This window comes from Miniopterus schreibersii (assembly GCF_964146895.1).
Source record: "Miniopterus schreibersii genome assembly, chromosome: 2".
Lineage (NCBI taxonomy): Eukaryota > Metazoa > Chordata > Mammalia > Chiroptera > Miniopteridae > Miniopterus > Miniopterus schreibersii.
In genome coordinates this window covers 183804454-183869716 of record NC_138102.1, presented here as the reverse complement: position 1 = coordinate 183869716, position 65263 = coordinate 183804454, and the positions used below count along the sequence as shown (strand labels likewise).

Genomic DNA, 65263 nt, shown 5'->3' with positions numbered 1-65263 from the left:
CTAGTAAACAGTGGAGCCGGGATCAGAGCCCGGGTCTCGGGTGCCACAGCCTGAGCCCACCCCACTGCCCCGCCCTTTCAGCTTCTTTCATGGTCCTGCACATCCTCTGGGGAGACCCTCAGGCCCTGAGGCAGAGACCCCCCTGGACCTCTCCTCCCGTCTCCAGAGCCCAGTGTCTCTCCACATGGGGTCTGGGCAGATCCCTCGATGTCCACCCAGAGGCCCTCCGGGGAGTTTGCACAAACCCCTTTTTACATAAACCTCACAAATGTGCGATGTAAGGTTGCTGACACCAATACACAGAAACCTCCCCATGTGGGTTTTTTTTGGGGGGGGGTTGCTGCAAAAAGCTGTATTGTTTCCATTTGGTCCACCACACGGGAGAGGTCTCCAGGGTGGTTAAAAGGCTGCCTAGTGGTTTCAGAGAGAGGCTCAGGCAGAAGCCACACTCCAGGGGGTCGAAAAGAGGCCCCTCGAAGGCCTCTGGACTCCAAAGGCTCGTGGCCATCCTTGAGGGTGAGCCTTTCGAAGAGACACGTGCCCAGCCCCGTGGGGGCGGCGGCCTGCGGAGGTGACCAGGTGTCGTCTATCTTCTCCATGAGTTTCACCTGCTCATCCGGGCAGTGGCTCTCAGGGAGTCACAGAGCTGAGGGTCTGTGGGGCAGAACCCAGGGCCTGCAGATCCAAAGGACCCGGTTCAGGTTCTTCTCCAGGACCCTGGCCGTTTCCGTGGCGTCCTGAGTGTCACCCCACTGACCGCGGGCAGCCTTCTGCCCGTCCTAGAAGAGGGCGCGGCCGCCTCCGGGTTTGCGTCTTTAAGAGACTCCCAGTGCCCTCCGGCTTCTCTCCGGCCAGCTGGTGGGGGACATGGCCCCCGCCGCCAGGGCCACCTGCTCTCGGTGGAAACAGAAGCCCAGAGAGAGGTAGGGGAAGGAGGCCGCAGGCGCAGGGTGACCAGGCGGCTGGCGCACCTCCACTGGGTGGAATAATCCTGACAAACCTGGGGGCTCACGCTTGCTCAGCAGCGGGGAGTTAAGCTCAAAAAACGGCGGTGGCTGGTCTCGGAGGCCGGGGGTGGCTGGGGTGGTTCCGAAGGTGGTGGAAAGAGGTTGGAGGGTGGTTGGAGGCTGGAAGAAAGGGCACCCCTGGGTCTGTTCCGTCCAAACACCGTTGAAGCAAGAGACAGATCCAGGGGACCGCCAAAGGCTTCACTCCCCATGTTCTGAACTGTCATCATGTCCTCGAGGGTGGCACATGACAAGAACTGTCCTAGCTGGTTCACTTGGGCTGCTGTATTTTCATGCCATTTGTTTGTTGTGTTTCCATGTGTTAAATTTGCATTTTCTTTGTTACTATGGTATCATATTATATCCCCAAAACTCGGGCTGAAATACACGGCTCCAAGAGGCTCCCCCAGGTCTGAAGTGGGGTGCACAGAGGCGTGTACATCCCACAGCTCAGCCTGACGCTGCAAACGTAGACACGGGGCAGGCGAGCCCTGGCCGGCGGCTCAGCTGGCTGGGCATAGCTCCGTGGACAGAGAGGTCGTGGGTTCGATTCCCAGTCAGGGCACACACCCAGGCTGCCTGTTTGCTCCGGGTCAGGGAGGATGCAGGAGGCAGCCAACTGGTGCTTCACTCTCACATCGATGTTTCTCTCCCTCCCTCTCTCTTCCTCTCTAAAATCAATGAGAGTGCAAATCCGCAGGTGCGATGCTTCCACAAAGCAGCTGGAAAAGGAACAGCTCAGAAGGAGGACCCCACGGGGTCCACAATGATTTTATTGCGTCTGTGCAGTGATTGAGCGACTTTACCAGGTCCCATAGGAGCGAAGAGTGGCGGGAGCTCATTTTCCAAGTTGGCACGTTGGCTTCTCCAGGCGAACCCACAGGGTTGTTTCTGAAACAAGCAAAAAGTAATTCTTTCCAGCACAAAAGAATTTTCTTCCTTCTAGCAAGAAGAGAGAAACCAGGCCACACTGTTGCTGAGAAAGCAGGAAAACCTGCCTGTTTTGGGCTAAACTATGTGCTCCCCCCCATTTCATAAGTTGAAGTCCTGACCTTCAGGACCCCAGAATGGGATTATATTTGGAGATAAGGTCTTTAAAGAGGCAAGTCATTTAAAATTTGGTCATTCGCCCTGGCCGGTTTGGCTCAGTGGTTAGAACATCGGCCCTCAGACTGAACGGTCCCGGGTTTGATTCCGGCCAAGGACACGTGCCTTGGTTGCAGGCTCGGTCCCGGCCCTTGTCCGGGTGCCCCACGTGTGGGAGGCAACCAATCGGTGCGTCTCTTTCACATCGATGTTTGTCTCTCTCATTCCCACTCTCTCTGAAAAGCAATAGGAAAAATATCCTCGGGTGAGGATTTTTTTTAAAATTTTTTTAATTTCTAAAAAATGCAGTCATTGGGGGGGCCTGACGTTCTTGCAATTTGACTGGCATTTTTAAAAGAAGAAGTGGTTAGGACAGACACACACACACACACACAGGGAGGACCATGGAAGGACACAGGGGGTAGAGGGCCACCTGCAAGCCAAGGAGAGAGGCCTCAGAAGGAACCAGCTCCACTCACACCCGGATCTTGGACTTCCAGCCCCAGAACTGAGGGACAGCACCGGTGTGTTGTCTAAGGCCCCAGCCTGCGGTGTCTCGTCTGGCCGCCCTAGGACAGAAGCACAGCGCCCAAGATGAACTGTGAGATACTATATTCATTAAGCACAACGCACACTGGGCAGCGTTCCTTGATCCAAAACATGATTGGAGGTCACAGGGTAGCAGATGCATATCAGTGGAACCACACTGAGGACCGTGTAAGGGGACTTGTAGACCTTGTGACAAAACCACTGATGTCTTAGCTCTCTGCCTCTCACCAGCAATTTCCAGGAAGCAAGACCTCAAATGCTTCCAGAGAAGCTGCACTCAGCAGCTTCTTCGGTGCTTTTGGAATTAAGGTGGGACGCAAGGAAATTACTCGGAGGCTGGAGAAAACAAGGGGATGTGGGGAGGGAATCTCGTGATTAGATTTACAAGAGAGTTAACAAGCTTCCCTGAGGGTGGCTCAGCTCATTTCAAAGGTGTGTTAACCTAGATGCACAGAAACAATGGGCAGGGCTTGCTTAAGGCAAAGATAAACCTTTTACTGGAAAGCTCTGTGGCTGGGGCCTAGCTACTCACCATGACCTGCTCGTGTAGGAATTCATGATCTGAGTACCGGTGAGGTTCCTTTCCATGGAACCCCTTTTTCCGTCCACATGCATGAGGTAGAAATGCTTGAGGACTTTGTTCTGTTTGTCGCTGAGAACCCAAGCTCAGGATAGGAGATGGTGTGTGGGTGTCTGTGTGTCTGTACGTGTGTGTTTATTAACTGCCTCATTTTTTCACATAGAGAGGAAAAGCTACATTCCCTGGCCTGAATGGCTCGGTGGCAGAGCATGGGCCAGTGCGCTAAAGGGTCACAGGTTCGATTCCCAGTCAATGGGCACGTACCTGGGTTGTAGGTTCAATTCCCGGCCCTGGTGGGGTGTTTGCTGGAGGCAACCAATCAGTGTGTCTCACATCGATGTTTCTCTCTCTCCCCCCCCCCTTTCACTCTCTCTAAAATCAATGAATAAAATATCCTTGGGTGAAAATTAACAAAAAAATTAGAAAGCTACATTGATGTCAGTTTTGAGGGAGCTCCAAGTACCGTGCAGGGTCCTTGTGGTAACAGCTTGTGCATGGATGTCTTTGCTCACTTTTTATTACTCATCAGGACCTGTGGGGGATGAACAGTAGGCTCCCCGCCTTGCTCTGGTGGTGAACAAGAGAGGGAGATTAGGAATGTCTCTTTTTAGCAGGCCCCACCTGAGAGACGGAATTCCACCTGCAGGCGTAAGCCCCACTTGGGAACTTGGGAAACTGGGGATATGATCGTGTGTTTTTTCTGACGCTGTTAATTCCAGGAAAAGCCGTTCCTCTGATTTTAAGTGGTTGGCCAACGTGATATTTCTTAGCAGTATTTTGTTTAGCGTGAATTTGTTTGATGGTCAAACATCACAATTTTCATGTAAAGAACAGGCGGTGAGGGCTTCTGGGAGGCAGAGGGTGATGCAAATAGCTCAGTGACGGCCAGTTTGGCTCTTTCCCAAACACTTCACTATAATCAAAACAAAAAATGATAATTTTAGCTGACATTTAGCAAAGCCTTCCTTCCTAGGTACCAGGCACTGTTCTAAGCACCTTATATTTCCATTCTCATTTAATCCGTATAGTGAGTGTGGAGGGAGGGACGTTTTTCTCGATTTCTGGGTAAGGAAGATAGGGCCACAGGCAGGTGACTTGCTCATAGTCACACAGCCACTAGGCGGGGACCCAGGGACAGCACCCAGCCCTCCAGCTCCACAACATGAGTACCACCTCTTTTTTTTTTTTTTTCAGAGAGAGGGGAAGGGAGAGGGATAGATAGAAATATAGATGAGAGAGAAACCTCATCGATCGGCTGCCTCTTGCACGCCCCCCACTGGGGATCGAGCCAGCAACCCGAGCATGTGCCCCGACCAGGAATCAAACCGGTGACCTCTTAGTTCCTGGGTCAACGCTCAACCACTGAGCCACACGAGTGAGTGCCACCTCTTCTTTCTGTTTGCCAGGCCGAGGGTTAACCAATGACGCCCTGTTAGCTGTATCTAAATGCCACGCAGAACTTGAAGAAACCCCCTCCAGAGCCACATGCCATCAGAGAGGCTCAGAGACACCCCTACGGCCAGAGGGTAATGTGTCATTGATATAGTCTCCTGGGGCAACGTCCCCAGCTTCTGAGCCCAGATGTGACTTAAACACCCAGAAGGGCCCTGTGTGACTCAGGTCAGGACAGTGTCAGGGAACCTCCAGGAAGCACAAATAGGAAACTCGTGGGCTCACTGCCACGCTGTCCACGGCGGAATTCCTTCTTCCTCCGAAAACTTCTGTTTGGCTCTTAAGGCCTTTCCATCAACAGGATCCGGCCCACCCACATTGTCCAAGATAATCTCCTCTGCGTAAAGTCAACTGACGGTTGATGTTAGTCCCACCTACAGAATATCTTCACAGCGCGCGGGGATGGGTGTTTGATCACCTGGCCACAGCCCGGCTCAGAGCATCGTCACAGGCTGCACGTCCACCCCCCAGGCCTGCAGGATTTTCCTCTTTATTATTATTTTTTTAATCCTCTCTTGAGGATATTTTTTCCATTGCTTTTCAGAGAAAGTGGAAGGGAGAGAGACACATAGATTGGTTGCCTCCCGCACACACAGGATTGAGCCCGCAACCGAGGCACGTGCCCTTGGCCAGAATCGAACCCGGGGCCCTTCAGTCCACAGGCCAGCTCTCTAGCTACTGAGACAAACCAGCTAGGACAGGATTTTCCACTTTAGAAGAAATGAAGGATCAGGGAACAGCCGGTCTTTGGCTGACGTGCGTCCTGAAGCCAGGTAAAGATGCGTTTCGGAAAAACTGTCCACCATGTCAGCTTTCTTCCGGCTTTGGCATCGGTTTTTCGATGATTACTGTTCCTTTTTAAAGTTTTTGAATTAAAATATTCCATAGCTATAAAGTACACACAGTAGGGTGAATTTTCACAAATGACCCTCCCCCATAACAAGCACCGGGAAGCCCCCTGGGCCCCTCCCCGGCTCCCAAACCTGGGCCAGCCCCCCGACTGGCGGCTGGTTTTTCTCACTCGCTGTTGGTGAGTGTGAGTCACGGGGCCGGTGTGATCGTGGTTCCTTCTCAGTGGGATTTGTGTCTACCCGCGATTTGTGTCTCCATCCTGTTGACGGACGTCCGGGCTGTTTCTGGCCTGGGGTTGTTATGAATGAAGCTGCTGTGAACATTCAGGTACAAGGTTTGGGGGGAACGTCGGTGCGCCTTCTGCTGAATGCGCCTGGGGGCGAGATCGCTGGGTCCTAGGGTGCGGGTTGTTGATAGATAGTCGCCGAAAGTCTCCCAAAGAGGCTGCACCCACTCACGCCCTCAGCAGGGTGCTCCAGCCGGGCCCGTCCGCACCAGCAGTTAGTGGCGTCTGTGTTTTCGCTCGAATCCTGCTGGCGGGTGTATAGGGCTGTGATGTGACATTATATTTCTAATTCTCATTTCCTTGATGACGAACGCATTCGCACACTTGTTTATTGGCCATTTCCCGACCCTCTGTGAAGCCACTGGTCCATTTTCAATTTTCTTTATCATACTGACTTGGAGGAGTTCTCTACCTATTCTAGATACAGATATTTGTCATAAATTTATACTGCAAATCTCTTTTCCAAATCTGTGGGTCACCTTTATTTTTCTCTCTTAATGAACAGAAATTCTTAATTTTGATGTAACCAAAACTATCAATCATTTCCTTTATGGTTAGTGTTTTTACACCCTCTTTAAGACGCTTTGTATAACCCACAGAAACAAAGATAGCCCCTTACGTTGTCTTCCAGAAGCTTTACTGTTTTACCTTTTTAACTTTTGGATTCTCGATCCACGGGGCAGTGAGTTTTATGTATAGTGTGGGGAATGGTATCAAAATTCACTGTGTCCACGTGGGTATCCCACGGACCCCATATCATTTTAAAGGCTTTTTTTGTCACTATTGTGAGTGTGTGAACTCTTACCTTTTTTCTCTCATTTCAACAACTGTGAGTCTTCTTAAGAATTTACTTAAAACTGAAGGGCGAGGAGCGTGCCGGGTTGACAAGCAGGGGCCGGGGAGCTGCTGCCACTGAGGCAGCCGTGGCCGAGCCCCGGGCCACACACTCACCCTTCCTGTTAAAAGCTCCCCTGCCGGTTGCGCTGTCACCCCATTCTGCAGGGGAGGAGACTGAGGCTCAGGAGCCCATGGGAGCTGGAACAAGGCAGAGCTGGGACTCCAATCCAGACAGGTCCGGCTCCAAGGCTGTTGGGGAAGAGAATGGTGATAACGGTGAGGAGCCTGTGTGTTTGGGGCGACTGGACAGTTTTCAGAGCCCTCTGCACCCATAAAGGGGCTTGCGACTCCAGGCCACTGTTCCTGCCTGGCCCCAGCTGGAGGACAGGCACTCAGAGCCCCAAGGAGGGGACGTACTCCGACATACGGGGGGAAACTGAGTCATTCCTGCAGCTCCCTGGAGGAGGCGCCCCCCCAGGGCTTGGAATGAGAGTGTCCCTGGAACTCGCCCAGAACCACAGGTGCTTTGGAAATGGCAGGAGTCTGCCTCTTCTCCCTCTCGCGTAGAAAAACCCCATGTCGGCCGGGAAAACCCAGCCTTTGGCCACAGGGAAATAACTGGTACTTAATCTGCTGGTCGCTTCCGTTTGGAGAGAGGAGGAGCAGCAGGGGAATCTGCCGAACGGGAGCCAGACGCCCGGATAATTTGGTTAGGGCCCAAGATGCATGGACAGCCTGCCAGCCTGCCAGGTGTCCTGGGAAGGCGGAGGGAGGGAGGGAGGCCGCGGGCTGCAGAGCCACAGGCCCTGGAGGCTCATGGGGACACCCTGTCCGCCTCCCTACACAGGCCCCAAGGTAACCAGAGCTTCACCCGGAGCCCAAGAGGGAAGTGTGAGCATTTGTTTTAGTTTGCAGATGAAATGGAGGCTCCGAGTGGCCCACAGTCCCCTGGAGGAGGGACAGCTGAGTGATACAAAGCCCAGGCGTGGCCGAGGCAGGAAGGGCCCTGGGGTGGGTGGTGGGGAGCCTGCCAGGGCTCCCAGCCCCTTCCTCCTCCCCCCTCTGGCCTAGAGCGACTGAGGGCCCTGGCGGTTCTGCCCCTGCCCCAGGGCAGCCCCAGGGCCAGCTTCAGGTCAGGGCAAGGGCCTCTCAGTGCCGCCTGAGAGTGTGGAGGTGCCGCCTGCCCTCCCACGGTCAGAGTCAGTTGCTAATTTAATGGACAAATTTAACACCCTCTCTCGGTTCCCGAAAGGCAGGAGCCACGCTAGGCGGCGCTGACCTTTGCTCTTGTTTTCTGCAGAACCATTTTAAGTTGATTAGCAGACTATTCCTATCTCCTGGCTGTTGTTACTTCAAATACCAGCTCAAAGTGGCTGGACCGAGGGAGGCAGAGAGTCAGATGCGATGGTGGGTGGGAGGAGTCCATTCCGAGGGAGGAAACCGGCCCAGGAATTTCCTCATGTGAGATGTTGGCCGTGGGCGACCTGGCTCAGTCCTGCCGGGTCTGGGCCCAACTACACAAGCCGGGGTTGAGAAGAAGGGCCTGGCCTGGATCGCGTGGCTCAGAGGTTGAGCATGAGGTCACAGCCATGCACCAGGAGGTCACAGTTCCATTCCCAGCCAAGGGCACATGCCCAGGTAGCAGCTCCATCCCCAACAGGGGGCATGCAGGAGGCAGCCAATCGATGACTCTCTCATCACTGATGTTTCTATGTCTCTGTCCCTCTCCCTTCCTCTCTCTGAAATCATTCTTATAAAAAAAGAGAGACGAAGGGCCTGGCCCTTGGCTCCATCCCGGAACCCTGGGCTCCTGGCGCCTGGCCCCTGCCCAGCCCCTCGCCAGTGGCAGCCAGGACCTTCTCTACAGAATGGAGACAGTCGTCCTGTCTCCCTTGGGAGGCTGTGACGAGGGCAGAGCACCCTGGTCAGCATGCTCCTTCCCCGTGTGTGTTCCTACTTTCGCCTCCCTCCAGGAGACTTATCTGTTTGGTGCCCAGAAGACCCTGGAGCTGAGCCAGGCCCCTGGGCGCTCAGTGGCAGAGAGCCATCAATAAATGGCAGGAGCCAGCGCTCCGGCTGACGGGAGAGAACCCTCGGGATTATAGCTGAGAGTGATGAGGGGCCTCCTCTCAGGCGCCAGGCTGTGGCCACCGCTCATCTGCGGCCATGGGCCTGTACCGTCTGGCCCGGCACTCAGAGTGCCCAGGAGAGCCTGGGGGATCTGTGCCCAGCAGTAGGGCACCTGGGGAGACAACCCAGAGAGATAGGACATGCTGGGGACACTCGCGTCATCCCAAAGAAAAAGGAAGATCTGCCGAGAGAGAAGGCAGCTGGAGGGTGCAGGGCAGGAACAGGGTGCCCAGAACGCTCCCATCGCTCTGGGCCCCTCCGCGTGGGGGGTCGCGATAACTCGGGCACACTCCCGCAGCCCGCATGTGCTGTCACTCAGCATCCGGGCTTCAGAAGATGATCCCATTTGAGCTTAAAAGCAGCGTGAAGTACGCCCTCTAAGGAAGCAAAAGGGAAGGAAAGAAGGGAGGGAGGGAAAGGGCGGAAAGGAAGGAAAAAGAAACCAGCTTTACCAGGTACTGCGTTCCTGCCGTGAGCCAGGAGCTTCCGCACACCCAGAGCGCACTGTCAGCCGCAATTCTGCTTATCTCCGCTTCAGGGAGTCGAAGGGGTTCTCCCAGGCCCCACAGCAGGGGGCGAGGCCGGGCAGCCAGGGAGACCCAGGCCGGACGCTGCCCCCCAGCAGCCCTCAGCCGAGGCATCTTAAACTCCCAGGGAGGGCCCAGGGTCAGCACTCCTCCCTCCTCCGCCAAAGAATCAAAACCTCCCTCCAGCTTCCACACGGCGGAACACTACGCAGCTGTAAAAAAGGGGGATCTCTCCCCGTTGAGACAGCATGGAGGGACCTGGAGAGGGTTATGCTGAGCGAAATAAGCCAGGCAGAGAAAGACAGGTATCCCATGATCTCACTCATATGTGGAATCTAAGGAACAAAATAAATTGACGAACAACATAGGACCACAGACAGGGAAGCATGGAACAGATGGACAGATCTCAGAGGGAATGGGGGGGGAGGGAGATTAACCAAAGAATTTATAAGCATACATGCATAGTCCATGAAGACAGAGAATAGACCAGTGAAGGCCTGGGTGGGGTGGGAGATGGGTGGAGGGGGGCGAAGGGGGGAGCGAAGGGGGGAAAACGGGGAACATCTGTAATACTCTCAACAATAAAAGAAATTTTCAAAAAACTCCCTCCAGGGCTCTGCACCCTGCAGCTGCCCCAGGGCTGTCCTCACACAGACCTTCTGGCAGGCTGGACAGATTGCTTAATTTCATGTTTAAGAGGAGAAAGCTAGGGCCCAAAGGGCGAGGGACTTGGCCAGGACCACACAGGGTCAGTGGCGGGGGACTTGGACCCAGCTCCTGAGAATGAAGACAGAGAGGGGTGGGCTCAGGTGGGCCCGAGGCCTGCGCAGTGATGCGAGGGCACCCCTACCTGGCGTGGGGGTGGGAAGGGCCGGCCCCTTGCCTACAAGGCTGGGGAGGGTGGCCAGGCAGCTCCGGGAGTGGACGGGGCCGGGGGGAGCAAGTCCCTGACCCTGCATGGGGCCAGGCGGCGAGACCAAGGGAGCTGCCTACGACCAGGAGCAGCATGGTGTGTGCAGGGACCACAGGTGTCTGACTTTTGCAGTTTGCTGAACACATACCTGGTTTAGATTATTTCTATTTATTCTGCTCAATATATGTTGTGATTCCTGTATTTGTAGATTCGTGACTTGCACCATTTCTGGAGAATTCTCGGCCATTAGCTCTTCATTCGCCTCCTCTCCTGTGCCCCCACCTTCTGGGACTCAGCTTAGACTCGGCTCTACCTTCGGGTTCTGCCCTCCGTCTCCGGGCCTCGGTCTCCTTGATTCTCTGCGCTCATTGAGTCATTTCTTCCTGTCTCTCTTTCGGCTAATTCTTCACCCTGTCTGCTCTGCTGCGTAAGCCCTTCCCCACTGAGAATTTAATTTTTAAAATTATATTTTGAATACCTACAAGTTCTGTTTGGTTTCCTTGTAAACCAGCCTGGCCATTTTTGAGGGCCTCTTGTCCCCTGCTCACTATTTTTATTTCACCCTTTATGTTTCTGAACATTTGAAACTGGTCACTGTTTTATATTCCGTATCTTGTCAACGTAAGAACAGCCAAACCTGTAGAGAATTTTCCTAAGGGTTTATTTGAGCCTAAACTGACAATTGTTGGGAGCAAGATTACCCGGAGGTGGGAGATGGGGGCGGGGGGATCGGATTACAGGAGCGTTAACAAGTTTATGGGCTCCCTTGAGGCTTATTTCCAATGTGTTAATCACCTAGATGCACGGAAACAATGGACTGACCTTGCTTAAATCAAAGATAAACTAAAGAAATTATAGTCCTGGGGAGTGACTATCCGAAGTGACCTGCTCAGTTAAGAATTTATGGTCAGCTCACCCTGTGAAGTTCCTGTCCCTAAAACCCCTTTTGTGTCCACCATCTGATCCTGGTTCTCCGCAGTCCTTGGCAGTGGTGGCGAGGAAGGGAGGTCGTGTCTGAATTTCTCGCGTGTTTTATTCCCCTGCCCCTTCCCCACAGCCGCTCGTCTCTGCGCGTGCCGGGGGGGGGGGGGGGGTGCACGCTGCGGGTTCAGGTGTTGGACTGAGCCTGGAAGTCAGGGGGCCTGAGCCGGAGCTGCCTCCCCCCAAAGGGGATTTGCACCTGCCTCCGCCGGGAGCCAGCAGCCCGGCGTCATTCCTGCCCATTTAGAAATGTGCAGACCTGTAGAGAATTTTTATGAGAGTTTATTTGAGCTGAACCGAGGACATTGCCAGGAAGCCAGGTCTCAGCGGCTCCAGGAGATTAAGGAAGGAACCTGAGGGGGTGGGAGAGCGAGGCGGGACTGGATTCCGGGAGAGTTGAAATGACTTGGTCTTCCGAGGGCAGTGAGGCTCATTTCAAAGGCATGTTAACCTAGAAACAATGGACGGACGGGGCTAGTTTAGGGGGAAGATAGGCCTTTTACCAAAAAGTTCCGTGCCTGGGGCGTGACCTGCCAGGTAGGAGTTTGTTGTATCACAACACCCCGTTTTTCCTCCACATCACACTGTCCAGTGACTTCCACGAAGCCCCTCGAAGATCGCAGCTTTACGTGGGGTTAACAGGCTTGGTTTCCATTCCACACGGGCCCAAGGCTTCGTCTCCCCAGCAGGGAGGTGCACCAGTGTCCGCCGTTAAGGTCACCCCTTCCTTTTTTGTGCCCTTCTCTCAGTTCTGCTCTCTGTGTCCCTTCACAATTGTTCTCAGCGCTGTCCCCCCTCCCCCCGCCCCTACCCCGGTCCCCTTGACATTCACGCTCTCTCCACTCTACCCCACCCTGCTCTGGGCCTGGTTCTGGTTTGCCATCCCACCCCCCCAGGGCGATTTCTTTCTTTCTCCCTCCACAACTATCTCTCCCACTCTCCCACTCCCTGCCTCCCTTCCCTCTCTCACTCCGAGGACCGGCCAGGGCCCCGCCCAGCTGGACTCCAGGGAGGCTTGCAGCCCTCAGCCTGCAGGCCCCAGGGACAGAGACATGTTGACTGGGGACTGCGGCAGTGCTGTGCTCGTGGTTCAGCTGAGACCAACCAGCTAGAGTCTTCCCCAAAGCAAATTTCCTAGGAAACTGGGGGCAAACAAGGCCAAACAATGGAAAGAACAGAGGCCCCAGAGGGGGTGGCTGAGTGGGTCTCCTGCTGGGCTGTCCCCAGGGCTGAGCCTGAGCCTGGTTCCAAATGCCTGCCCTCCCCCACCACCCAACCAGGGGCTTCCTGCCCCAGGCTGGGGAGGGGTCTCAGGCAGGGGACCCCAGTTTCCCCCTCTGATCCCCTGAGGACTCCAGCAAGGGAGGTGATTGGAGGGGGTCAGGCAGGCAGGGGTGGAGCCCCCTGGAGGTGCTGACATAATTGAAGAATAAAGTATCCTCTGGGAGGTCAGCAGAGAAGTCCAAGGCAGAGGACACCCTGACTCTCAGCCCGAGAGTCTGAATGTCCCCCGGCCCCCAACTCTCAGTTTTTCAATTTCCTACCACACCAGACAGCCACTGCTGGACCTGCAGTGTCCTCTCAGTGGGAGAGGACGTTGATCAGCCCCTGAGAGCGTCTAAATCCTGGGCACGCTGCCCGGGAGGGGTGAACAGGGAGCCTGGAGCCTCGACCTGCACCCAGCTGATTGTCCCCAGGTGGGCCTGGCCCAGGAAGGCCAATCAGAGCCCAGATCCAGGACCCTGCGACCAGGAGCTGAGGATGGGAGTACGCCGTCCTGGCAGTGGGAAAGGTCACGGGTGGAACTGGAAGCCTGCACGGTGCCCTTTCTGACCCTGTGGGAGAAGCTAGTCTCCAGGAACCGATCATGACACCCCCCCCCCCCGCCCCTGTGAGAAAAAAGACAGGTGCACTCTTTTCTCCTGACTGGGGGTATTGGAGCCCCACATCTGTGGTGTTTCTGCCTCCCCAAGACTTGGTTTTGAGGGGGTTCAGAACACACCTCCCCAAACACGCGGCTTCGGCATGTTCACTTCAAGCTGAAGGTCCTTGAGAAGCAGCAGGTGCGGGAAGGGCTCCCATTCGACCCATTCTACCTAAAAGTGGGTAAGGAAGTTGCCCTCCCTGCACCAGGGAGAGAACATTCTTGTCGCCAGGGACAGGGGCCTCAAGGACAAGATGGGTCTATACAAACAAACCTGCAAGAAGCTTCCCCCATGTATTTGCTGGTCACGGTCCCACAGTTTACTACCCCCAGCCCAAACCCCTTTGTCCCGTCACATCCCCATAAACGGATTGCTCTTTATGTACAAAGGTATCTAAGCTTTGGGGTCTTATGGCTTCTTGGGGTCCGCATTTTCCTTTTGAAGATTCCTGCACACACGGAAAAATATTGTAAAAAAAAAAAAGGGTGAGCTCTTCTCCTGTTCATCTGTGTCCTGTCCGTTCATTCTCAGGCCAGCCACAGAACCTACGCGGGTACAGGGAGCTTTCCTCCCCTGCAGTTTGGACTCTTCATGAGGATTCCACCAGCCAAGGAATCCCCTTTGTGTCCAAGTGAATGCGAATTGGGTTTCTGATACTGGCAATTAAACATTCCTGATTACAGTCATCCGCCTTATCCGTGGGGCAATGGGTCCAAGACCCCCCAGTGGATGCCTGAAACCGTGGATAGTACCTGACCCTATCTATACTACGTTTTTTTCCTAGACATACATACATATGGTAAAATTTAATTTATAAATTAGGCACAGTAAGAGAGTAGCAACAATAACTAATAAAATAGCACAATTATATCTATAATAAAGGTATGGGAATGGTCCCTCTCTCTCTCTGATAACCCACCTGGTAACCGAGAGACGGCTACTAAGTGATTTAACACCCGGGTGGCATCTACAGCCTGGACACGCTGGAAGGGGTGATTCACAGGCCTGGGTGGGACAGAGCAGGATGGCTCGATTTCCTCATTGCTACTCAGCACAATTTAAAACATGAATTGTTTATTTCTGGAATTTCCCGTTTAATATTTTTCGACCGTAGTTGGCATCGCACCACGGTTCTTGCTGCAGGAAATGAAACCACGAAATGGGGTGATCGAAAAGGGATGATTGTTCGGTGCTCAAAGGCCTTCCAACCCCGCAGTGAAACAAACAGAAACAAAAGAGGATGCTCCACACCCTCTCTGTCCCTCCGTCCCCGCCATCCTGCCCGTCTTTCGCATTCCCACGTCTCAGGAGAGTGGTGTGTGCTGGTGTCTCCCCTCCCTCCCTTGGCCTCTGCCCGAGTCCCACATTGCAGGGACACGGCCAAGAGGACGCAGGCATTCTGGTGGCCCCCGGGGGAGGGGGGGAGGGGGAAACCCGAGGGTCTGAGACCCACTGTGGGTTCTTGGCTTCGCCCAAGAAAGAATTCTAATAGGAGGGAACATAGCGTTTAAAGTGAAAGTGAGCTTATTAGTGACGTGTGAGACAGAATGGGCCACCCCACAGGCAGGGCAGCTTCCCTGTTAGCAGAATTTGCTTCATTTAATGGGGAGGGGGGGTAGAGTATTCTGTAAGGGGAGCAATACTCGAGATCTTCCCCAGAAAGGGGTAGAGATTCTGTCCTTACATAGCTGCCTGTTTCAGATCACGTCCTCGGGGTGTATCCTTTAGCCCCATAATGTATTACAGTGAGCCTATGGTGAGGCTAGGGGTCACCCGTAGCTGAAATTAGTCTCCGTGTTGGACCGAGCTGGTCTCTGCTGGTTTTAAGCCATAAATCTGGGTTGGGGTGGTCTTACTTCCTTGTGGATAGTTCCTGTAGCTTTTATCAAGTGCAGCTGCTGCCCCAAATGCCCTCTCTCAGTCTCTCTCCCCCCAGACCCCTCCAGGGTCCTCCTCCTTGGCCAGTCCCTGAATGATGTCAGGCCCCAGGGCTCTGGCCTGGTTCTCGCCTCCTCTCTCTCCCCCTCACGGCTCCCAGGGCGGCCCTGTCCACCCGGCCAGCTCTGCCTCCCACGCAGCTCCATCTGGACGTCCTGCAGAGGCGTCGGCCCGGATGCAGCCCATCAAAGCTGAACCCGCCGTCCTCCCCTGAGCAGCTGCTCCTGCCCCCGTTCCCTCGGCTGGGCACGCCCTGGACACCCTGAACTCCTACAGACAAATGCCTTTCATGCCCCAAGACTTAGCCCTGGAGCAGAGCCGGCCACTCCCTCCTTTGTAGTCGATCAGATTTCAGACAATGCCTCCGTCTGAGCTGCAGGAGCCAGGCCGGTGGGAGAGACAGCCGGGAGCCCTCGGGGCCAGGATGGGGACAGTTAACTTCCATCTCACCTGCTTCCCGGGGCTGGCCTGAAGGCCAGGGGGGGGTCTAGGCCCTCATCACTGCATGTGGGAAGCATGGTTAGATTTCTCCTTCTTAGAGACCAGGGAGGGGGGTTGAAACCGAATGACTTCTTCCTGGGAAGGCACTTTGAGCTGACACTTTTAGAGAAGACTTGTTCGTTCATTCCTTCATCCATCAGATACTGCCTGAGTGTCTAGTATCTGGTATCTCTCCAGGTACTCAGGCCCTGGGCTCGGGTCAAACCTGGCCCTCCAGACGCTCTTGATCAGCGGGGACAAGAGAGAAAGGAGACCACGTCCCCATTGTGTAACCAGGGTCGCAGGGGGAGTGGGGAGAGGGAAGGCTGGGCAGGGCCCAAATCGGGCAGGAACACAAACCCAATTTTGACCCTCCCAGCACAGAGTGACCCTTGGCAGGGGGCTTCCCAGAACTGCTGCCAGGGGCCACTCACCTTCCAGGGCAGGAGCGCCCCGGGCAGAGGAGGCGTGTGGTCGATCCAGCCTCTGGCTCCCAGGCTGCAAACCTGTTTGTCATGTTACTGAACGGAATATTGCGGGCAACTGTAACAGGATGGTAAATATTTGTGTACCTAAGCGTAGATAGACTAGGTACAGTAAAAATGCAATATAAAAGATAAAAAGCGGTTTGCCTGGATGGGGCACTTACCGTGAACGGGGCCTGCGGGACTGGATGTCGCTCTGGGGAGCCGCTGAGGGAGCGAGGGTGACGGCCCCGGCCTCACTGTCTGCGACTGTGGGCTTTACAAACACCGGACACTGAGACTGCACCCAATTTATAAGAAGATCTTTTTTCTTTCTTCAATAATAAATTACCTTTAGCTTACTGTAAGTTTTTTTACGTTATAAACGTAATTTTTTTAACCTTTTGACTCTTTTGGAATAGCGCTTAGCTTCAAACACATTGTACAGCTGCATAAAAGCATTTTTCTTAACATCTTTATTGCATAAGCTTTTGTCTATTTTATATTTATATTTATATTTATATTTATTTATTTATTTTTACTTTTAAGATTTTTTCGTTAAACACCAGGACACAGACACGCACACGAGCCTAGGCCCACAAGGTTTAGGGTCCTCAGTATCACTGGCTCCCACTTCCATCCACGCCCTGTCCCCTGGAAGGTCTCAGGGGCCGCGGCAGGCGCGGTGCCGGTTGTCATCTCCCACAGGCCTTCTGCTGGACCTGCCCAAGGCTCTTCTTGAGGTGTTTCTTTTCAGAAGTATGTTTTGGGTGGTTTGCTTAGTTTGTTTCTGTTTCTCATCACAGATTACCTGTAAGCAGAAAATGCACCATGAACATGCCTCTCGATGTCATGTTAACGTAAGAAACATTCAAACCTGTGAAGAATTCTTGTGAGTTTTTCTGAGCCAAACCGTTGACGAACGCGGGGAAGCAGAGTCTCAACGGACTGAGATGATGCTCCTGAGAACGGCAGTGTTGCCCCTTGTTTCATGCAGCACAGTCAACAGAGGAGACGTAAGGGGGTTCTGTGAAATCCACGGGTGACGGGTGAGGGAGGCGGGAGAGAGCGAAGCGGGGAAACCTCTGGGCTTGCATAGAAATTAAAATGATGGGCCCGCACTTGTTTACTTAGGGGGGAGCGGGTAGTTAACAGTCAACAAGTCAATAACAATGAGGGGATCTGTGGTCTCTGCAGAGCTGCGCCTGTGCCCTGAGGGGCCCGGAAAAAGGAAAATTACTTTGACATTCCAATGATCGTAGATGCAAAAAGACAAAAGACAGGCTCAGCTCAGGTCAAGACGGACCTTTGTCGGGGAAGATGCTGGCCCAGGACATGACCACCCACCACAAACTGCTTTTTAGTTAAGCAGGTTTTCATTTCGGACCATCCTTTGTGGTTACATTAGGTCTGAGTTCGCGAGGCCACCACGCAGGCCGTCAGTTTGCGCCTCTTTCCGTCCACATAACGAAGCCCTTTCGGCGTCGGGCCCGCGTCCGATCTCCTAGGGGCTCGCTGAGGCCCACGCGGGCCGCTGGGCTTCCCCGCGCGTCCCCGGGGCCCGTGTGGCATCTCCTAGGGACTCGCTGAGGCCCACGCGGGCCGCTGGGCTTCCCCGCGCGTCCCCGGGGGCGTCTTCATTTCCCCCGGCTTCCTGCTCTTCCTTCCTCAGCTCTGCGTGTTCCTGTTCCGGGTCCAGCAGCTCTCACGGCAGCTCCTCGGGAACCACCCGCAGGAGCCCCCAGGATGGAGCCGAGGCGCCCCCAGGTTCGAGCCGAGCCTCGGCCACAGCCTGGGTGGGTGCTGCAGGCTCTGCGCCTGCAGGAAGCTAGGCCGCCCCGACGTCCCCAGGCTGGGGGAACTGTTCGCTCCGTAATAATCTTAAGGGACCACTGTCGCGTGTGCGGTCCGATGCCTGGTGGAAACGTTACGGTTACTGTCGTTATTTGGTTCGTTACTGTGCGGGAGACTATTAAGGAAAGGAAATGACAGGCTCCCAGCACAGCAACCCCAGAGCTAACTGCAGCCTCAGCCCTCCCAGGAACGTGACCTTAAGCCAATCAGTCTGGAATTTCCTGGTCGGACCCCTGGCCCTTCCCCCAAGGACAGGTGCCCCGGCCTGAAGCAGCCCTTCCTTTTCTTTTGCTAATATCGCTCTTGTTCCCCCCCCCCAACCCCCAGTTTCTGCCGGTAAAAACCTCCCATTCTGTACAGCTTCCAGGAGCACCTTTCTCTTTCTGAGGCTGGATTCTCCCCATGAAGCCAGTTTGATCTTTACATTTACTGGGTTGAAGTTTTGTTCTTTAAAAAGAACCACCTCCTCTTTCTTCCAAAATGCAACCAAAATGACACAAGAGAGAGGTTGTTGTTGTTTTTTGGTTTTTTAAATACGTCTTTATGGAACTTAATAAACTGATGAGCAGAATAGATTCAATGACGTGGAAGCATAGATGAGACTGACGAATGTCAGAGGGAGGGAGGGGGGCGGGTGGGTGGAGGGGGAGAGAGTAACCAAAGAATTTATATGCATATATGCACAACCCAAGGACACGGACAATGGTGGGGAGAGAGACTGGGGAGGGGGAAGGAACGGGGTGGAACGGGTCATTGGGGAGAAAAAGGGACATCTGTAATATCTTAAACAATAATAAAATTTAAAAAAATAAAAATAAAATAAATACGTCTTTATGGATTTCAGAGAGAGGAAGGGAGAGGGAGAGAGAGAAACATCACTGATGAGAGTTGTCGATCGGCTGCCTCCTGCACGCCCCCAACTGGGGATCGAACCCGCAACCCGGGCACGTGCCCTGACCGAATCATGGGTCGATGCTCAACCTCTGAGCCACGCCGGCCGGGCAAGAGAGATGTTGTTAAAGGCATAAGTCCTCCGGGACAGAAATGAGAGGAAAGGAGACGACGGTGGGACTTTGGAAGCTGGAAGGCAGGTGGATGCAGTTACCTCGACACGAGGCCCGGGAGAGAGGAGCCCCGAGCCCAGAGCCCACGAGGGCCAAGTCCAGAAGGGACGGAGCCCGGGCAGCTTCCCTCAGTCTCTGTGTCTTAATCTCTTCTTTTGAGGGCACCAGTCACATTGGATTAGAGCCCACCCATATGACTTCATTTTCCTTACCTCTTTAAAGGCTCAATCTTCAAATACAGTCATATTCTGAGGAAGGGGGGGGGGGTAGGGCTCTAACACATAAACTTGGGGGACACAATTCAGCCCCTAGCAGACAGTAAAATAAACTCCCCCAAATTCCTATCACCCAGAAAATGTTCCACCCTCTAAAACAATACTTGGGGGGCAGGAGGGAGGAAGGAATCTAAATCCAAATGGCAAAAGACCTAGAAGACAGAGCTACACATTAAAGGACAGGTGGTGTTGACCTTAACAAGCAAAAAGGAATGAGCGGGAACAAATCAGGCGCAGAGAGGTCACGTCTGAACCCCGTCTGCCTATTCGGCCCTGTGGATGGAAAGGGGCCGCGTCCTGAACCCGACAAGCTCAGGGGAGGCCTGCGTGGCAGCCTGGCAAACTCGGACACCTCAAGTAACCACGAAGGCTGTCCTAGGCTGGAATCCCCCCGACAAAGGTCAGTCGGTGCCTTAGCTGAGCCTGTCTCTTGTCTTTTGCATCTACGATAACATGCGGTTGGAATGTCAGGGTAACTCCCCTTTTTCCGGACCCCACAGGGCACAACCGGTGCACCAGGGCAGAGACCACAAACCCCCTCATTGTTACTGTTATATGTTCGTTGTGGACTGTTAACTACCTGCTCCCCCCTAAGTAAAGAAGTGTGTGTCCGTCATTTTACTTTCTATCAATCCCAGAGGTTTCCCCGCTTCGCTCTCTCCCGCCTCCCTCATCTGTCACCCATGGATTTCATGTGACTCACTTACTGTCTTTTTTTTTTTTAAATATATCTTTATTGATTTCAGAGAGAGGAAAGGAGAGGGAGAGAGAGAGAGATAGAAACATCAATGATGAGAGAGTCATTGATCGAGCCCCCAACCTGGGCATGTGCCCTGACCGGGACTCGAACCCCGATCGCCTGGATCCTAGGTCGACGATCAGCCGCTGAGCCACGCCCGGCCGGGCTCTGTCTCCTCTTTTGATTGTAATGCATGAAACAAGGTGCAAAACTGCCGTCCTCCGGAGCATCATCTCAATCCATTGAGATTCTGCTGCTTGGCAATTGTTGCCAGTTTGGCACAAATAAACTCACAGAAATTCTCTATAGGTTTGGTTTGAATGTTTCTTCTGTTAACAGCACAAAGATTTAATTGCAACACTGTTTCTAATAGCCATTCCCTCCTACACACACATACACACACACGCGCGCGCGCACACACACACACACACACACACACAAGGAAGAAAGAAAAAGATTTTCAAAAGGGTGTCCAGCAATAAATAGAGCACCATTTAAATAACCATAAACTAGCCGTGCCCGGAGGAACTAGGCAGCCAAACAGGGCCACAGGCAGCCGGTCCTGCCCAGCTCCCTAGGAGACTAAGATCGTGAACGGGCTTCCCTCCCCTGCGTCTAGAAAGGTATCGGTGATGTCCCATCATGGGGACCGTGGAGAAAATCGCCAGCTCCTTTTCTGTAGGGCCTCTCAGTGGACCTGGTTGAGAGAGACTTGGAAAACCTCCAAGGTCTATAGTTAAGGGAAAAGCAAGGTGCAGAACAGTGCATCCCAAATGCTGTGTGTGAGTGTGTGTGTGAGTGTGTGTGTGTGTGTGAGTGTGTGTGTGAGTGTGTGTGTGTGTGTGTGTGTGTCTGAGTGTGTGTGTGAGTGTGTGAGTGTACGTGTTTGCACTTTAAGGATTGATATGCTTGCACATATACGCAAAGGATATCTCTCAAAAAACACATTGAATCAGCTCACAGCAGCCGCCCCTGGAGAGGGAGATTTGGTAGCTGGCGTTTGTACCATATGCAAGTAGTACCCACCCCAATAAATCACTATATATTTTTTTGTTTTTTAAAAGTATTTTTTTAATTAGCAGATTTTCACTTTTAGAGCAGTTCTAAGTTTGCAGAAAACTGAGCGGCCAGTAGATGTTCTTTTATCAAATTGAGGAAGTTCCCCTCTGTGCTCATCCGCTGACTGGGCGCTGGATTTTTGTCAAATGCTTTCTCTGCATCTATTGATACAATCATGTGACTTTTCTCCTTTAGCCTGTTGATGGTTTCTAGGAAATGATTTTTGAATGTTGAACGAAATTTGCATCCCCGGGATAAACCCCCACTTGGTCTGTGGTGTATAATCTTTTATGCATTGCCCTAGCTGGTTTGGCTCCGGGGTTAGAGCGTCGGCCTGTGGACTGAAGGGTCCTGGGTTTGATTCCGGCCAAGGGCATGTACCCCGGTTGCAGGCTCGATCCCCGGCCCCGGCTGGCTTGTGAGCAGGAGGCAACCAATCAATGCGTCTCTTTTACACCAATATTTCTCTCTCTCTCCCCCCTTCCACTTTCTCTGAAAAGCAATAGACAAAATATCCTCAGGTGGGATTAAAAAAATAATAATTTTTTATGCATTGTTGAATTCAGTTTGCTGACATTTCTTTGGAGATTTTTGCATCTGTGCTCATTAGGGGTATTGGTCTGTAGTTTCCCTTTCTTGTAGTATCTTTATCTGGTTGGGGCCTTAGGGTGAAGCTGGCCTGGCAGACTGTTAGGGAGTGTTTCCTCGGTTTGTGGTTTATAGGAGAGATTGTAGAGAATCGGAGTCATTTCTTTAATGTTTGGTAGAATTTACCAGGGAAACCTTCCGGACCTGGAGCTGACTATTTTAGGAGGTTATGAAGGGGAATGTCCTATAATTTTATAACTAAATCTCCATGGCTTTTGGTGGTAGGGGGCTGCGATCTGAAGGCATATTTAGAAGCCTTACTCAGAGACGTTTCTCAGCCATTTTTTTTTCCCTTCCCTTATGTAGGACCAAAAGGCAAGGTGGGACGGAGTTGGCTAATTCCCCTTTCCCAGTGTTGGTTTGCAACCTCGGGAGCTTCCCAGGTGGAATCTGAAGCCGGCCCCATGCTTGGAAGGCAAAAAGAGACTGCAAGAAAGAGGCAGGAGGGTAGGTGGCAGGTTTAGTAAGCCAGGGAACGTGCCTGAAAGAAGTAGGTCTCCACACACGCCCATCAGGATCTGAAACGCTTTTACAGCAGCCCGAGCTGGGTTCAGTCGTATGCATTGTCCAGATGGTCTCAGCAGCCCCTCGCTCTCTCAGGGCTGTGTGCTTGGGCAGCTTGTAGCTCAGGGAGGGCAGGCAGACAGACAGGGACATCCGTCCAAACAGGCCTCGTCGCGGTAACTCTTATCTGTCTCTTCATTTATGTTGTTACTTTTCCACAATTACTGCTTTTCCTTCAACTTGGTAGATATGCGCTTGGGCCCCCTCACTTGCTTGGGTCTTCGCTTTTTTTGTGAGGGCCCCCACGTACGTGTAAATAAAATGTATGCGCTTTTTGGCTGTTAATCTGTCTTCTGTCACTCCCAGCTGGGAACCCTAAATGGGTAGAGGAAACTTTTACTTCCCCTAATTGCAGAGAATAGAATGCTCAGGATTTTATTTCAGATGGTTGGTTTGCCCTCTCCTTGCCCCAAACGTGATGTGCAAGTGTGGGGTTCCCTGTAAGTTTTAACTTGCAAGCTAGTCCACGCTGAGCCTCCAAAAATGGTCAGCTACAGCTTAAGTGTCCCCAGCAGAGCCGTCCCTTCCAACCAGCACGGGCCATGCTCCTGGGCAGCTGTGATTCTCTGTCTGCCTCTCTCTCCAGTTTTGGGGTCACTGGTTTGCCCTGTGACCTCCATTCTCTCAGTTCTCTGACACGAGTCATTGACTTTCGCTTATTATGGTTTTTTTTTGGTTGTGAAAATGGGAGTGATGACTTCCAAATTCTTCACATGCTGGACTGAAAACTGGAAGTTCCCATATAATATTTTTTAAATATATCTTTATTGATTTCAGAGAGAGGAAAGGAGAGGGAGTGAGAGAGACAGAAACATCAATGATGAGAGAGCCATTGATCGAGCCCGCAACCCGGGCATGTGCCCTGACCGGGGATCGAGCCCCGATCACCTGGGTCCCAGGTCGACGCTCAACCGCTGAGCCACGCCCGGCCGGGCCCCATGTTTTTAAGAGGGGAAAACCCCCACCATCCTGACGGTGAACACCTGCCGACTCCCAGGCTCACCTCTGCGCCTGCTGCCCCTCGCGCTCTGTCCAGGTGGGCGCCACCCTAAGGCAGTGACCTCCAACTGTACCTCCGGCCCAGGTGCTGTCCTTGGTGCTCTAGCTCCAATGTCCACCTGCCTCTAACCGACCACCAGGGTGTCCCACAGGTGCCTCGAACGCATCTCAAACACTAGGCCAACTTGAAGTTGCCATCTTTCCCCACGAAACTAATCCACAGCCCGTTTCCTCTCTCAAGTGGTTGGCATCCAGGTGTCCAGGTCAGAAATATAAGCTTCCTTCTAGATACTTGCTCTCCTCACCCTGTAACACCGGTCAGTCGCCAGGTTTTTTCGTGTTTGGTTTTTTTTCCCAATTGATGAGAGAGAGACAGAGAGAGAGAGGGAGAGAGAGGGAGAGAGAGAGAGAGAGAGAGAAACATGGATTCGTTGTTCCCGTTACTTATGCATCATTGGTTGATTCTCATATGTGCCCGGGCTGGGGATCCAACCTGCAACCTTGGTCTGTCAGGACAACACTCCAACCAACTGAGCGACCCGGCCAGGGCAGTCGGCGGGTTTTGTGAAGCTTACAGCTGGCCAGTCCGCCCACAGCCACCAGGCCGTGGGGGTCCTAGAGCGGCCCTCAGTATCTCCCTTCTGGTTGTCCCAGTGGGCTCCTCACCAACCCTCTCAGCGATCTTCTCCTTTTCCCGCTGCTACCGGGAGATCTTCCCCAGCCACATCCATCTGTGTCCCTCCCTGCGTGCAAACCACCTGTGGCATCCCAGGTGTCTTCGGGATAAACTCGAAACCATTTCTCCTGGGTCGCGGCACAAGGTTAAATGACCCTTCTCCCTGTCCTGTCCTCCAAGTAGAACCCCTTCTCGGTTCCCAGCATCTTCTCCACGGAAACTGCTCGCTTCCTTTCTAGAACAGGCCATATGCTCTTGCTCACCCCTGTGTGAGACTTCGGCAGGCAGGTAGAATATTCCAGGTGAAGGCAACACTGTTCACCTGTTCACCTCCCACGCATCCTGCCGGGCTCAGTTCAGACGTCGTCTCCTCCAGGAGGCTGTCTCTGGCCCCAAGACAAGACCAGTGATGTGCTGGCATACATGTAACCACTTGCTCTCCAGGAAAAAAGCCCTGATTTGGGGCATTTGCCAATTTCCGTGGTGTAAATACTCCCACCGTGGCCAACCTCGCCCTACCAATGGGATGCCAATAAACAATGTGATGGTGAACAGGTGTTCACCATCAGCTCTCTCCAGCTGATATGAGTTGACTCCAGCACTTGACTGGTGGATAAGCCTCCTCGGGGCTCACATCAAAGAATTACCCTCTATCAAAGTATTAATCACAAACAAATGTGGAAAAACACACCAACCTGCCCTGGCCGGGTAGCTCAGTTCGTTAGAGTGTCGTCCGGATACGCCAAGGTTGCAGGTTCAATCCCCAGTCAGGGAACATACGGGAATCAACCAATGAATGCATGGATAGGTGGAACAACAAATCCATGTCTCTCTCTCTCTCAAATCAGTAAATACAAAAACTAAAACAAACAAAAATATACCCACCCTCAGATGGCCCAAGGGAAGGATAGATTGAAGGCTCAGCTCTAATCCCCACCCAATGCCTTCCTGGCTGTGTGGCCTGAAGTAAGTGACTCAGCCTCTCTGAGCTTCAGATTTGTCATCTATAAGATGGTCAAAGTAATATGTTGTTCCTAAGCTCGCATAGGAATTAAATGGATGTAAATACTGTCAAATCCCGTTTGAAGTTAAGGGGTCAGTGAGAGGAGTGGGGAAGGACATTCTGAGGCTAAGGACCAGCAGGAGGAGAGGGAGAAGCGGGAAGGAAAGCATGTGTCCTCTAGGCTGGAGTGAACCTGTGCATCCTGGGCTGGAAGGCAGGAGCGAGGGCCGCCTGGGGAAGGTGGAGGGCGAGGGGTCCAGGAGGGTGGGCTTTGAAGGGTAGTGTCAAGGCGCTGGACCTCATGCTCAGCCCTGGGGCCCTTGGGAAGTTCAGGGGGGGGAAAAATGGATCAGAAATCCTCAAAGCAGGAGACTGGTCTGGAGCTGCTGGGGGAGGGGGGGCACAGAGCTGGCCGGATACAAGCCCTTTCTGGGGGCTGGGGCTGGGTTCGGCCAGAGGGAAGGGGGTTGGAGGCAAGGGGGTTTGTTTTCTTCCCCAGGGATGGGCTGACAGCCTCAGGCATCTTAGTTATCAAGCTCAGGAGACCAGAGGCCCTCACTCCTGCCTTCCAGGCCAGGATTCATACGAAATCTCCTGATCCGCCAGAGGTGGGGGAAGAGCTCCGTCCCAGGGAAGGGGGTTTTGTGACAGGAGATTAGACAGGCATGAGCAGAGCAAGGACCACGGGCCAGGTGTAGGGCCGTCAGGGTGAGAAGCCCCAGGTGCTTAGCAAGGGACAATTGTAGGAGGGACCTCAGCCCCAGGGTGGCCTTTCCTCCACTAGCACATCGCTGGTCACGTGGTTCAGACCTCCTGACTTTTCCTCCCTAGAGATTTTTTTTTTTCCTCTTAACTTTTTTTTTTTTTTTTTTAATAAAGTTAAACAGTAAAACAAAAATTCACAAGCTGCCTCCCTGTTGACCCCCCGCCTCCCTCCCCTGCCCGCAGTCTTCGGCACTGGCTCCCTTTCCTTCACCCCACTCACAGACGCTGGGCATCCAGCTGAGAAAACGAAACTGCTCAAAGTCCATGGGGACAGGGTGAAGAGAGGAGGCGAATCGTGTCCACATTCAAGGTTGAACTGAGCAAGCCGCCCCCGCCCCCCCCAGGCTGGCTCAGCGGTTGAGCGTCGACCTAGGATCCAGGCGATCGGGGTTCGATTCCCCGTCAGGGCGCATGCCCGGGTTGCGGGCTCCATCCCCAGTCAGGGGCCTGCAGGAGGCAGCCGATCGATGACTCTCATCATTGATGTTTCTCCCTCTCTCTCTTCCTCTCTCTGAAGTCAATAAAGATAAATAAATAAATAAAATAAACTGAGCAAGCCGGCATTTTTCTGGGTTCTGGAGGGTTCCCTTTCATTAGCCAAATTGAAAAAAAGAAATTCCCTGGACCAGATGCTTCAAAGCTGAAGCCCCCGGGACCACCGAAGAACGCCTTGAAGATACTATCTGCAGCAACTTCACGCATATTCACGTCCCCCTCATCCAGGTCCGGCCCGCTGTCCTAGCGAGCCTTCTTCTTGGGATCAGAGAGGATGGTAAAAGCTTCCCTGACCTCCTTGAACTTCTGAACAAGGCCCGCTTCCGATAAGCTTTCTTGATGTCACCCTCAGAGGCCTTGCTGTCCACGCCCAGAATCCCGTAGTGATCTTTCCTCTTACTCTTCTTCGGGCCCAGCTGTGCATTTTTAAGGGGCTGTTTGTGTTCTTTTGTTTTCTCCGTCTGACACACTTTTTCACAGTCCCACCCTGCTGCTTCATACCACTGTGTGTCCGTGTGACACTGAGCTCTTCTCACGTAGGCGTTTACATAGGTGTCACCGAGCGTCATGGCATTCGTGCGGTCTTCTGCTGCATCCTCTAGTCTCCTAAGCTCGGAATTAGCCGTACCCCGAGGACAGGAGAGCTTAGCATTTGTTTTTATATTGTTGGGTCTGCCCCCAGGCTTCTGTGTACGGCTCCTACGCTGGCCTGGCATTTCCTCCTTCTTTCTCTGCGTTCGGTGCTTCCGCATTTCTGCAGAAATTACGGGCCGTGTCGTGGTCAGGAGCCACCCCGAGAGCCTGTGCAAAAAACTGAACCGCCTTCTCGATACAAACTTCAGAATAAGGCAAAGACCTCGGACACACGGGGGATCCGCATTGGGGGAACCCGGGCGTAAAATGTCACTGGCCACAGGTTGTGCTTCTGGGTAACGACCCGGAGTTGCTAAACATTCTGCTTGGAGAATTTTGAAGCGATGCCAAGCAGGGGCAAACTCTAGGGCACGATCCATGCAGAAAAACCACCTTCCGAAAATCCTGCTTCTCAAGATCCGCTTCCGCTGTTTTCTCATATTCGGTGACAGCATTTGCGTCCTTGAACTCCTGCGGTGCTGAGCACTTTTGTGATCCGGTTCCAGGGCTCTCTGGACACTGCGACATCCCTAAAGACAGGCCGCTTTTGCCTTCTCGTAGGTGTCCCCGGACGAAACTGTCACCCAACCCCCTGACTGTCGTGCATCTCCAGGAGCTTCGGGGACCTTCCGCGCATCCTCCGGGTGGCCGCTCGGTTCCCATAATAGCCGGCATTTGCAGGACACATACCTACGGCTTTTGCGTAACAGTCCTAAGCTTCGTTGTGATCTTTCTCGGCATAGCATGCATTGCCTTGTTTCCTGAAGGACCCTGCCTCCCTCTTCGCTCCTTCGTCGGGCAGTTCTGGCTCGGTCGCCGCCTTTACCACGTCGACTCTGCGGCAGTGGCCGTCTTACCCGCCCTAGAGGTAACATCTGGGCCTCAGCTGTATTTCAGCTCCGGGCCCAGAAGAGCAGCAAAAGCAGCCGCAGCTGCCCTCAGGAGCAGCTGCCCTGGGTAATGACCTCCCCCCGCGGGGCTGACCAATCAACCTGCGGAGAGGTTGCGACAGGAGGCTGCAGCTCCTGGAGGCCTGGGCCAGGGCCAGCTCAGGGAGGAGGCCAGGGAGGGACGGAGGCCAGGGAGGGACAGAGGCCAGGGAGCGATGGAGGCCAGGGAGGGTCAGAGGCCAGGGAGGGACGGAGGCCAGGGAGCGATGGAGGCAAGGGAGGGATGGAGGCCAGGGAGGGTCAGAGGCCAGGGAGGGACGGAGGCCAGGGAGGGATGGAGGCCAGGGAGGGATGGAGGCAAGGGAGGGACAGAGGCCAGGGAGGGATGGAGGCCAGGGAGGGATGGAGGCCAGGGAGGGTTCGAGTCCAGGGAGGGATGGAGGCCAGGGAGGGTTTGAGTCCAGGGAGGGACGGAGGCCAGGGAGGGATGGAGGCCAGGGAGCGATGGAGGCCAGGGAGGGATGGAGGCAAGGGAGGGATGGAGGCCAGGGAGGGTCGGAGGCCAGGGAGGGACGGAGGCCAGGGAGGGTCGGAGGCCAGGGAGCGATGGAGGCCAGGGAGGGATGGAGGCCAGGGAGGGATGGAGGCCAGGGAGGGTCGGAGGCCAGGGAGGGATGGAGGCCAGGGAGGGTCAGAGGCCAGGGAGGGATGGAGGCCAGGGAGGGATGGAGGCCAGGGAGGGACAGAGGCCAGGGAGGGACGGAGGCCAGGGAGGGATGGAGGCCAGGGAGGGATGGAGGCCAGGGAGGGTTCGAGTCCAGGGAGGGATGGAGGCCAGGGAGGGTTCGAGTCCAGGGAGGGATGGAGGCCAGGGAGGGATGGAGGCCAGGGCGGGACAGAGGCCAGGCCACATGTGCATGGGACCACCTGGGCAACGAGCAGGGCAAGGGGCTGTGGTCCTGGAAAAGGGCCTGCAGATGCCCCTCTGGGAGGGGTCAGTTGAGAACCAAGAATCCTCCAGGGGATGCCCAGTTAGAGGGACAGGAGGCCCAAGGACACAGAGAGTTCGTGGTCAGCCGTCAAACGCCATCAGAAAGTCGGAGGTTCCGCCTGTAAACCGCCCACTGCATTTCCTGGTGGAGCTGTTTCTATCAAGAGATCTCGGTCCCTCGCGGGGACAGTGGCAGCCACGCAGACTTCCTTCACGCCCTCCGATCTCAGAAACGAGTCTGGGAAACCCAGTTTTCCCTGAGCACTCCAACCTCCAGCACAAACTTGACTAAGTACATTCCTTCCGACGATTTAAACTGCAATTTCAGATTTCTTAACGGCTGATCCCAGGACAATACCATCCTCACGTTTCTTCTCAAAACAAAACGCCTCTAAAACGCCCAGGCCAGGGGCCGTTCGTTCGTTTGTTTCTGCACCACTCCCAGCCTGGCTTTTATTTCTTCTCGGGAGTTTTGCTGAACTTGTTCTGGTTTCTCCCCAGGGCTTTGGTGGTGGAATTTGGATACCCTCTCATGTTTGTGATAAATAATCTCCCAAGACAAGCCGAGGTCACTCGATCTGGATGTTTGACCTTGGTCCTTGGCTGGGACACAGGGCTTGGCTGCCTCTCCCAGGGGGACACTTGGCTAGTTAATCATTTTGGAGACATTCTCTGTTGAATCTTCCTTCTCCTGGACAACCAAGGGCGACACCCCTGCACCGCGCACCTGAAGGAGCCTCGTCCGCCCAGCGGATCCGCGCGGCCGCCAGTGGCCGTGAGCCAGTCCTTTTTCATGATACAGTTCCTGACACCCCCCCGCCAGGCCCCCAGCACCCCTAGGTCCCCAGCCCACAGCTGTGAATTTATGCTTTTTTGATTACACAGATAAAGCAAACGCGCCTCTCTAATTTGTTAGCAACAACGAAAGAAGCAAAACACACATCCCAACTGATTAAGGTCCATAAAAAATTCAAACAAATCACATGACAGTCATCTTTCTTATATGACAAATCTCTTTAAATGCTTTATGCTAATTTTTTCGAGTTTCATTTACAGCCATAACCTTTCACAAAGTGAACTTATGCAAATGAACTATAATTGTTTCAATTACTAATTTTTTTTTTTTTTTTAATCCTCTCCTGAGGATATTTTTCCATTGCTTTTCAGAGAGAGGAGAAGGGGGAGAGAGAAAGAGAGAGACATCGACTGTGCCTCTCTCACACCCACGCTCGCACCCGGACCGGGGCCAGGGATGGAGCCTGCAACCGAGGTACGTGCCCTGGGCCAGAATCGAATCCAGACCCTTCAGTCCGCAGGCCGACGCTCTATCCACTGAGCGAAACCGGCCAGGGGATCGATTACTAATGTCTGATGCTCATATTACTATGGCCTTGGGGAAAACTTTTGATTGTTTCATCACCTCTTCTCTGCTCCCCTAAAATTTCTGAGGGTGGCCTACTTGCTGGCCACAACAAGGCTTTCTGGACCATTCTCAGTTTCTTCTTGTGCTCCAAGGACTCCTGGTCTCCTTCAGCGGAGAGGGTGTTAAGGGCCAAAGTCTGGGCCCCCGGATGCGCCTGAGACTTGGGTGGGGACGGGGAGCTGAGGTTACTGTGCCTTTGGGGCCACTCTTGACAGAAACAAAGCCAGAAATACCTCTGTTTTTTTTTTGAGGCCACAGTTTACAGTAAATTCTTTCAGCTTGTGATATTTATTGTTCACAAAGCTTAACAAGATGGTCATTAATCCTGTATTGATAGGATTTGGCTGCCCGCAGGTCACTGCGACACTGGGAAGATTCGTCATCCTCAGTAGGGGACAGGAAGCAGACGAGGACAGGCAAGGGGGACTCGGAAGGGAAGGGGCAGAAGCAGCCAGGGGAGGTGACTCCTTCTAGGCACCTGGCTGAAGGGAGAGAGAATTGGAGGTCCCGGGGGTGGGGGGGGTGTTCTTTTTTTCTTTAATGTTTTTTTTTTTTTTTAAATTGATTTCAGAGAGAGGAGAGAGAGAGAAACATCGATGAGAGAGAATCATAGATCGGCTGCCTCCTGCACGCCCCCTACTGGCAGGCATGTGCCCTGACCCGGAATCGAACCGTGACCTCCTGGTTCATGAGTCGACGCTCAACCACTTAGCCACACCGGCCCGACTCTTTTTCTTTTCTTGTCTTTATTAAGATGGGAGAAGCTCTGCTTGCTTATGGGTGGAGCAGAAAGTGCCAGTAGTTGAAAAGTGTGTCCATGAGGGTTCTTCTGTGTAGAGGAAGAAAGAATCCAGCTCATCTGGTTAAACCAAACTGAATAATGGGAAGCCCAAGGGCTGATCCATCGGCCCCGCAGACACAGAGGCTCCTGGGGATGCCCAGTTCCCCTGCGTGTGACCCAGGGCTCGGCCTCCTCGGGGTGGGCTCTGTTCTGAGATGGACCCTCCTCTTGTGGTTGGGAGACACCATGAAGCTCTAGTGCACACACTCCCCACTCCTAGTCCAGAAGAAAGGCTGTGCACCCAGAGCCCATGCAGCAGAAAGGACACGTCTCTCTCCCAGACTTCTACGGAAGACCCAGGATGGCCAGGCTCTGTGTCCCCGGCAGCACTTTACAGATGGGTAAACTGAGGCCAGAGCGGGGCCTCTTCCTCCATGCCCCCCCCCAACAGCTAGGCCAGGTCACTAGAAGAGATTTGGCCTCAGAGTCTGCCGAGGGCTTGGGGTCAGGTAAACTTGAATGCCAATCTCTGCCTACCTTAACCTGCCCTGGGAGCTTGGGCAAGTCCCCATTTCGGCCTCGGTTTCTTCATCTGTAAATTGGGGAAGGACAGCATGACCTCAGAGTGTTGTTGTGAGACAGATAAGCTGCTAGGAGGCAGTTTCCCCTGGGAGAGCCAGGAAGAGCTTGTGGGGCTGGGAACAGCCCAAGTGGCTCACAGGAGAGAGCCACTTCCTTCTCAGTTCTCTTCTAATCCCTCTGCTGCACGGAGGTCCGGGGCAAGGAGTCGCCGGGTGCTGATCTGGAATGCCCCTCTGCGCCACCTTGTGAATCTCACGCTATAGCAAGGAGAGGGCAGGAGGGGGCTCAGCTCTCAGACCAGCCATGAGATCCTCAGGGCCTGAGAGCATTGCTTTATTCTCATTTCTACTGTTGCCTTCTGTTCTAGATTAGCGGTAGTGGTGTTCTCTCTAGGGCAGTGATACAAAGTTTCCTTTAAAAGATTTTGTATTTATTGATGAGAGAGAGCAAGAGAGAGCAGAGAGAGAGAGCACATCGGTTTGTTGTTCCACTTATTTGCATATTCGTTGGTTACAGTGTGTGTGTTTTTAAATACTCATCTGAGGATATTTTTTCCACTGCTTTTCAGAGAGAGTGGAAGGGAGAGAGAGAGAGAGAGAGAGAGAGAGAGAGAGAGAGAGAAACATCGATGTGAGAGAGACACATCCACTGGTTGCCTCCAGCCCACGCCCCAACTGGGGCAGGGGATCGAGCCTGCAACTGAGGTACACGCCCCTGGTCAGAATCGAACCTGGGACCCTTCAGTCTGAGGGCCAACGCTCTAACCTCTGAGCCAAACCAGCTAGAGTGATTGGTTGCTTCTTGTATGTGTTCCGACCAGAGATAGAACCCATAGCCTTGGCATATTGGGATGACCCTCTAACCAACTGAGCTACCCGGCCAGGGCCAAAGTTGCCTTTTCAAATACATTTATTGGAATGAAAAAGCCAATATAAAGAAAAGGCATTGTGAATATTACTAATGGTGAAAGGATGCGGGTTTTTTTTCAATCCACACATGCGTGTCGAGTGCCCGGCTATTCTGTTCCAGACACTGTTCCAGGAGGGAGAGACAGCAGTGACTAGCTTAGCAGGAACCTCTCCCCTGTGGAGCTCACATTCCAGCGCAGGAGATCGGAGACGAAATAAATGCATGACTGAAACATAAAGCACGTCACCTGGTGATAAGTGTACGCGGAAGGTCAAGGAGGGAAGGCGGTGGGGGGTGCAGGATGGGCGAGTCCGGCTTGAAATAGAGAGATCAGAGGAGCTGCCATTGAAGCTTGAATCTGAAGGAGGGGTGAGGGAGAGAGCTGGGTTAAGTATCTGGGCAAGGCTGTTCCAGGCAGAGGAGCAGCCAGAGGACAGGCCCTGGGGCGTGGGGGTGGGGGTTAGAGCCAATGTGTCTGGGCAGGGTCCCTGATGGAGACAAAAGGGGTGAGGTCAGAGGCAGAAGCCAGGGCCCTTCTGAGTTCAGTGAGGCCTGGCTGGGGCAGCTGGGGCAGAGCAGGGATGTGATCTGACTGGTTCCACCCTCTCCCCCCTGGTGATGTTTGGACAGGGAAGTGGGAGAGGCAGGAATACCAGTGAGAGGAGGTCCCTGCACTCAGCCTGGGGAGAGTCTCGGGACTGGGGCAAGGGGTGGGGTGAGAAGTGTGGCTGCAGGCCCCGCTTGGGCGTCACCTGAGACTGTCTCCAAAAGCCCCAGGGCTTGCAGGACAGCACCAGGGCTAAGAACTCAGCATGGGGCCCTCGAAACTTTAGAGGGTGGGGAGGGGAGGGGGTCCATAGAGGAGACTGGGGGTTGGCCAGTCTGTACTGGTGTCTGCGAAGCCAGGAGAGGAAGGTGCTTCAGAGAGGAGGAAGCCGGCGGCCTTGACAAATACTGGAGGTATCAGTAAGACCACGATGGAGCTTCAGCATGGACCCAGCAACACAGACATCACTGGGACCAAAAGATGACAGGTTTAGTGGAGGGGGGGGGCGGGGGGGGGCAAGAATTAGATTGGAGGGGTTATAGGGGAGGACGAGAGTAGAGAGCCTGCAGACAGGGTGGGGAGAACTGCTGGACTTGGGCTGTAGAGGGGAGAAAGCGAGGAAGCACCAGCTGGAGGGGGCAGAGGGGTCGTTAGGGGGGTTTCTGTTTTCTTGCCCTGGTTTTAAGGTGGAAGAAGTAACACCTGTAGGCTGATGGGAATGCCGGGCCGGGGCAGAATTGCTGGATCTGCGTTGGCTTGAAGGGAGGGGTCCCGAGGACAGCGCAGGAGGTGTGGGGTCAGCCTGGCCCTGGTAGGAAGTTCCTCCTGATTCCCTCATTCACAGGACAATTAGGGAGCACCCTCTAAGTGCCAGGCTGCCCCTGGGGCCCGGGGTGGCGGGTCTCTATGTCATCAGTGGCCCCGGCATCAGCGGAGGGAGAGGGTGGGCGGGGAGGAGTGAGGCCCGCACGCAGGAGGCTGGGTTGGGGAAGGACCGGGCAGCAGCGAGGCCCCGGGGAGCTGTGACCATAACACACCGGGCGGACGGTGCAGGCAAAGCCTGTGGCACCTGGTCGCAGTTGGGGGGGGGGCTACGGGGAGGTTGATAAATACATTCCAGGCGGTGGCATCAGGCAGGCCCGGTTCAAATGTTGCCATTGCCCCTTCGCAGCTGCGTGATGTCCAGGTTACTTAACCGCCCCGGGCCTCAGCGTTCCCATCTGTTCAGTGGGGCGATGGGGTTACGCAGGAGCGCGCACGCCTCGGGGCCGCGGGCCGTGCCGTCCGGCCGCGGAGCGCGCGGGGAAGCGGGGACTCGGCGGGGGGGCGGCGGGCGGGGCCGGGCCCGTGACCACGCCCCGGGCCGCCGGGCTGCGGGGCTCGCGCCGAGCTGTCGGCCGCCGGCCGCCGCGGGAGCCCGAGGTACCGGGGCCACGCGGAGGGCGCGCGGGCGGGGTCCGGCCGGGCGGGCGGGGAGGGCGCCCGCGGAGGGACGGGGTGGCCACCTGTCCGGAGGGACACCCGAGCGCGCCGACTGGGCGCGGCGCCGCCGCCCCGCTGCGCCCCGACGTTGGGCGCTGCGGCTGGACCGGGCGCCCCGCCCCGGAGCCCTCGGAGGGGCCCGACCGGCCGGGCCCGACGGTGGGGGGGGGGCGGGGGGCGGCGAGCAGCCCGCGCCCAGCGTGGGCCCCGCGCGGACCGTCCCGGGGGCGGAGGGAGGGAGGGAGGGAGGGAGCGAGGGGCTGCGGGGCGGGAGATGCTGCGGCGTCGCCGCGCGCGGCGGGGACGGGCCCCCTCTCCAGGTGGGGGGCCGGCCCGGGAGGCGCTGGGGAGTCGGAAAAAGTCGGGGCTCCCCGCTCCGGATTCGGGGCCGGTGCCGCGGGCAGGGCCCGTGCCTCAGTTTCCCCGCGCGCGCCGGGGGTGGAGGTCCCCCTCCTCGCCGGGCCCCGGAGGGTCCAGGCCGCTCCCTCCCTGGCAGGCGCCCCGAGCGGGGCGGGAGCCCTCGCGCCCAAGCGCCCCAGGGCCGACCCTGGCCCGGGGCAGGTACCTGGTTGCCGGCTGGTCTTGCAGGAGGCAGCCAATCGGTGTGTGGCTCTTCCCATCCGTCCCTCCCCCCATCCCTGCCCCCCCTCCCTCCCCCCATCCCTGCCCCCCCTCCCTCTGAAAAAAATATCCTCGGGTAACGATTAAAAAAAAAAAAATCCGTGTCCGCTGCCCGGCGCCCACCCGTGTCTCAGGAGGACCCTCGTGGTCTCCCCCACACTGAACGGTTGCCCCGTGGTTACTCCTGAAACGTCGTGGAGCACCTGGCTGGTGTCACCCAGTCTGGCCCCCCTGCTCTCTCCTGCCGTTGCCCCAGGGCTCCCCCTTTGTCACATCCTCTCAAAGAAGGGACAGAGGGCCCAGGCCGCCCAGGACTACACCCCTCCATGGAGATCTCCCACGGAGAGCCCCTAGATCAGGCCCAAATGGAAAGGGGAGGGGAGGGGAGGGGAGGGGACACGGAGTCCTCCCCAGAGTCCTCCGGGGGTTGGGGGTTCGTTTGCCTCATGTCTGGGGTGCCTGTCCCTGCTCGTCTGCCGGGACATCTCAGGATGGAAGTTCTTAAAAACGTGTTTTGTTTCCTTGTACCGTTCGAAGCCTTCTAGCTGTGTAGGCTAGTGGGGTTGTGCGGGGGGGTCTGTGTGTGTGTGATGGCCCCGGCCCGCTATGTGACAGGGTCAGCAGTCTCTCACCTTACTGGGACATCAGGAGGTTGTGACCCATCACATCAGCCCCAGCCGGCAACTCCCAAAGCCACCCGGCCATGGGGGACCCGGGTACAGATCTCCAAGCACTCAGGGCAGCAGGGGATGCAAGCCCCCCAAGGTCTGAGTTGGGACCAGGGCCGAGTGAGACGGGGCGGCTGCCTGGGACATTTGCAGCAAGGCTGGAACAAGGGGCCCGATGAAAAAGGGAAGTGAGAAGGGTGGAAACGGCTCTTCCCCACCCTCGCCTCCCCCTGCCCCTCCTGGTTCTCTGGGCTGAGGGTGGGTGGCTACACCTAAGGCCTGTGCGTCCCCGCGGTGCTCTCTGGAGTGCACTTCCTACTCATGCAGGACTTCCCAGGTGTGGGGACAACTTCTCAGTCTCACTGGGGGGAAGTAACCTCGCCTGAAGCTGGTGGCCGGCCTGGCAGGCACGTCAGGGGTGGTGTTCCTTAAATGTTGCTTGAAGGAATTAAGTAAAAGAAGTAAGGGGGGGGAGTAGGGCAACTGTCACAGTTGAGAGCTCAATGTCCAGTTTCCTAGATGCCTCCTAAAGGAAAAAGAGGTTCTGGAAAAGGGGGGTAAAGGGGGTGTAGCCTCTGGGAGTGACAGTTCTGACAAGAAGTCTCAGGGTCCCAGAGGCGGTGGCAACGCAGTAAAGGTCAGAGACATTTTGTGTGAAAAACATGGAAAAATCATGGAAGCCTTGGAGAAGTTAAAGTCTGGAATGAGATTCAATGAAGTGGCCACACAATATAGTGAAGATAAAGCCAGGCGAGGGGGCGACTTGGGTTGGATGACCGGAGGCTCCATGGTGGGACCATTTCAAGAAGCAGCGTTTGCTTTGCCTGTAAGTGGGCTGGACAAGCCTGTGTTTACAGACCCTCCAGTTAAGACAAAATTTGGATATCATATTATTATGGCTGAAGGCAGAAAATAAAATAGTATGGAACACTGAAAAAAAAAAAAGATGTAGGGGAGGAAATTCCATATTTGTATCACGTGGAGATAACAAGTGTTAACGTTTGCCCTTTTTCCAGACTTTTAAAACACTGTTTTCCATATTTAAGTATATTGACTGTATAAATGTTTCAAATTCCTCACCTCTCTCAGCCTTGTTTTTTATATTTTTCAACGCTCACATATTGTTATGTCATTCAGTTAATGCATCTCATTGACATGTAGGGTTTTTATGTCTGGCTCTTTTAGATAATGCATTGAATTCATATGTTTTTATGTCTGGCTCTTTTAGATAATGCATTGAATTCATACGTGTTTATATGTTGTTAGATGTCTCTTGGTAGCATTCTATGAGCCTCTCGAAGGGCTGCACCTAGAGCCAGCTGGCTCTCCAGAGGGACTGTGCTTGCTTCCTGGGGCTGTGAGTGTGCGTTTCTTGTTATTTCCTAGAAATGAAATTATTGGGTCAAAGATTATGAATGACCGGGCCAGGCCCTTTGTGTGTTCGAGCTCATCAGTGAGGTCCTCGCCCCTTGTCTCTCTGTGGCCCACATCTTCTCCCAGGTTATGGTTTAGCTTTTATTTTTGCTGCTGCTAGTGTGTTTAAGGAGCATGTTTTTAATTTTTAGTTTACTTGATCTGTGTGTGTGCATTTTGATAAGGAAGACATTTATGAGCTGATGGGAAAGAGCCAAAAGAGGGATCAGCTGAGGAGGAGGGGCAGGTCCATAGACTGGGGTCCCAGGGGATGCAGGAGGTGGGAGGGGTCCCTCCCTGGTCTACAGGGACCTGAGCTGGTGAGGACAGGAAGAGAGAGGGAGGGGCTGGGAGGACACCTTATAAATTGGCTTTGATCTTCCTAGACAGGGAGGCAGAAAAGCATCGGTGGAAAGAGAGGGTTTTCTGGACCTGAGGTCCCCAAGCTCCCTGTGCTGTTTGCGGGCCTGGTCCCCTGGAACCCTCCCTGCTGCCCTGGGAAGTAGCAGGTGTTACCACCCCCTTTGACAGATTCCCCGAGGGAGGAGAAGTGCCTTGTTCTGGAGCAGTCAGCTGACGGGCAGCAGGGCTGGGCTCAAAGTCTCCCCTCTCTTGGCACCAGCTGCGTGCCCTTGAGAACCCTCCCTCTCGGGCTTCCGTTCCTAGTGGATACCGGGAAGCGGCACCCCTCTTCCTCAGTCTGGAACTTGGTGAGTCTGTCCCTTCCTCTCCCGTCTGCTTTTCTTGGCCTTCTTTCTGGATGGACCCCAGTGGGTCCAGGAGCTCCAGGCAGAAGCCCCCACAGGCCTAGGAGAGCCCCTTCCTTTCCAGGCCGGCAGCTGCACACCCTCCCCGGGGCCTGAACTGGCGCCCACCAGCAGCTGCCCCCCAGAAGCAAGCAGCCTCCTGCATGTCACACTTACCCGAAGTCTGAGCTGGCAAACGGGGAGCCAGGTGGACAGGCACCGGGGAGTGAAACAGAAGAATCTGTGAACAGCCTTGATTGAAAGAGCAGACGCCATTGGCCCAGGTGTAGACACAGAGCCTGGGGAGTCCCCTCCCACCCTCCAGTTGTCTCTTGGCTTCATTTGCTCCCTCCCAGGGTCTCCAGGGCAAACCCCCCCCCCCCCCGGGTTGAGGGTGGGCTTCTACCAACAGCCCTCCTTAGGTACCAGACACTTCATTACCCTCTCGGCCATCCTGTGCTGTTATTCCCATTTTATAGATGAGGAAACTGAGACTCGGAGTCAAGCACCTCTTGTTTGTCACAGTGAGGCTTGGGCCCCTAAGCCAGTGCCGTCCCAGGTGAACAGGACTGGGCGACAGGCAGACTCCTTTTATCTGGCAAAGGGGGTTTGAATCCCAGCTGTGCCTCGGTTTCTTCAGGACGATTGGGACAATTAAGCAAGTTAATGCATAAAAACCACTTCGACCAGTGCGGTGCCCCGTAAGCCCTTAGAAAATGTACACCGTTGTTAGGTCACGTAGCCCCGTGCCTGACGGGAAGCTTTCCACGTATGTTAACTCAGCCTCCCACCTCCCTCCTGTGATGAGAGGATGGGGCGGTGGGCACACCCCGACCCTGGAGAGAATGTGGACTTTTTAAAACCTTTCTGGGGAGCCCTGGCTGGTGCAGCTCAGTGGTTAGAGCGTCAGCCTGAGTACCGAAGGGTCGCAGGTTCGATCCCTAGTCCCGACCGGGGCTCATACGGGAGGCAACCAACCCGTGTGTCTCTCTCCCATCAGTGTTTCTCTCTGCCTCCCCCACTCCACCCCTCTCTCTCATGCTCCCCTCCCTCTCCCTTCTACTCTCTAAAAATCGATGGAAAAAACATCCTCAGGTGGGGATTAACAAAAAAAAGCACAACGTTCTGGAGACCAGTTAGAGATCCGCATCTCAACCTTAAATTACATTTCCTTTGACTCGCTGGCTCCTTTCTAGGAAACGGTCCCATAGAGATAATGAAGGGGGTGCTCAAAACAGGTGCACGCACTTAGATGCTCACCGCAGCGCTGTCCGCGGGAGCAGAAAGGGGGCAGGCACGCTTCCAGTAGCGGAGACGGGAGTAGGCCGGGAAGGCCCGGCTGCCGCGTGAGCGGGTAGGCTGGAGCCCCGGGAAGCAGGGCGCAGAGCGAGATTTATTGACACACGTGAAGGGCAGAGCGTGTGTTTGCAGGCAGCTTTTTTCAGGTCTGATTTACGTACATCGCACCCGGACGGCAGATGAGTCCTAGGAAATGTGCACAGTTGTGCAACACCCCCACCTAGCTTTGGGTCCCAGGGGCCCAGCCTCTTTTTAAATGAAAAATAAACAAGGTGCCGAACAGCACCTGGACCAGGATCTCCTTTTGTGTGTCTCCCGCGCTCGGCTCTGGGTAAACACAGCCCTGTGTCAAGGGAGGCATCAGAAAAGAACCAGAGAGAAAAACACCAAAGGCCACAGGAAGACTGGCAGTCACATTGCCCCTCTCTCTGGTCTTCAGTGGCTCCAAATGTCATCAAGATAAAGAGTGAAGCAGGAGGTGTGAGGACAGGGCGGCGACTGGACACCCCCCCCCCCCACGCATGCAACCTCTCTATTAAGACTGGGTGCAAAAAGTTGGCTAGAAGTTGGTATATTCACGCTGTGCAAATACAAACAATATTCCAAGGTATGAAGACAGAGGAAAACCCATCCATTAGCCTCACAGCCAGGAATAAAACTGTCAGAGCATTTTAGTGATCTCTTGGCAAATGGCAACTCTCCTTGCCTATTATGGTGAGGAGGTTGCTGGCCAGGGGAGGGCGGAGGGACTTTTGGGGCGAGGGAATCGCATATTGCAGAGGCTTCGGATTCCTGGGACCTGGTGGCTTTGAGCCGGAGAGGAGAGCTGGTTTTCCTTGCAAGTGTAACCGTCGTCGTCAAAGGCACGGGGAATATCGGAGGGTTTTCCTCTCTCCCCCATCACTTCATCATCGGACGTGTACGGGGTGCCTCTTGTGCGCCAGGCCCCCCCTAATTCAGCGTCAGTTACAGTCTCAGGCCGGGTGGGCAGCTCCTCGGCTCCCAGTTCACTCCGGGGCCAAATTCACCCTGGTCATTGCCACTGGGACGCACCCCAGGGACTCCGAGGGTCTGCCCGTGGCCGAGGCTGTGGGCGAGGCCCAGGGTTTGGGGGTAGTGCTGGGCACTCACCTACTCTTTTTTTTTCTTTCCTTTGTTAATTGTCATCCAAGGATATTTTTTTCCATTGATTTTTAGACAGAGTGGAAGGGAGGAAGGGAAACAGAGAGAGAAACGTCGATGTGAGAGAGACACGTCAATTGGTTGCCTTCTGCATGGGCGCAGATCCCGGCGGCTTCCTGAAGGTGACTGCTCTGCTCACGTGGGTCAGGAGAGACTCACAGAGAGGGAGGGTTTGGGACTTGAGGGCCGACAAACCCTGCCGCCCGCAGTGACTGGCCAGGTGGTGCTGGGAAGGTGCCTTTCCTCAGTGCACCTGTTACGTCCGAGAGTCAGATCCCCGATGCGGCGGAAAGACAATCACTCCAGAGCTGATAATGTAACAGCAAAAGGGACTTTTATTCCAGCTAGCTGGGGTTCGGTCGTATCCAACGCAGTGGAATTCTGACTCGAACCCTGATCTAAATTTCCCACAAGCTTATATAGGGCTACAGTGAGCAAGCAATTATTGTCAGTTACAAAATTACATGGGTTATAAATTCTTTAGGAAGGGTGGGCTCAGGATGTTTCTCAATCACAGGTGCCTGAAGCTGGAGTGCACCTGGTATTCGTCAGGTTAATTCCTGGAACTGCCTCCACCTTCTGCAGTTGACTGAGTCACTCATGTATGCCTTTTGTCCTGCCCCGGGGCCTAGGGGCCTGCCTCTGTCTTGGTGGGTCCTCACACACCTTTGTCTTCTGTAAAATGGGGCCGCAGTGGTAGCCGTGAAGACAGAGTAAGCTGGGGTTGGCAGGGTTGCCTGGCACGTGGTTTGTTCTTGGCAAATGGCAGGCTCTTCCTCTGTAGTATGGTTAGGAGGTTCCTGGGCAGGGGCGGGAGAGGGGATATTTTGGGAAGAGGAAAGAGCTTATTGGAAAAACCTGGAATTCCCAGAGCCGGATGGCTTGAGCGGCACAGGGGAGGTCAGCGCGGCTGGTCTGGAGGCTGTGGGCCTGGAGAGGGGCCAGGGCTGAGGGGAAGTACCCACAAGGCCTTGGCATTGTGGGGTGAGGCAGGAAGCCAGGGAGGAGGCTGGCGTAGTGGGTCCTGACAGGGACAGAGACAGAGACAGAGACGGACGGAGAGACCTGAACTGCACTGTGGCTGTGGGCTGGCTGGAGAGGGAGAGAGGTGGGAGAAATCTGTGTGAAGAGAGGTCCTCCCCCTGTTTCCCCCTCCCTCTCCCTCCCCCAGGATTATCACAGTGACCTCCTAACTGCTTTGTTGTTGCCACATGTCCCCTGTGGTTTAGTCTCAAAAAGCAGCAATAAGAGGTAAGTCACACTATATAACCCTTTCCTCCTCAAAATCTCCCAGTAGCACCTCCTCCCAATCAGACAACAACTTCCAGTGGCCCCAAGCGGGCCCCCCTGCCCCATGGCCCTGCCTCTCTGTTATCTCTCTGACCTCCTCTCCTGGTATCCCCCTGCCCTGCCTTGCTCACCCTGTTGTTCCATCAACACCTTGGGCACATGGCCCCAGGGCCTTTGCACTCACAGTTTCCCCACTCTGGACACTTTTGCCCAGATACCCCTAAGGTTTGCACAAATGTCAGCTTTTCAGAGAGGCAGTCCATAAACTATTCTGTATAAAGTATCACACACACACAAGCCCAGTTTTCCTGCTGCATTTTTCTCTGTAGCACGTCTCATCCCTGAGGTATTTGTTTTCTCCCACTACAGCGTCAGCTCCATGAACGAAGTCAAAGATTCTGTCTGCTTTGTTCACTGCTGTGTGTATTTCTAGACCTTGGAGTGGGCCCTGGCACATAGTAGGTACTCAAGCATTTGTTGCATGAATGATCAAAGTGCTGGGAATGATGTCGAGGGCTTGACCGGTTTTTTTTTCCAAGATGACTTTTTCATGAGGTTGAGCGAGAACCCTCCTGTGCATTAGTTACCATCCTGCAGCCTCATGATCTGTCTCTGCTCTTGGCCTGGCACCACGGGGCAGGTGGCCCTGAGATACCCTGTCCAGAGAGGTCAGTGATGACTGCTTCTGATGGAATGGACGAACTGGTGCCAGAGACCAGATTCAGAAGGTCTTTCGAGAGAGGTCCTTAGACATTGTCCTTTCCAAGCTCTTTATTTTACGGATGAAGAAATAGAGGCTCAGGATAGGGGGGAGGGTCGTGCTCCAAGGTCACAGAGCAAGTGTGTAAAAGATAGAAACCAGGCCTGGTGCTCAGGCAATATCCTCTTAGCAGAGACTGTTCAAAATGCAAACGCCCCACCTGGGCAATGCTGTGTGCCCGGGGTGGGAGGTGGGGTGGCACTCTCTTTTGCTGCCAGTTATTTTTTTATCTTGAATACAGTAAGAAAGGAGAGTGAGGCAGCATGGGAACTGTCTTCCAAGTGGAGTGAACTCAGGACTCCTCATTCAAGCCAGAATTTTCAGATGCCACTCCCGTGGGCATTTCGTTTGCCAAACATGATTTTATCTGATCGCGTTCTCCCCGCTGCGTATGCCTCTGTGATCCCTGGGAACAGCAAGTGACCAGTGCAGAAAACTTGCCCATACTCGCCAGCCCGGGACACCAGGAAGCCCTGGGGTGGGGTGGGCAGTGCACGTGCCCAGAGCAAATGGGTGAGAGGTCGGACTCAGGGCGACTTGCTGCTCCCTGAACTCAGCCTGAAGGTCGGGCAGGGTGACTTCATTCTGACCAGGAGAAGCCACCCCAGGCAGCCCGACCTTCAGTCCAGCCTCCAGTACAGAGCTGGAGTGACCGGCAAGGGGGATGGCCTCAGGGGAGGAAGGAGGGTCCGCGACCTGGGGACAGAGGAACCTCGGCGCGATGACTAGCCATGCAGCGTTGGGAAGGTCCCCTTTCCTCTCTCGGGGCTGGCGCACCCTCGGGTCCTTCCATAGGAAGGGCCCACGGGTGCCGCCTTATTTTGCTGGTGCCCTTGGACCGTGGGGCAGGACACACCAGCGAAGCGACTCACGGTTGTCATCGGCATCGCTCATGGTGTGCAGTTGGCAAATGGCACTGCCCGGGGTCAGTGACCACAGTCGGTCCCGGCTTTGGGGGCCGCTTAGGAATCATTAACTTAGTCATTTAAAAAACACGAATGTGCTGGGGTCTGTGCTGGCCACGTGGGACTCGACACTGAGTAAAAGCGGCCTTGAACCCTGCCCGCTGACACCGCTCTCCCCGCTATCGGTGTCGCCGTGTGTTGAGTCAGTTCCTCCAGGAAAGACCTTGAGGGTAGTTTTAATCGTTTGCAATTGCAAACAAATCTGTGACCCGTACAGATGGCCCTTCTCTGTAGGATAAGGTCACGGGGGATCGCGTGACGAAGGGTCACTGGGTCTGTAACTCTGATAGATGAGGGTCACCTGCCCTCGTGGGGGGCCCTGGCCGCCCACCAGCCCCGCGTGAGGCCCTGCTCCCCCCCAGCCTTTCCTGAGGAATGTGTCCAGGCTCTGGCTCTGGCCGGTGGGCAGGGAGAGATGCTATCTGAGTGTTCCATTTGCATTTCTCTTACTAGCACAAAGATCCTCAATCTTGCTAATGTGATCAAGGGTCATTTTTTTTTTTTTTGCATGTATAATTTCGATTTTCTTGCTGGTCTTTTGGGGGGGAAGACGTGGAGAAGTTTACTTTTTTTAAGGAGTCAAGTTTACTCATGTTTGCTTTTATGGTTTCTGGATTTCATACATAATTCAGAAAACTTTGCCAACTCTAAGGGTATAAAGAAATTCACCCAGTTTTGTTCTGAACTTTTATGAGTGTTGTTGTTCTACGTTGGGAGTTTTTCCTGGGGCATGTTCTGAGGTATGAACTCGGCTTGTTCCTGTTCCTTCCAGAAGCTACGCCAGTTGCCCAACATCTGTATTAAAAGCTCCGTCTGCCTTGCTGATCGGAGATGCTGCCCTTTTTGGCTGTGCAAGTGCCACATGACTCCTGTGATTTCTTTGGTTTCACTGCCCCATTTGGCTGTTCATAGGACTGTGTTGTTTTGGGGGTTTTTTTTGTGTGTGTGTTTAATATATCTTTATTGATTTCAGAGAAAGGAAGGGAGAGGGGGGAGAGAGAGAGAAACATGAAAGATGAGAGAGTCATTGATCGGCTGCCTCCCGCATGCCCCCGACTGGGGATCGAGCCCACAACCCGGGCCTGTGCCCTGACCGGGAATCGAACCCCGATGGCCTGGATCCTAGGTCGATGCTCAGTCCCTGAGCCAGGCGGGCCGGGTGACTGTGTTGTTTTAATTATTGGAGCTGTATAGGATGTGTCGCAATCTAAAAGGCCAGTCCTTCCTCCTTTGTTCTTCCTTCTCAGAGTTTTCCTGTACGCGCTCGCTTGTTTATTTTTCTATGTGAACTTCAGAATCGATATGTCCAATTCCAGGATCACACACAGTTTATCACACACAGTTTATATACATTGGCTTAGAGAAAATTGACATCTTTATGAAGCTGCCTTCTATCCAAGAACGTGCTTTCTCTTTCCGTTTGTTCAAGTTTAATTTGTGTCCTACAGGGACTTTCAGGGTTTGCTCGCATAGATTTTGAACACCTGTTGTGAAGCTGAACCCTCAGTATTAGGATGGTTGTCGAAAGTCGGGGCCTCTTTTTCACCGTGTCCTCTGCTTCTGACTGCTTGTTTCTCATATTTAAGTGCGTGTCTTACTATGTTCCAGTGTTCTTTCATGATTTGTAATTTTTCAGTAGTTTCTCTTGACTTGTCCAGGTATATGGTAATATTTTGTGGAACTACCAACAGTGTAAACAATTTCTATTCTTTTTTATATACCTCTGATTTCTTTTTCTTGTCGAATTGCTTGGACGACTGCCTCTGGTACTAGTGATGGTGAGGGGTGCCTTTTCCTTTTTTCTCCTGTCTTCAGAGGAGTGCCCGCAAGTGGGAAGCTAGCTCCCGGCTGTGGTGGTGATAGAGCATTTGGTTAAGGAAGTGTCCACTGATTCCTCGTTTATCCAGAATGATTTTTAGCATGTCTGGGGAGACAGTGTGATCTTTCTCCTTAGATCTCCTTAGAATATGATGAATTATAGTAACGACTTCCTAATGCTGAGCCGTCCTTGCATTCTGGGAATAACCCCACTTAATTTTGATATTATAGTCTTTTAACATGCTGCTGAGTTCCATTTGTTTGTGTGTTTGTTTTTTAATATGTTTTTCTTGATTTCGGAGAGAGGAAGGGACAGCGAGAGAGAGAGAGAAACATCAGTGATGAGAATCATTGATCGGCTGCCTCCTGCACACCCCTTACTGGGGATCAAGCTGGCAACCCGGGCACGTGCCCTGACCGGGAATCGAACAGCAACCTCCTGGTTCATAGGTTGACGCTGAAGCACTGAACCCAGGCCATTTGCTTGTGTTTCATTTAGGATTTTTACAATAATATTCATAAGTGATATTGGTCAGTAGGGTGTCTTATGAAATCTTTTCCAGGTTTTCATATCCATTATACTTGAAAAGTTTTTCAAAGTTTTCTCTCTGTATTTTGCTATCGAACACTTTTTAAATCACCAGGTTTCTGTTATTTGAGAGTTTTCTAGAATTATCCTCTAAAAATATCTTGCGCTGGTGCTTTTCTTTCTTTTTCTTTTTTTAAAGTATGCTTTTATTGATTTTAGAGAGAGAGAAGGGAGGGGGGAGAGAGAGAGAATCCCATCACTGGCTGCCTGCTGCACGCTCCCTGCTGGGGATTAGCCTGCAGCCTGGGCATGTGCCCTGACCAGAAATAGAACCAGACACCTCTGGGTACATGGGAGGACACCAGCCAACTGAGCCACACTGGCCAGGGCTGGTGCTTTTGTTTCTTAATGCTCTTATAATCCTGTTTCTCATGTGAAAGTTGGTCTGTCTGGATGATCTGTCTCTTCCAAGAACAGTCTTGATTTATTGTGTTTGTCTAGAAATTACTTTTTTCAGGTTTTAAATTTTATTTGCAAAGTACTGTCTTATGATTAAAATGTTTTTCCTTTCCTTCTTCGGTGACTTTCCCATTTGGCATTTCTTAGTTTGCTTTCCTCGTGGTCCCTTGTTTTCTTAATTAGGTTTAATGGTGGTTTATATATTTTATTGAATTTTTTCCCAAAGAGCAAGCTTTTTGCCGTATTTCTCAGTTGTATGGCTTATCTGTTTCCTAATTTATTTCTGCTTCAATCTTTATTAATTCTTCCCTTATTCTTTCTGTTTACTTTATGGTTCTTTTTCTAATATTTTTACTCTGGTGTTTATTTTTTATCTGTTCTGTTGTAATTGTTACGTGATTTGGAAAATATATTTTTCTGACTGCTGCAGCTGTAGCCTATAGATTTAGATTCATGGTGTTTTGATTATGGTGGTTTTATGGAAATCCTACAAATTCAGTTGTATTTCCCTTTTGATTCAAGGATTGTCCAAGATGCCTGGCCAGCCTGGCTCCGTGGTTGAGTGTTGACCCATGAACCTGGAGGGAGGTCATGGTTCAACTCCGGGTCAGGGCACATACCTACCTGGGTTGCAGGCTCGTTCCCCAGTAGGGGGCGTGCAGGAGGCAGCCGATGAATGATTCTCATCACTGATGTTTCTCTCTCTCTGAAATTAATTTTTTTAAAAATTTAAATAAATAAATAAATAAATAAGAAAAATGAAATAATATTTAAAAATCTAAATATTAAATTATCCAAGAGAGGTTTTTATTTTTTTTTCAACCTCTGAACTTTTTTTAAAAATAATTTTATTTATTTTTTAATACATCTTTATTGATTTCAGAGAGAGGAAAGAAGATAGAGAGAGAGAGATAGAAACATCAATGATGAGAGTCATTGATCGGCTGCAGTCTGCAGCCCGGGCATGTGCCCTGACCGGGAATCGAACCCCGATCGCCTGGATCCTAGGTCGATGCTCAACCGCTGAGCCACGCCCAGCCGGGCTCAACTTCTGCACTTTTAAATAACCTTATAGTCATTCTGCCTTGTGATCATAAAATACCGGTATTTTTTGTACTTTCAGATGTCTTTGAGGTTTTCCGTTTTCGTGAATGTTCTGTCAGCTCTTGAAAAGAAAGTACACTATTCTTGGCATAGAGAGTTTGCTGTATTGTAGTACGTGACTGATTATTTTATTTTGATTTCCTGAACTCATATTTTTGCTTGATCTGTTTCATGTTGCCTGGGCTGAGGTGACTTACAGCCTCATTGGCGTGTTTCCGTCTGTCTGTCTAGGTCCCTGTGACTCCTTCCGCCCGCTCATTGCTGCAGTGCTTGGACCGTGTGAATTGCACACCGGGCATTGTGAATGGCCTGCCTTGGCTCACTTAGGGATGTTCGGCTCGGATTCGCATTGCCTGGAATTAAGATTCTGGCCCCAGCTTTGTTTTTGTTTGTATTTCTTTACTTTTGCTCATTAGTTTACTGTCAACCACACTAGATCACTTGGTTTGACACACGTCTCTCTCTCTTTTTTTTCTTTCATTCTCACTCGAGGGCTTTTTTCCATTGCTTTCTCAGAGAGAGCGAAGGGGCGGGTGGGGTGGGGAGAAACATCGATGTTTGGTTGCTTTTTACATGCATCCGGGTGGGGGCCGGGGATCCGGGTCGGGGCCGGGAATCGAGCCTGCAACCGAGGTCCGTGCCCCTGGCCAGAATCGAACCCGGGACCCTTCAGTCCGCCGGCTGATGCTCTAACCACTGAGCCAAACCCGCTAGGGCAGGTGTCTGTCTCTTGAATGAAGGATGGAGTTGGATTTTACTTGGGATCGTAACGGAAAAAATATTTTTTTAAGAGATCAGCGAGCTAAACCTACTCACTTACCGGTGTGGCCGATGTCTCCGGTCTCTCTGTCCTGTTGTGCGCGTATGTGCATTGTATGTCTTTGTGCGCGTGGGAGGGCTCTGTTCTTTATTCTTCCAAGTGTGGGCCGTTTTCTTCACTTTAAAAAAAATGGTGTAGCCCCCTGACATTTAGGAAAGCTCGTACTTTTGTTCCAGCGGCTACACTCACATTTATGCCTCTACGATATTCCTAGTCCCCTCTCTCTGTCGCTTCTGTGAACAGCGAGTGTAACTTGTTTCCCCCGTCCCCCCTTTCTCTGGTCACTCCCCGTTTTAGCTGACACCGTCTCGAGTGATTCTAAGGGTTTGTGTGTTTTTTGTTTGTTTGTGTTTTCATTCTAATGCCTCTGGAAGCTCAGTCAGGTAGTGTGCATGACGGTTGCCATTGCTTACCTGTGCAGTGACACAAAAACCTGAAGAAGAGGTGGCAGCAGCCGGGCCGGGCGTGGCTCAGCGGCGGAGCGTCGACCTGGGATCCAGGCGATCGGGGTTCGATTCCCGGTCAGGGCACATGCCCGGGTTGCCGGGTCGATCAATGGCTCTCTCATCATTGATGTTTCTATCTCCCTCTCCTTTCCTCTCTCTGAAATCAATAAAGATATATTTAAAAAAAAAAAAAAGAGGTGTCAGCAGCCGGGAAGGAAATTCTGGAGACGGGGGTGAAGCACTCCTCTAAGAGATGCCACGTCGCCCGCAGCCGATGGCGCAGGAGATGGTCCTGTGTGGGAAACGCAGGCCTCAGTGACACGGTCGAAGTCACTCCCAAGGATCAGGTTTTAACGGTGCATTTCAGGAACATGCTGCCCAGTTGATTTCATTTTTCTTCTTATGTCTGCACAAGAGCGATAGGTGATTTAGAAATCCGACTAAACATTTCTTTCAAAATAAAAATCCTCTAGAATAAGAACGCCCTGCGACATCGTTTAATTGGCAGCATTTTTTACTTTTAGTGGTATATGACATAATGGTGCAGCTACATAACAGTTCCTCTTAATAGATTCAATGAAATAAGGTAGAATTTTCCTTCTTGGGAGTCACCCGTGTACTTTAAATATGTCTACACTTTTAGCAAGTGAAGGTGCGGCAACCGCTAATCTTATTTCACTTTCCCCCTTCTTTCCCTCTTCCTTACTGACATTTTTTTAAAAGTATGTTTTATTGATTTCAGAGAGAGGAAGGGAGAGAGAAATATCAATGATTGATCGGCTGCCTCCTGCACGCCCCCGACTGGGGATGGAGCCCGCAGCCCGGGCACGTGCCCTGAGCGGGAATCGAACCTGGATCTCCTGGGTCCTAGGTCGATGCTCAACCGCTGAGCCACACCCAGCCGGGCCACCCTTTAAATTTTTTAAGCCACAGTTAAATATCGTCAGTACTCTTACCGAAGTTATTCAACCATTTGGCTGGTTGAAGCTTATGCCTCAGTTTCCTCACGGGAACGATATTGCCAAAGTCCTGATACTTCAGAACTATTGGTGTGTAACCCTCATATTTAAAGGACAGCTTGGCGGTGTCCTTGACTCAGTTTCCTTGGCGGTCCTGTAGGCGTTGCTCTACTATCTTCTGCCCTTGAGTGTTGCCGCCGTCAGCCTGATTCTCTTCCTCATTGACGGCTTGAGTTTTTTCTGTAGCTGCCCGAAGATTTATGTTTGTATCTCTAAAGTCCAGTCATTTTACTAGAATATGTCTTGGGATTCACCATTCCAGGTCATTGTTCCATAGTACATGGTGCACCTTTTCAATTCATGAAATCAAGTCTTCCCCATTTCAGGAGAGTTTTCCTGAATTATAATTTTAAATATTTCTCCTGTTCAGTTGTTTTGAGTTTTCTCCTTTAGAAACTCCGGTTATACCATTGTTGGATCTCCTTTACGCATCTTCTCTATCTGTTTCTCTTCTTCCTGAATTCTTGGATCTCCTTGACTATTTGTGTTTAGTTTTGTTCACTTTTTTTTTTAAATCCTCACCTGAGGGTATTTTTTCCATTGCTTTTCAGAGAGAGTGGAAGGGGGAGAGGGAGAGGGAGAGAGAAACATTGATGTGAGAGAGACACATCGATTGGTTGCCTCCCACACGCACCCTGACCGGGGCTGGGGATCGAGCCTGCAACCGAGGTACATGCCCTTGGCCAGAATCGAACCCGAGACCCTTCAGTCAGAGGGTCCACACTCTAACCACTGAGCCACGCTAGCCAGGGCATTTCTAACCACACTTTGTATGGAGTCTGTTCTCCCTTATATTTCTTGTAATTTGGTCTTCACTTCTGAAATGTCTTTATCTTTGTCTTTCACTCCGTTCCTGAGATCTGCCAGTGTTCACAGGCCGTCCTTCTGTCTCGCACCCCTTTGTCCAGTTCTCTGCTTCTTGTATTTCTGCCCTTTGGTCTTCCTTCTGGTTTTGCCGTTTTTAAACCTCATGCTGTAATTATGGGTCAGGGTTTTTATTCATTGCGCGCCAATATGGAATCTTTGCACGGATGCCATGTTTATTTTTTCGACAATTTTTTTCCTATATTTGAATTGTTTGCATTTTCCTGGACCGGCCATCAACAGGAAGTTATGGTGGAAACTGGGAGAGGCCAGAATAATTCTCTGGGTTTCTCTGCTGAAAGGCTCTGTCCTCTGATTTCACGGGAACGGGTTGTTCCTTTAAAAGGTGCCCTTCTCCAGATCAACTCCTCTTTTGCCTCTTCGAACCCAACCTGGTTCAAGAGGCAGCCTGCCTTCAGCAGTGAGCCCCACCCGCCCCCAGGGTCATTGGGACCTTCCCCTGCTGAGAGCCCTCTGCACCCCACAGTCCTCCCCCACATCCCTGTCTCATCTGCTGGCCTCAGGCGGTTGGGGCCACACTTACACGTGATTTGAAGTGAATGGGTTTTTCTTGCCCTAGTTTCCCTAAAGCCGTAGCTTGTGGTTTCTGTTTTCTTACCCCTGTTGCTCTGTGTGACATCCATGGGAGAGGAAATCGAGAATCTGCCCTCTTCCTTACTGCTGCCTTATTCTTGTTGGGAAAGGAGCCTCCGCCTCCCTACGTTCGTCACCTCCCGCAGAGGACAGCCATTGCCCGCTCCATGGCTGTGGGACGTGCGACAGGCTTTGAGGAGGAGCGTTTTGTAAGCTCTGCTCTGAAAACAGCCATCTTTACCAGGATCGTCACCTTCTAATGACTGCCACTCTTATTTCTTGAGTAGAAATAATATATTCCTGTTTGCCCTGAAAGGTTGGGGGAGGAGGGGAGACAGCAGACCCCTCAGGGGTGACCGGAAGCTCTAGGTATTGATTTTTTATACCTTCTTCATGAGGTGGCTCTGAGGCGCCAGGACAGAGACAAAGAAAAGAGGGGGTGTAGTGGAATGACCAGTGGCCTCATGCCCTGTCCTCACCCCCAGAACCTGTGAATGTGACCTCATTTGGAAAAAGGGTCTTTGCACATGGTACGTTAAAGATAAGGAATGATCCTGGGTCACCCAGGCGGGCCGTACATCCCATGACAAGTGTCCTCTGAGAGACAGAGGGGGGAAGACACGGACACACGGGAGAGGCCATGTGAAGACGGAGGCAGAGGCTGGAGGGCTGAGGCCACAAGCTCAGGAGCTCAGAGCCACCAGGAGCTGAGAGCGGCAGGAGCAGTGTCCCCTAGAGCCCGAGCGGGAGTGGGGCCCAGCCGACGCCTGGATTTCAGGCTTCTGCCCTCCTGACCAGTGAGAAAACGGGTGCCTGTTTTGAGCCCCAAACTTTCAGCTGTGGGAAACTAATACAGGGAGCTGCACGTTTTTCTGGGTTGACTTCTGGGACGCCTGCCTCCGGCAGCGCCTCGCAGAAGCCTTCAAGGGTATGGGACAACCCTGCAGAGGGACAGGAGGGGCTCCCTGAGCTGTCCCCACTCGAGGCCCAGGTTCCCATGCAGGCTCCATCCCCTACTGCTGTGGGACCTTGGCTGAGCCCCTTTCCTTCTCTTGACCTCTGTACCCCCATTGGAATCTCTGGCATCCTGGGAGCCCCTTGGTCAGTACCCAGCCCAGCAGTGGGGTTTGGTGTGGACCAGGTCTGACCATCCCTGTGACTCGGTTCTGTTTGGGTCATGGTCACCCAGTGCTGGGCTGGACATGGGAGCCCAGAGAGGATCAGAAATGGAGTGCCCCACTGTGGAGGCAGAGGTGGGTGTTGGCCATGAAGAGGTGACAAGTGCCAGGTGGGAGGCCAGCAGGGGTCCGTGAGGCCCGAGGCCCTCCTGCCTTCACCAGTCATCACTTCTCACTCCCACTTTCTGCCTGAGAGAGATCCTGGGGTTTATAATGATGGGAGCCACAGACGGGCTTAGAGCAGGGGTGCAAGCACAGTTAACGTGCTAACTGGAAATGCCTCCCCGGTGCAGGGCTGGAAGGGGGAGGCCGGGAGGTAGGAGGAGGTGGTGGCAGCAATGTGCCAGGCTTATTTGACGAGGGCCAGGCCTTCGGCCCCAGCTGCAAGGCCCATCCCGGGGGCCAGGAGCATGTTTTGGGCCTCAGGTCACATGGGTATTGGGCTGTGGCCAACTTGGCCCATACACAGGTTCTATTCCTGGGCTCCAACACCAAATACGGTGTTTCTCGCATCTGGCACCCTCAGCTATCGCAGTCTTGGCTCAGTGGCACGTCCTGCCTCTCCAACTCCACACCATGGCAGAGCCAGATCACCCCAGTGCCGCCGGGCCCTCAAGCAGCCAGGGCCTCACTCCGTCCAGCTGTCTGTCTATCGGCTTCTCAGTATGGCTCACATTTGGGTTGAGAATACTTGGGACCAGAATAGCCTCTCTCCCTGCCGGGAAAAACCAGGGCAGGGAACACAAGGTTCTTGGTTTACTTCAGGGCTCTACCGTTCAGGACCTGGCCGGTGGGGGTGGGGGTGAGGGTAGGGGCTATGGCAGGCAGCTCACCAACTCTGACCCCCAGTTTCCTCACCGGTTCTTTTGGTCACTCGTTGATTTGCTGACTCACTGACTCACTCACTCATTAATTCATTCACCAATCATTCATTGAGTCACTCACCCACTCGCTCCTTACCTACACTATCACTCACGCAGTGTTTACTGACTACATACTAAGAGTCAGCCACTACTCTAGATGCTGAACAAAACATATAAAACACAAAAATGTACTTGTCCCATGGGATTATGTTCCAAATAATTATCTAACACAAACAAGTACAAAAAGGAACAGTATGTTAGAATAAGTACCGGGGAGAACAAACTGCAACAGGAGGCTACGAAGTGATGGGGGAGTTGAAATTTTAGGGGAGCTAGGGAGGGCCCCATGGGAAGGTGATTGTTGAGTGAAGGTGAAAGGAGGTGAGGGAACGACCTATGGGAACAGTGTTCCAAGCAGAAGGAACAGCAGGTGCGAAGGCCCTGAGATGGGGGGATGGGTCTGCAAAGGAGCAAGGCAGTCAGGGGTTGGGGGACATCCAGGACCTGGCGGACCTCGCACATCACTCAGGACCTGAGCAGAGGAATGGCTGGCCTGCCATGTAGTTTCTCGTTTTTTGAAAAGCTGTTCTTTTTTATTGAGATATGTTAACATATAACATAACTGCTTTCAACAAAGTGATTCAGTGTATGTATATACTACCAAGTGATCATAATAGGTCCAGTTAACATACACTGCCATGTATTTTCAACGTTCCCCTGGCTGCCGAGTGAGCAAATGAATGAGACAGTCATTTGCCTGTGTGCCTACTGTGTGCCAGGGATCGAGCTGAGCGCTGGGAAGAGAAGGCATACCGGCCTTGATGGCACTTTACGGAAGTCCATCTGGCCAACTCCCTTTTCACCCAGTGTCACCTGCCCGGGAAGCCACCTTCTCCGGGCTCTGCTGGCCTCTTTGCTGCAGTGCAGTCATCACCTAGTATGTTACCCTTGCCTCTCTTCAGATGGCCTCCCACAGCCCGAGCGCTCCTCTAGGGCAGGGCCGAGGGGGCGCAGGAATCCAGGAACAAAGGAGCCCCAGTGCTTTGAGCTCATGGCCCACCTCACTCTGTCTCTCACCATCTTTTGCAGATGGATTTGCAGGCACAGGGAGCATGTGGAAGAGCCGTGTTCGTGTTGGCAGAGGAGGTTGGCTGCTGAGCCAGGGCGTTTCTACAGGAGGCCTGCCAGGCTGCCCGGATCCCCACCTCACCGCCATGGGCCACCCAAGCTGGTCAGTTCCAGCCCTTGACGTTGTGACGGTTCCCTGCCCTCGGCCCTAGGGGAGGGCCAGGCCCAATGGCTCATGTCCTAGGCTCCTGGCACCACTCTCTGGCCGTGAGACCCATCTGTCCTGGGAGGGGTTGTCCCTGGCTCCCTGTGGACCCAGACCGTGTCCAGTCCCTCTACCCCTTTCTGCCCAAGTTTCCTTGCCTCTAAAGTGGAAACGATGCAACTGCCCCCTGCCCCCCAGGGTTGCTGAGGGCCAGAGTGGGTGTGCATTTGGCACTGTGCACTCAGCACTGAGTAAATGGGGGCCGGATTCTGTTAATCGTGAGCAGAGTCCAGGCCAGTGTGCATGACTTCCCCCAGCACCAGGCACGGTTGTGCATTGGCTGCACTGTCTCTCTCCCAGGCAGGACGGCGCAGTGGTGAGAGCACAGACCCTGGAGCCAGGTGGCCTGGGTTCAGACCCATACCCTGCCACTTGCTGATTGTGGGACTCTGCATGAGTTACCAGACTTCTCTGTGCCTCGGTTTCCTCACCTGTAAAGGGGGTGATGATTGCCACCCCTTAGGGTAGTGTAACAGTTTAATGAGTTAATATATGTTAAATGCTGACAGGGTTGCCTGGCATGTGCATTAGGCAGTCGATATTGATTGAATGGATGAATACATACATACATGCAACCCTTTAGTGGGTTCTAGTGTTCCCGTCTTACAGGTGGGAAGATTGAGGCTCAGACAGCTTCTTGCCCCAGGTCTCACAGCTGCTTCATGCAGACTTGAGGTCACCTGCATCCCAGGCATTCACACAGTCGCACCCTTGGGGATCGGACCCAAGCCTATCTTGTGCCTCCCAGCCACCTGCAGGGCACCCAGGAGTGTTCCTGGCTGCTGGGCAAGTGGGCACTACCCGGAGAGAGTGAGAGTCCAGGGGCAGCAGTGCTAGCAAAGGTCATGGACTATAGCACAACTTCCCTGTCCCTTTCCCCTGAGTCTAGGAAAAGCACAGGCCAGGGCAGGGGCTGGGGAAGCCAGGGGCCCAGGAGACCCAGCGTGTCTGAGCCAAGGGCTTCAGGACCTGGCAGGCATCCTCACATGCCTAGAGTTCACCCGTCCTGCCTGTGAGCAGGCCCACATGCCAGCACCCAGGCCTGCCAGTGCCCAGGGCCCCTGCCAGAGGTCCCCAAGGCTACTTGGCAGTCCGCCCTCTTGGACCAGCTCCTGCTTTGTGGACTGTGGGGTATGTGCACCAGGCCTCAGATCACAGGCTGCCAGCCTAGCGTGCTGAGGGGGCCAGGCTCGGCCAGGCAGATACCTGTGACAAAGGCATTACTTGTGACAACTGCACATGCCAGGCCCTGCCCCGGGTCCCCGATGGCCACAGGTTATAGGTGGCACTGGCCCAGTCCTTGGGGAGCTCACAGGTGTGTCGCAGAGCACGAAAGGGCCTAGGCCTCAGTGCACGGCCCACTGCTCCCATTTTCCAGGTGAGGAAGGAGGGGGGGCTCTGTGCAGCCGGCAGGCCTGTGGGCTTCGGTGACCGGCGTCACCGTCAGCTGCTGTCTGTCGGCAGGGTTTTCTTGGGTCAGGTAGGCCAGCAGCCTGCCCGAATGTGCTACTCATCTCTTGCAGACCAGCCAGTTCCTGCTGGGAACTCCAGGCGCCATCGGGGAGACCATGTCCAGGCCCCCGGACCGCCTGCTGTGGCTGCTGCGGGGCGCCCCAAGCCAGCGGGGCTGTACCCTGTTCATCATCAGCTTCAAGTTCATGTTTCTGGTCTCCATCATGATCTACTGGCACATCGTTGGGGAGCCCGGGAGCGGAGGACAGCTCTCCAACCTGCCCGTCAACATCCCCTGCCCCCACTTGGCGACCCCCAAACTGCCCTCCAGCCCCCCGCCTCCGGGCAACATCTTCTTCCTGGAGACCTCCGACCGGACCAGCCCCAACTCCCTGTTCATGTGCTCGGTGGAGTCGGCCGCCAGGGCCCACCCCGACGCCCGGGTGGTGGTCCTGATGAAGGGGCTGCCCGGCGGCAACGCCTCGCTGCCCCGCCGCCTGGGCCTGTCGCTGCTGGGCTGCTTCCCCAACGTGCAGCTGCGCCCGCTGGACCTGCGGGCGCTGTTCCGGGACACGCCGCTGGCAGCCTGGTTCGCGGCCTCGCCGCGCCGCTGGGAGCCCTACCCGCTGCCGGTGCTGTCCGACGCCTCCCGCCTGGCGCTCATGTGGAAGTTCGGCGGCATCTACCTGGACACGGACTTCATCGTGCTCAGGAGCCTGAGGAACCTCACCAACACGCTGGGCACCCAGTCCCGCTACGTCCTCAACGGCGCCTTCCTGGCCTTCGAGCGCCACCACGAGTTCATGGCCCTGTGCATGCGCGACTTCGTGGCCCACTACAATGGCTGGGTCTGGGGCCACCAGGGCCCGCAGCTCCTCACCCGCGTCTTCAAGAAGTGGTGCTCCATCCGCAGCCTGGCTGAGAGCCACGCCTGCCGGGGCGTCACCACGCTGCCCTGTGAGGCCTTCTACCCCATCCCCTGGCAGAACTGGAAGAAGTTCTTCGAGGATATCAGCCCCGAGGAGCTGCCCCGGCTGCTCAATGCCACCTACGCCGTCCACGTGTGGAACAAGAAGAGCCAGGGCACGCGCCTCGAGGCCACGTCCGGGGTGCTGCTGGCCCAGCTCCACGCCCGCTACTGCCCCACGACACACGAGGCCATGAAGATGTACTTGTGAGGGGCCTGCCAGGCCCCCTCCGCGTACCCGGCATTCAGTTGGAGAAGGGCCCCCAGCCTCTCTTCCCGGGGAGGCGAGAGGAGGGGTGGGGAGCAGGGAACTGGTGGCTCAAGAGCTGTTATTGGAGGACTTGCTGCAGAGCCTGGGGTGTGCTCCCTTCAAGCCAGGGTGAAGCTGGTGGGACACCCCTCGGCCAGAGTGCTGTCTCAGGGTAGAGGTGACAGGTGGTACGGGAAGGGGCCCCCAGCCGGAATCAGCTGGAGGGAGCCGGGGAGCATCTGGGTCTGCTGGACAGCACGTGGGAGCTGTGAACATCACAGCATGTTCCAGGCATCGCCGGGAAGCCAGGCCATTTGGGGCCGAGGTGATGGGAGCAGCCTCAGAGAAGCCCAAGGAAAGGGGAGAGGAAGGCGGCCCCAGATGAGAGGAGGCCGCCTTGGGAGAGCAAGCAGTATGCAAACCCAGCCTCTGGAGCCCCGGGGTGGGGCTCTGCTCTTTCCTGGGTTTTGTTTTTTTTAGAGGCCCAGGCTGGCAGAGCTGGCCTGGGGAACATTTTGGGGAAGGCCCTGTCTGCCACCCATCCTTTCTTTCCACAGATGTTGCAAGGGTGACAGCTGCCCCCTCTAGGGGCAGAGGGGTATGGAAGTATTTTTGGCTTGGGAAAAGCGTTTTAAAGAAAACACTCCCACCCTGCTGGTAATAAACACAGGCAAATAATAAATATAACAAAAGTGACTCACTGACATCCAGTGCCTTGTGATTGATAAAACACACTCACTCGTACAGTACAGCCCTTTTCAGCTCCGTCCCGCTGATGGGGGAGCGCTGGGGCTGGAGGTGACTTCCCTGCCTAGATGGGAAGGACTGGGCCAGCAGAAAATCTGCTCTCTGTGAGTCCCCAGCTGGTTGGTGTTGAAGCTGCCTCAGAGCTGGTCAGTCCAGCAGAAGGCCTCCTGCAGGGCTGGGGGTGCTGCCAGGAACTCTAGGGCTCTGCGTGCTGCGCTTTGCCAGCTGAGGGGGAAGTGTTTAGAGGCCTCTGGATTCTGTCTGCAGACGGTCTTGGGCAGCCTGGTAAGGTGGTGAGTTCCCTGGCTCTAGGCTTATTCAAGAGCAGGTGATGTTTTTGATGCAAACAATGGATTATATGTCATTTCTCCAACCACATTTCACCTACCTTAATTTTTCTTTAGAATAAGCAAATTTTACTTTAATAATACAAATAATACATATAACTATATATACTCAAACAAGTGAGATGACCTCTTAGGGTCAAGCATTGTTTAGTCAGTCACTTGGTCATCATATGATGTCTACTATGTGTCAACATACAGAGAGATAAAACAGATACATGTCAGTCCCTCACCCTAAACTCTTCTCTGGCTCCCTGTTTCCTAAGGAACAAAGCCTACCTCCTGGGTCCAGCATTCAAGGCCCTCCATGATCTGTCCCCACCTCCCTCTAGAGCCTTGAGCTTTGCCCTCCATCCACACTAAACTATGTATTCTTGACTCCCTTCCCTACCCTAATGTCCACAGGTTGATTCTCTATGCCTTTGCTACTGCCTGCGGTGCCCTTCCCAACCATCTTCACCAACAAACTCCTGTTCCTTCCCATAAGGCTGACGACTCCTCCAGGAAGCCTTCCCTGATTGCCCCTCCTCTAGCCCCACAGCCCCCAGGCATCCTCCATGACCATTGGGTTCTTGGCCCATCCCTCTAAACATCTTGAAGGGTGGAGCCATGTCAAATTCCTCTCGTGGTCATTCCTGGCGTTGGACTCAGGCTGCCAGTGGGGGACATCCCTGTAGTTTCCTGAGGGACTCAAGAAGTTCCTGTCAGTCCATGCAGAGCTGAGGCAGCTGCTCTGGACTCCCACTTCCCTGGGAACATCAGTAAGAGAGGCTTGGGCCCTCAGCCACCCCCACACCTAACCCAGAGGGTCAGACCAGGCCAGGCCCCAACAGCTGCAGCCAGCTCCGCAGGAGCACAGGCTTCCCGAATGTTTACAGGCCTTGGACAAGTCCCCTGTTTTGGCAACGTGGTCCAGGAGGCAGCCTCCTTGCATCATGCCAGGCAGGCTGCGGATGGGAGAATTCTGATGTTCCTGGCACCCTTGCCTCTGAGAAACTGGGCTTGGGGAGCCAGGGCACAGAGGTTTGGGGTTGATTTTTCTTCCTCCGTGGTCTAGTAAGGCCCCTCCATCCATCTGCTTGAACAGGGGGCTGTACCTCGAGGAGCCAGGCTCTTAATGCAGCAGCTGTAAACCTGTTGGCTCCAGCTGGCCAGAAATAGCAGCATCCTGGAGAAAAGGCTGAGAGGATGGCTGGGCGGGGCGAGGTAACAGGAGAAAGGCTGATTCATGTCCAGGCCCCAAGCAGGAAGGTGACCTCTGCTGCCCCAGGACCCCAGCCCCCACCCGCCCCAGTGCTACGTTCTTAACCTCCTCTGGGCTTGTAGCAACTGTCCTAATGCCCAGGGCAGGGTGGGGGAGCCCAAAGACCCCCTTTTCCTGCCTCCTGGCCTCTGCGTCCTAGCCGGAGCTCTGCCTCTTGCCTCTTTTGCAAAGAGGAGACGGATAGTACCTGCCGCCTCGCATGGTTGTGACGATCACATGAGCCAGCACGACACCTGGCACACCTGGCATGGAGCACGTTATTACAACACACCTCCATTTGCCACATGGGGAAACTGAGGCTCGGCAGGTAGGTGGCAGTGCTGGGATTTGAACCCAGGCCTTGGCTATCCTGAGGAAGAAGGCTGGCTGGGGGAGCTGGAGAGGGCTCCTTCTCACGTCCCTGGGAAAAACCCATAGAACAGAGCCCAGAGCCGTCCTTGGGCACCCTCTGCTTGGGTCTGATTCCAGAGGGACTCTGGGCTTTGTTCTGTCCCACCCCAAACTCACAGTCCCTGGCAGCCTCAGGCTTCCCCTCCTTGGAGTAGGAGGCGGAACTCAGCTCTCAGTTCTCGGAAAGCAGGAGGGAGGGGCAGACTTGGGAGGAAGCCTTGCCCTGGGGATAGTAATCAGATCCGAGGAACCCTGAGGTTGGTTTCTGGCAGTGCTCACAGATGTCTGGGGGTTGGGGAAGATGAAGACCTATCCTTTTATTGGGGGGCAGTGGGTGGCCCAGCAGAGGAGGCCGGAGGCAGGATTGCAGTGAGCTATTTAATTAACCTTCCCTGGCTGGCCAAGCACAGGCGAGCAGGGAAGTGGCTTTCCCAGCAGCTCTGGGCTAAGGAGATAACTCCCCTCGTTGCTATATCAATATTCAACTTCTTGTTTAAATATTAAATTGAATGTCCTCCGTCTGAGTGCGCACAGGAACCCAGGATGAGTGAGTAGCTTAAGGCTGCGTTCCTGGAAGTCAGGTTTCACGGTTCACTTGCTCCTAAATCTCTGCTTATCCTAACTCCTGGGCCAGCCAGTGCAAGGCATGCTGGGAATCCTGCTGTGACGTTGGGTGTCAGGACTGGACGTAGCTTTGGGACCTGACCACTGGCCGGGGACTCAGGTTTGATCTGGGCTACCTGGAGGAACGGGGCGGGAAAGGTGGTGGGTGAGGCTGCATCTGGGGGGGAAAGGAGGGCGGGGCATCCCCAAAAGGGAAGACATTCCTCACAGCCGAGGTCCACCACCAAGAAACCTTGGAGCCCAGCCTGTCCCCACCAACTTCCAAGGACAGAAAGATCAGAGAGGCCTCCTGTTCTAGAAACAAGTCAGGTGGCTGAAATCTTGAGGGCTTTGTTTTCCCACTTGATGTACCGGCTAAGGCACTGGGGAAGCTGCTCTAAAGAAAGACTCCAACCTAGAGCCACTTAAACAAGATAGAAGATTGTTTCTCACATCACAGCCCCAAGGCGAGTGCTCTGAGACCCACGGACCGCTCTGCCATCCCCAAGACAGGGCTTCCAAAGGCCTCCAGCTGTTGCCATGGCCCAGCTCATGCAAAAGGGAGAAGAGAGTGTCTTTGAGGAGATGCTCCTGAAGTTGCATGCCTCACCTGTGCTCACATCCCATTGGCCAAGGATGTTGGGAAGTGTAGTGTGCCTCTGGGGGGCCAAATATCCAGCCACAACTCAGTATGTTCTGTTACTAAGTGAATGACAGGAAGGATGGACACTAGAGGACTGCTAGCAGTGTCTGCCATACATAACGAGGAATCTGAGGAAAGGGTGCCTCCAGGGTTAGTTAATTCAGCAGCTCATCAACATTTTTATATTTTCAAGGATCCAGTGTATTGACTTTGGTCTCAGGCTTATTCCCTCATGGCCTCAAGATAGCTGCCACTGCCCCAAGCATCACACCCTTATGCACTAATGCAAAAAAAAAGAAGGGAAGAGTTGTTCCTTGTGTCTAGGAAAACTTTTTCAGCTCTCTTGTCCAGCTGACTTTCCCAAACTCTCACTGGCTCGTTCCTACTCCAGTTACTAGCAGAGGGAATGAAATGACCAGGACTGGTTTACACCAATTGAGGTTGGTCTGATTCAGGGGCTGGGAAGGGCCCCACTTGGTCTACAACACAAGCTCACCTGGGGGCTGAAGAAAATCAGGTTTCCTTTAGCTAGAAAGAAGGATAGGAATGCTGTGGGTAAGGAGCCTCTATGCACACTGGCACTTCCTGCCCACCTGCTCTGCCCCAAGCCTAGCAGAAGACTCTTTCCTGCACGTGATTTCATTCATCTCACCCTTGGGAAGAAGACACCACCTGCACTTCATGTATGAGGAAACTGAGGCTCAGAGAGGTTAGGAGACTTGCCTAAGGCCACACAGCCAGTGCCTGGTGAAGCTGCGGTTTCAGCCCAGGAGTGTTGAGCTCTAAGGACAGGCTCCTTCCCACTGCAGGATACCCTAGCAGATGTCCAGCGACCGGCTCTACTTAGTTCCAAGACCAGCAGAATTAGCCCTATGAAATACTTCATGATGGTGTAGCTGGCAGAGTATTTTTGGAGCTGAATGCACGTTTCACAGAACCCTAAGGCTCTTTGCGCAATCGTCCTTCTGTATTCATTTTACCAGACGAGGGCAGTGTTATTGGTTTGGCCTCTTGCTCATCCCAGCACTGGTAGGTGCTGACACCATTTTTTGTGAGGATATCAGTTGGGGTTTATTTCAGTTGCAAATAGTGACAACATGAAAGAGTGGCTTAAACAAGACAGGAGTTCATTTCTTGCTCGTGTAGAAGCCCAGAGGGGGGCAGCCGGGGCTGGTGGGGCAGCTCCACAGGATCAGGACTAGGGCTCCCACTGGCTTATGGCTGCACCACCCTCAGTACCTGGCTTCCACCTTATGGCCCAAGGTGGCTGCTCAAGTGCCCGTATCACATTTGCATTCTAGCCAGGAGGAAGAAGGAAGGATGAAAGTGGGCCACACTTTCTGCGGGTTAGTGGGGTTCCCAAAGTGGTGCACACTCCATATCATTTGCAAGAATTAATCATAGGACAGCTCAGCTGCAGAGGGGAAGTTAAACTGTAATGCAGTCTCTTTACCACCCAAGATGTCCTGGAGCTGGCAGGGCCCTGCAGAGTTGTTGAGTTGTGCAAGGGGCCGGGCCTTTATAGCCACATTGATTAGTCATTGGATGCAGCTGTCCCTGGAAGAAGACATGACCTTGGGCAAGGCAGTTCTTAGGCCCAGACAACCCTAAAGGGCCTACAGCTGAGAGCAATATCCTAGCAGCATTCCCAGCAGCTGGGAATACATTCCTCCTTCCAGGAGGGAATCTGGGTTGCTCTACCGCAGCATCCACCCCAATACTATAAGATTTGATTTATGTGAGGTTCAAAGCCAGGCAAAGTAATCCATTGTGTTAGAAGTCAGGGTCGTGGCTGCCCAGAAGGGGCCTTCCAGGCTCTGGTCATTTTTTCCATATCTGGTGCTGGACACACAGGTGTTGCTGTGTGAACGCTCACTTACCTTACACTGGTGGTCTGTGTGCTTCAATAACGTACGTGAAACAAGTCAGAGAGTGTGGAGGGACCGTGTTGGGGAGGCGGCAGGCAACGATACAGGACTGGACGTGGGGGAGGGAGCCGGGGTGCGGCTGGGTTCCAGGCGTGGTGAGGGGGGATGGTCAGATGAGAAGCTCAGTTGAGACTTGAATGTGAGGGGCCCCTGGGGACAGGGCTCGGGACTCCCCGAAGCCTGGACTGAGGAATTAACCCCAAGGCCATGGCCAGTGAGGCCTCAGAAAGGATGGCTGGTCCTGGGCAAGGGTGCAGAATAAGGTCAAAGGGCCATCGCAGTGGGATCCTGCCCCCAGAGAGCAGGTCCTGGAGAAGCCGCTGGAGGAGGCGGAGAGAGGACCAGGAGCCAGGTGTCTGAGAAGTGAGTCAGACGGGGGCCGGGGAGGCCTGGTGCTCACAGGGGCCTCAGGAGGAGAAGCAGAAGCTGGGGCCCTCAGAGTTCCCCAGTCAGCAGTTCCAGGGACTCTCCTCTGGGCTCAGGCTGGAAGCAGGCCACACCTACCTATTTATAGAAGGGGGCTGCGGGCAATCAGGGGGGCCTTGCAGGGATTCCAGGCAGAGGCTCTGCGATCAGGGCCAGATGCAGGGCGGCCTGCATGGTGTGGAAGACAGAGCTGAGTCAGAGGCAGGGTGGCCTGACAGGGCTGGACCTAAAAGCAGTGGCCCTGGGCCCATAGCTGCTCTGCGGGACCAAAGGAGCTCTTTTCTTCTCTGGGCCTCCATGTGCTTACCCATGGGGCCAAAGAACCTGTCTGCCTCTGCCATCAGACCATGAGCTCCTCAGAAAGCCCGGGAAGGGCCACCTCATTACTGAGAGGACGCAGGGAGGCTCACAGGAACCCCCTCCTCCTCCCCTCAGTCACAGCCCACTGTCAGGTGCATCCCTACAGGTAAACCACAGGGCATTGTAAGCAAAGAGGCTGAGTCTCGAATGGGAGAACCAGGCCAACTGAAGCCCCCTCTCCCACTGGCAGCTTTCCCCGTGCCTGGCCCGGCCCCCCGGCTCCTCAGAGAGGCCTCAGCCCTGACTCTGCAGGTGCCAGCGCATCTGGATCCCATAAGCCTGCGGCGGGCTGGCTGGAACTGAACAGCCCCGGAGAACCCCAGCTGGGCCGACGCGGCTCCCAGAGCAGCAACTCCCTGAGGCCGCTGGGCTGCCAGGGAAGCGGTGAGGCCCTGTGGCCCTTCAAGGTGGACCCCGAGGTCACTCTGCAGCACACTTGCTACTCTCTCTGTGTCTGGGAGTGCCTTGCCTCCCCCCTCTGGAGGTGAGCCCCTCCAGGGGAAGGACAGCCCACCTCTGGTTCACCCGGGAGCCCCCAGCATCAGCCTGCCTGGGCGCTGTCACAAAGCTGGCCTCAGGCGACTATTTGCGAAATGAATGAATGAGTTAGCGAATGACTGAGAGAAAGGAGGCAGAGTCTCCATGCATCTCCCAGGGTCCAGTCAGGGAAACAGAAACTTTACCAGTTATTTTATCATAAAGAATTTTATATCAGGAGTTGGTTAAAGAGGAACTGCAAAGGCACAAAGGGAAGCCTGAGGTAAGCAGAGACGGCTACCCCCCTAAAGCAGCTGCCACATCCCGAGCTGGGGACCACATGGAAAAGGTGGGAGTTATTAGAACCTAGAAGCTTGAAGGAGGTGCCCCAGGCCCTGGAAGTCCACCTCGGCGGAGGAGATGCTGCCCGGCTGGAGTTGCTGCCTCGGGAGCTTGGGGGGCAGTCGTGGCGAACGAGCCAGGCCTCTGAGGAGGTGGGTGCAGCTGGTTCTCAGAGTAGGGAGAAAAATTTAAAACTAGGACTAAGTGCCACCACTGCCTGAAGAGCCCAGAAATAAAACCTTGTACTTACAGTCAATTGCTTTTTTTGACAAGGGTGCTAAGGGAATTCAATGGGGAAAAATAATTTTTTCAGCATACGGTGATGGAAAACTGGATATCCACACGTAAAAGGTTGAGGTAGGACCCCTCTCCTTACACCATATACCCAAATCAATTCAAAACGTATCAAAGAGCTTAGTGTAAAAGCTAAGACTATAAAACTCTTAGAAGAAAATATAGAAATTAATCCTTATGATTTTAGATTAGGCAATGGTTTCTTTTTTTTTTTTTTAATGTATCTTTATTGATTTCAGAGAGCGGAAGAAAGAGGGAGAGAGAGGTAGAGACATCAATGATGAGAGAGTCGTCACTGACTCCGGCAGGCCCCTAGGCATGGGCCCTGACCGGGAATCGAACTCAGATCTCCTGGGTCTTAGGTCGATGCTCAGTCGCTGACCCACGCCCAGCAAGTCTAGGCAATGGTTTCTTAAATA

General features: G+C 53.8%; 1 protein-coding gene and 2 pseudogenes across 9 annotated transcripts; 2 read left to right on the top strand and 1 right to left on the bottom strand.

Annotated features, from left to right (window-relative positions):
- Positions 1 to 25247: 25247 nt before the first annotated feature.
- LOC308552635 (dnaJ homolog subfamily C member 7 pseudogene) lies at positions 25248 to 27469 on the bottom strand (annotated as a pseudogene). The gene is made up of 2 exons: positions 26212 to 27469; positions 25248 to 25274 (listed from the first exon to the last, which is right to left on the bottom strand). The product of its transcript is annotated as a dnaJ homolog subfamily C member 7 pseudogene (transcript).
- A 5770-nt stretch (positions 27470 to 33239) lies between these two features.
- A4GALT (alpha 1,4-galactosyltransferase (P1PK blood group)) lies at positions 33240 to 57731 on the top strand. 7 transcript variants are annotated; one of them, XM_081128861.1, is made up of 3 exons: positions 33240 to 33317; positions 54114 to 54255; positions 55881 to 57725. In XM_081128861.1, exon 3 carries the CDS (start codon positions 55926 to 55928, stop codon positions 56985 to 56987), a length of 1062 nt encoding a protein of 353 aa, XP_080984987.1. In that variant the 5' UTR covers positions 33240 to 33317; positions 54114 to 54255; positions 55881 to 55925; the 3' UTR covers positions 56988 to 57725. The 7 variants fall into 7 exon arrangements, with proteins under 7 accessions (XP_080984987.1, XP_080984988.1, XP_080984986.1 ...); XM_081128862.1 differs by lacking the exon at positions 33240 to 33317 and adding an exon at positions 34267 to 34326 and having other exon boundaries at positions 55881 to 57731; XM_081128860.1 differs by lacking the exon at positions 33240 to 33317 and adding an exon at positions 37730 to 37798.
- LOC308553830 (peptidyl-prolyl cis-trans isomerase NIMA-interacting 4 pseudogene) lies at positions 36195 to 36591 on the top strand (annotated as a pseudogene). Its single transcript has one exon. The product of its transcript is annotated as a peptidyl-prolyl cis-trans isomerase NIMA-interacting 4 pseudogene (transcript).
- Positions 57732 to 65263: the final 7532 nt, after the last annotated feature.

Bases quoted from the DNA above. Each gene is read 5' to 3' on its own strand.
- A4GALT (XM_081128857.1), top strand. From the start codon at position 51,032: ATGGGAGAGGAAATCGAGAATCTGCCCTCTTCCTTACTGCTGCCTTAT. The intron at 51,193-54,113 runs GTAAGCTCTGCT...CATCTTTTGCAG, and splicing joins GCTTTGAGGAGGAGCGTTTT to ATGGATTTGCAGGCACAGGG. The intron at 54,256-55,880 runs GTCAGTTCCAGC...CATCTCTTGCAG, and splicing joins GCCATGGGCCACCCAAGCTG to ACCAGCCAGTTCCTGCTGGG.